General features: G+C 40.4%; 5 protein-coding genes and 1 pseudogene across 5 annotated transcripts; 5 read left to right on the top strand and 1 right to left on the bottom strand.

Moving 5' to 3' along the window:
* Positions 1-5,929: 5,929 nt before the first annotated feature.
* On the bottom strand, positions 5,930-8,167 carry LOC110616894 (patellin-4). The gene is made up of 5 exons (XM_021759412.2): positions 8,012-8,167; positions 6,885-7,868; positions 6,685-6,809; positions 6,455-6,599; positions 5,930-6,366 (listed from the first exon to the last, which is right to left on the bottom strand). Exons 2-5 carry the CDS (start codon positions 7,851-7,853, stop codon positions 6,109-6,111), a joined length of 1,497 nt encoding a protein of 498 aa, XP_021615104.1. The 5' UTR covers positions 7,854-7,868; positions 8,012-8,167; the 3' UTR covers positions 5,930-6,108.
* Positions 8,168-24,592: 16,425 nt separating this feature from the next.
* LOC110617866 lies at positions 24,593-25,942 on the top strand (annotated as a pseudogene).
* Positions 25,943-27,653: 1,711 nt separating this feature from the next.
* Positions 27,654-29,735, top strand: LOC110617195 (LRR receptor kinase SERK2). The gene is made up of 2 exons (XM_021759829.2): positions 27,654-29,077; positions 29,156-29,735. Exons 1-2 carry the CDS (start codon positions 27,739-27,741, stop codon positions 29,512-29,514), a joined length of 1,698 nt encoding a protein of 565 aa, XP_021615521.1. The 5' UTR covers positions 27,654-27,738; the 3' UTR covers positions 29,515-29,735.
* Positions 29,736-30,322: 587 nt separating this feature from the next.
* LOC110616790 (pentatricopeptide repeat-containing protein At4g20770) lies at positions 30,323-33,841 on the top strand. Its single transcript, XM_043957235.1, has 2 exons — positions 30,323-33,345; positions 33,433-33,841. Exon 1 carries the CDS (start codon positions 30,523-30,525, stop codon positions 32,860-32,862), a length of 2,340 nt encoding a protein of 779 aa, XP_043813170.1. The 5' UTR covers positions 30,323-30,522; the 3' UTR covers positions 32,863-33,345; positions 33,433-33,841.
* A 3,159-nt stretch (positions 33,842-37,000) lies between these two features.
* LOC110616719 (non-specific lipid-transfer protein C, cotyledon-specific isoform) lies at positions 37,001-37,639 on the top strand. Its single transcript, XM_021759195.1, has 2 exons — positions 37,001-37,393; positions 37,486-37,639. The coding sequence occupies exons 1-2, from the start codon at positions 37,053-37,055 to the stop codon at positions 37,493-37,495; spliced, it is 351 nt and encodes a 116-aa protein (XP_021614887.1). The 5' UTR covers positions 37,001-37,052; the 3' UTR covers positions 37,496-37,639.
* Positions 37,499-40,879, top strand: LOC110617865. The gene is made up of 4 exons (XM_021760870.1): positions 37,499-37,504; positions 38,023-39,616; positions 39,714-40,103; positions 40,197-40,879. Exons 1-4 carry the CDS (start codon positions 37,499-37,501, stop codon positions 40,877-40,879), a joined length of 2,673 nt encoding a protein of 890 aa, XP_021616562.1.
* Positions 40,880-72,089: the final 31,210 nt, after the last annotated feature.

Raw genomic sequence — 72,089 nt, 5'->3', positions numbered from 1 at the left:
CTTCTAGACCTGCTAGACATTGCCCTTGGAAATGCAGGGAGACGGGCACTCATGCCCTCATCCTCCAGTGGTACTCCAGTCAATCGTGCAGATCGATAAGTTCCTCTCATCCTGTTTACTGAAAAACAGCACACATCACATAAACATTAGCATCAAATGGTTCATGTACAAACACATGAATCACATACATCACATACATAGCATATCATTAATGCACATGCATATAATCATGGCATTTCACATCATTATTCAAGACAGGACTCTACATCCTATCCTAGTGGACATGATTTTCCTATTGTGCTTGACCTTCTAGAACATCTATGAGCCCGACACTTTCTAGGTCTGACCATATGAACCTAGGGCTCTGATACCAATCTCTAACGACCCGAAAATTGGACTGCTACCGGCGCTAGGATCCAGATCGGCTTAAGGCCGCCGGAACCCGTAGCAAGCCAAACATTCATCCTGTATACCTGTTTAATCCCATACATGATCAACAATTACCTAAAAATTTAAAACTTTCTCATTTAATCATTCATTCATTCATTCATTCATTCATTCATTCTTAACCTGTGCATGCACAAATCATAACATAAAACCTCTCACCGGAGTCCTCATCAAATACTCCAATGGGGTAACATAACATACATTAAGCTTGGTTCACAATAATCATCATTAAACATTTAAGATCATGTACTAGAGAGGGATTAACAACATACTATGGTCAAGCACAACTCTAAACTTCCATAAGCATCATTACATTACATTTCTATACTATACTTTTACATTACATCATATTCATATCCACTGCTAACTATTACATAAAACACGACTCTACTCCTGCTGACCTTCTGGTCTATCCTGTACCTGCAAATCTGGGGGTTAAGGGAGAGGGGTGAGCTATAAAGCCCAGTGAGCAGAATAATTAAACATTCAATTTAAATTTCATGCTTTCATGAAATACAACACATCACAAACAAATCACATCAAGGATGGACTTGTCACCAATAGTCCTCTACATAGTCCAATCATGCCAGGGGCGTAGAATGGGCCTCACTGGTCTTTCTCTTAACATAACATAACATTCCATAGTGCCAGGGGCGTAGAATGGGCCTTACTGGTCTTTCTCTTAACATAGTGCCAGGGGCGTAGAATGGGCCTCACTGGCTATCCATACCATATCATCATCATACCATAACATACGAGGACTAAAGGATCATTCAACATCCATCCACATCATCATCAAGTTATGCAATGCAACATATTCGTGAATTCTAATGCAAACAACCTAGTATATCTCATGGCATACGTGATGCATGTATCATGCTCAAAATTTATTTATTTGTTTTGAAACGTGAAGAGTTATTCCACTCACCTCTGGCTGAAGCTCTACTGACTCTGAAGCAGCTATCTCACTGCTGAGGTCCTCGGTTCCTCGGGTCCGAACCTATATAGGTGGACTCAAATGAGGGACCAAACATCCATAAACATGACTTTAAAATACTCCCAAAACCCCCCCTAAAACATCTTAAAACAATCACATAAATCATGCAAAGGAAGGCTGAACAGGGCACTTTCGGCGGCAGGTTCGGCGGCCGAAAGTCCCTCTAGAGCCGAAAGTCATGCACCTTCAGCGGCACTTTCGGTGGCCGAAGGTTCCCTCCAGAGACGAAACTCATGCATGTTCGGCGGCACCTTCGGCGGCCGAAACTCCCTTCCAGAGCCGAAAGTTCACTTTCGGGGGCAGGGTTTGGCAGCCAAAAGTTGGCCTCCACAGGCAGGTTCGGCGGCCAAAAGTCCCTTCGGCTGCCGAACCTGAGTTCTCCCAAAGGGCAGAAACTCAGCTCCAACATGCACAAAAGCCTCCCAACTCATTCACACATGCATTTACCTATTCTACAACAAGCAAACTCAAGCCAACAAGCATATAGGGTCTCAAACTAACTTAAACCCCAACCAAAACACATCAAACAACCCACATTGCTCATAAACATAACATAAACCCATAAACTTCAACAATAACCTAAACATGTATTTCTACCCCACAAAACTCATAAAACTTGTTTAAAACATACTAGAATGGCAGGATCGAAGCTTACCTCTTGAAGATCTAGAGGAGAAACGATCCTAACTTGGAGATGGGGGAGATCTCAACTCTTTAGTCTCCAAGCTCCAAAACTTGCTCTTTTGCTCAAATATTTTCAAATCAAGATAAAACTCGTTAAAACTCTAAAGATCGGAGGAAAAACATCAAAAACGAACCATGGGAGAGCAGGGACTCACCGTGGCCGAAAATGGGGAGAAAACTCGCCCGTTTCGGCCATGGAGCCCTTTTATAGGGGCTGCCAGACCACCTTTCGGCAGCCTAAAGTGCCTCCAAAACTCATACAAGTTCGGCGGCCGAACATGAGATTCAGCGGCCGAACCTGAGATTCGGCGGCCGAACCTTTGAAACTTTCGAAAGCCTAACTTGCCCCCCCTAAACTATCCAATGTTCGGCGGCCGAACTTGAGGTTCGGCGGCCGAACCTGGAAATGCCTCCTTGGTCTCTTCATTCAAAACTCAATTTCCTTTCTTACTTAAAACCATAAAATACATTAAAACATTTTATGAAAACATGGTTTTACCCTTCTAGAGGCTTCCGACATCCGAGATTCCACTGGACGGTAGGAATTCCGATACTGGAGTCTAGTCGGGTATTACACCTTACTAGGCACTGCAATGATTCCTTCGATGAACCTTAACTTCTGTTTGACTCCTAAAGCAATTCTTATTGCCCTAAGCCAAGATCTAAAGTTAGTGCCTGTAAGCAGTAGAGACATACTTGGATGGTCTGAGGAGTGTAGCATAAGAGGATCTCTGATTACATGAGTTTTGATTTAGTTTTTTCGCTCATCGTAATGGTCATCTCGCTTTTGCTACTGTCACTACATTCAACCATCGATCTTTTCGATTTCATCTATATCCGCAGGCAGAGAGAGAAGAGATTCGAAAAGAATCGCAAATAGGGTGAAACCCTAACCTGCTCTGATACCATGAAAAGAAAAGGAAAGTGAGCTGAGAGAAAAAAAAATAGAAAAGTGAATTAAAAGATTCTATACAACGGACAAAAGCTCCTCCTTATATAGCTGGAGCAAAAGAAAATTACAATGTTGTCCAATCAATTTAAAGAAACTTACAAAGAAAAATAAGGATAAAAAGGATATTTATAAGTCCAACTTTTACAAACCTAATTCTCTACAAACTTCTCCCCGCTGTCCTATAAAAGAAAACCTAAAGCACAAAGAAAAGACAACAATCACAATAAAAATAACAACTACAATGAAAATAATCACCGAAGGTTGATCAATAAAAACTCTTTCAAATAGACCCTAAACACAATAAAAGAAAAACTATATACAAACTAAGAGGAAAAAAAATTAGTCTTTCCCTCCTCGAAAAGACAACGAGCTACAATGGCAAGAGGGCTAAATCCTCGCACAAAAAAATTAGACATAAAATTTGAGAGAATGGGAAATATTTCTTTTCTTTTATTTTTTTTCTTATTTCTCTTATATTGATTTCATGGATCAAGATTCTAAGGGATTTATGTGGATAACAGCAAATAAAAGATGGGTTGAGCTTTTATTTGATTATGGTTAGGATTAGTGTTCTTGATTTTGTGAGAGATAAAGGTTAATATGTTGTTTAGGATCCGAATTTTGAGTTTGGGGTTTTTATATTTTGGATTAAATTTTTGTTTTTGGTTATGAGTGAGTTTGAAATCTGGATTGACTATTGAATTTCTGGGTTGATGTTCATTCTTAAATTTGTATTCTTATTTTTATAATTTTATTTAATAATAGTAAATATTATTATTATTATTTCAAAATCACAGAAAATTGACATTTTATTAAAAAAAAATTATTTAGTTAAGTTGTAATCCACGTAAACTCAAATATATATAAAGTTTAATTAAGGATTTTTTAGTAAAAAAAAAATAAGTTGGGGTTATTTGGACTTGGTTGAAAGTTGAGGGGCAAATTTAAAACTTATTTTCTAAAATAATATTTAGGTTATATTTTTACGAAAAATATTTTGGTACTTAAAAATTTGATCAAGAAAAAATATTTTTTTAATAAAAAATAAATCATATTTAAGGAAAATAATTTTTTTAAAAAAAATAAATTTATTTTTATATTTTGAGAATCTTATAAATTTACTAATATTTTTAATTTTCTACATAATATGCAAGAATAAAAAATAAATTATTTTATTGTCAAATATTTTAAATATAAACTATTTTCAATACAAATTATTTTTTTAAAACAAACTAATGCTTATCTAAAAATTTATGTTAAAGAATTTTTTTTTTTTTTAAAAGGCAAAAGTGTCCTGGTTATAAGTTTCGAAACTCAATATTTAAAATGAGAAAAAAAAGTTGAAATAAACTCAAATCAATGATTCCATCCAAATAAATCTACAACTTTTTATTCAAGCTAAAATTAATAATTTTAGCGGTTTCTTTGCTTTTAGGTGACCTCTCGGCTTCCTTTGAGCCTGTATAAGATGGTGGTTTTACCGGTAATTAAAAGTGAATATTCAGAAGGTTACGTTTAATTTTAAATCGAATTGAATAAATTAAAATTTAAAATTTTAATATTTATAAAAATCAAATTGAATTAATTTTGGTCAGAAATTAAATTAAACCGAATCGATCTGATTTTATTCAATTCAGTTCGATTTGATTAGTTTGAATTTTTAATAATTTTTTATTTTTTACACTTTATTTATAATATTTTAAAATTTAATTGAAATATTTTAACTTAATATGATTTAATCTCTTTATATTATTGAAAATAATATATTATTATCACTAATCGGTTTGGTTTAATTTTTTTAATTTTTTTCTGATTAAAATCAAATCGAATTAAAATAACTAAAATTTTTTAAATTAAAAATCAAATCGAATCGAAATAAATAAAAAATCAAACTGAATTTTTAAATTAATTCACTTATCAATTTTTTCAATTTAAATCGAATAATACGTATTTCTACCACAACATCAAACCCACCAAAAATATTTTACATTTCTTTCTTATTCAAAACAAAGACACAATTGAGAGCTTGGCAAATGAATGTCTTAAATTTCATTAAGAAAAAATTTAAATTTTTCTTAAATTATAAATGATGAGATTTATTTTTTATGAGCGAGAGAGTCATACACAGAATGTTAATAATAATTTATTAAATATTAAGTTTGAAGTCTCATATTTTCTTCATTTTGAACTAACTCTATTATATGCCGGCACTAGTGTCACGGGCTCGTACTTTGATTGAATGCTTTCAAGTCAAATCAACCTTAAGAATCACCCGAACTTAAATACCCTGATTAATTAAGGTTATATAAGCGAACAACAAAATCAATATACAGTATTCGATCACAAAAAATAAGAACCAAACATGAAAATTCATACACAGACTACTTATTTTATTTCAATGGTAAAATAATAATTATATCAAACCGATCAACTAGTCACTCCCCTAAAAATCCTTAGGAACAACTTGGCTTTTGCGACATCCCCTAAATAAACAATTTAAAGGAAATTTCAGGTATTAGACACGACCTTTAGCTAATTAATATTTTACACTAATTTATCCCAATATTATTTCTCAATTCTACCGTTAAAAACTTAAGTAGAAAACCAAACACTTTTCAGAAAATTACCTTCATTTAAAATAAAAAAATTTACTAAAAATATTAATTCCATTGATTTTTTTTAATAATTCTTTTATTTAAAATGAAAAAGTTGAATTTTATTCTTAGAGATATATGCTAGTATATCTGTATTTTAATATTTTTATATATTAGACATTTCAACTTTAATAAATAAACATGCATTATATCTTCCATTCAAAGCAACAATATGCAGAAATAGTAAACTATATATAGAATTAACTCAAAACAATCTTTAATTTTATTGCTGGTATATATTTAACAAAGAAATCCATAAAACTTAAGCAGAGGAACATAGTCATCCCTGCAGAGGGAAAAAAATGATGTTTCTCCGCCATAAAAAGAATGTAATAAGCAATGAAACAATGAATATAATATATATAGGGATGTTTTTAGAAAGAATCACTCTTCTTGATCTTATAGCGATACAAAACCATTTTTCTCTTGCCGGAGCTGTTTACTAAGGTCAGGACAACTTTTCCAAGTTGATTATTCTTGAAACTGTTTCGAATCGGCCCTTCGGAATAACTCATTTTCTTTCCCTTTGAAATTATGATGCTGTAAGAACCATCTTCACTTGGTACAAATTCTTCCTTGTAATTTACTTCCCAACCCAAAACAATCACATCCCATAGCAGCATAGCTCCAACCTGTCATCAAACAGCAATTGGCTTCAAATTTTCGTCAAAAGGATTTTTCTTTTTCATTCTCTTATAAAGGATTGATGTTAGTTAGTACCTCTTCTGCAGGGATCTCAATGGTTTCAGATGATCCTGCTTTGATGACAAGTTCAGAAACTTTACCATCTTCAGTTGAGAACTCAAAATCATTCTCCCTCTTGAATCCACCATACTGGACAGGGATTTCTTCTGCTGGGATGTATCTGCTTTCACCAATTGAATTCAGTTTGTTAGAAATTTAATCAGAAAGATCAACTAAGTATAAAAAAGAAGAAGACAACTACTTACTTGAGCAAGGTCTCTGTGACCTTTGCAGGTCGTGCAACAACAAATTTGCTCTTGCTTCTTTGGGTTAGGAAAGGAGATAAAAGGGAATTCAAAGCATAATACCAGAATGGAACATTTATAAATATCTGCAATAAAATTATCAGAAGAAGAATCATTAATTTTCATATGAAGAAGAAACTGAACATGCAGAAGAAACTCACATTTCTGGCAACTAATTCAGGATAATTGTCCTGCAAAATCCCAACAGCTTGCTTCATGGCGACTCTGAGGTCCTTCTTTAATGGAGAAGGAGAATTCTTGAGATCACTGATTTGAAGCAAAGATGTGACACCACCAGGCTTCAAATCAAGCTTCCTAATACCCTTTTCCATCAGCTGGAATCTCCATCTCAAGAACTGTTTGCGATTCTCCTCAGTTCCAAATGCCTTGGTGTAAAGCTCTTCGTTTCCGAACACCCCATAAATGTTGTAGCACACAGGGTGACCTTCACGATCTATGCCATTCATGTGGAAGGCTGAGCTTAGATCAACTTGTAAATCTTCATCCGAGATTGAATCAATGTTGGATTCCTTCCTCCATTGAAGGGTCTTCTTTAGCATCTCGAAGGCTTCATTGACTTTGAACTCTCTAGCTCTCAAGAACTTCAGGAGGATCACATCAGTGCCCTCTGCTCCTTTGCTGGGCAAAAGTGGGGTTCCCCAAATGGAGACATCTTTGTCGATTTCTTCGCCATTTTCTTCCACAGCCTTCTGCTCATTCATTTCGGCTTCTTCCTGCGCTTGTTTCTCGCTTTCTTCACCATTTTCAGGTTCTGTTTCCTTCTCTGTTTCTTCTTTATTCTCTGATTTCTCTTTCTCTTCACTTTCCTTCTGTTTCTTCTTTAGCTCCTTTTTCTTGAACAGATTGTTTCCAAGAATAGCTTCTTCGAGTTTTGATTTGAACTCATTCAGGGCCTTTTTCTCAAACTCCTTAAGATCAGAAAGAAAGTTGCTTTCTTCCTTGTATGAAGAGCTCTTCTGAACAGTTTTAGGCTTGGAATCATCGTAGTCTTGCACTTCCTTCACTTGCCAATCCTCCTGAACATCATTTTCGCTCTCTTCAACAACTTTTTTGGGCTGTTCTTGAGGAATGACAACCTCAGCCACCACCGGGGTTTCCTCAGCAGTCATGGTTCAACCAGTTACCTGCAGACACCACCACACCAAACAGAAAAAAAAAAAAAAAAAAAAAAAAAAAAAAGAAACTCAAAAGAAAGAAAATGGAAAAGCAAGAAAATTAAGTTCCAAGAAAAAAAATAAGGAGAAAGAAGAATGGGAGCAAAACCCACCTCTGATTCAAGGACTGGATGTTGTTTTCCGGGATTTGTTCTCACTTGGAGTTTGGTTTTGCGAAGGGAAGTTGTGTAACGGTTATATATCTAAAAAAGGTGGCCTCGCCAGCCAACGGTCACTTATCTGGTGCCAGCCACCGCATGTGGTAGCCGTTGGGAAGATTCTCTTTCCCAAGGGTTTTGCTAGCCTGGAGGCCAGCAATAGTTCGGCTTTGGAGAATCCTTTTGGGCCCACATTTACTTAGCAATCAATTTTTTAAAAAAAAAACGTAAAACTATGGACTGCATTAATAAAATTATCAAATAAAATATATATCATATAATCATATTTAATAGATTTTTTTAAACAGTTAGAATTATATGACCAAAAATTTATCTAATATAAATATTAATTTTAAAATTTAATAAAAATTTAAAATTATTTAAAATCAAATCAAATTAAAAAAATTTTATCGCAAAATATAAACAGTAACAAAAAATTAAAATTTTAATAATTATCAACATATTATAGAAATCAAAAATACAACGTTGGAATCAACAAAACCAAATCAACCAGCATGAAATCCAATCATCAACCTTGTCCCAAGCCATATTGGAAAAATATTTATTATAATCATATTAATGATTTGTTTGATTTAATTATTGAATATAAATAGTAATTAACGATGGTTACTATTTTAAATATTTAGTAAAATTATGCATAATAATTATTAGTAATATATTAAAATACTAATAAGAATGTCTATTATATTTTTATTTTATTATTGAAAAATATTAATTTACTATATAATATATGCAAGCATTATTAAATATACAATATCTAAAAAATTATATATATGCATATATTTCTTCATATAAGAATGAAATTATAAATAAATTGTTCTTATTTAAATATTTTATATTTATCTATTGTTTTTATAATTTTTTATAATTTATTGATATAAGAAAGTAATTTGAAAACATAAAATATTCATCATAGGTAAAATTTATTGGATATTACTTATTAATCCTTACTTTCAATTACATAAAATTTTTGTCAATAAAATAAGGATTAATGACCAAAATAATGAAATCAGATACCATAACTTTGATACTTTGTTTGATATGATTTATTTATAAGAAAAAAATTTAAATAAATTTTTTTAAAATTATATAATAATTTAATTTTCTTAAAAATAAAAAATTTTAAGTAAAAAAATTGATTTTTTTGTCACATTCCTAGAGGGTATAATCTGGCAGCTTCACAAGCTTGCCCAAAGAACCCTTCATGATGAATCCTTTGCGTATAGCCCTTGGATGCAAAGAGACCTTTGTCTATGACCATCTTCTCTAACTTTTATCCTTTAATCAAATCATATCTTTTCAATTAAAAAAAGAAAAACTTATCTAATGCTTACCTTCTCAAAAAAAAAAAAAATAAATAAATAAATAAAAAATCCATCCTTAGGATACCTTATTAAAATAATATTTAAACTGCAACTGCTGTATTGTCTTATTATTGGACTAACTCTTGTCAGTATAGTATCCCTGTCTTAACAGGTGTCTGTCCTATTATTCTGCCACATGGCACCATATCATTGCATTACACTTTGTTTTTTTTTTGTAATTGTCATGAGGCCACACACTAGTCCTGTCTGTCGGCTTCCATGTGGTAGAACTTTAGAATACTTAAGGATTGGGTTGTAGGAATATATACAATGGAGATTGGGTCCAACCTGTCCTCTTTAGGAAGGTTATTTCTTTTTTCTTTTCTATAAGGAAGAGGGAAAATCCAACTGATTTGTGTGGTAATTTACCTAAAAATCATCTAACTGATTTTTGCTACATATCAGAAAAATGCAAATTTCCTTAAAATTAAAATGATGAGAAATTTATATTGAACCATGGTCCATGATGAAGATCTTAACAATTTAGCATCCTAGAATTGACTTTCAAGAAACAGAAGTAAATCCTTTGAACACCAAACAGATGCCAAAAACACATTTTGCATGAATGCGCACATGCATGTAACCCACCTGGACTTGATCAATAGGTCCAGTCTTTGTATCCCTGTTACGATGAATAACAATCCCATTGTCACATTTGTTTATGAAGTGGGCACTGCCACTTGTATCATACAGATTTGAAAGACCACCGACCCAGTTGTAAGAAGCATTGAGAGAGAGAAAAAAAATCAGATTTTATTATCACAAGGAGGAAAAATGAATAGTTCTTGTACAACGGTCAGAAGCCTTTTTATAGGGCTAAACACAATAATAAAACAGTTCTTATAATATTACATACAAGCTGAATAAAAATAATATGAAATAAGGTAAAAATATGAACAGGTCCTATATATAAAATGCAGAATCAAATATCTTTCAATATTTTTATACCTATCAAGTTGGAACTGTTATGAAAGACAAATGCAACTTGGAAGTAAGATAATAATGTTTGCTCAGCTAACAAGGCTTTATGAAGAAGTTTGCGGACTGTTCTCGAGAAGACAAATGAGTAGGATGGATAAGGGACGATTGGTACTGTTCCCTCACAATATGACAGTCAATTGCAATATGTTTAGTGCGTTCATGAAAAACCAGATTTACCGCTATGTGAACTATTGCCTTATTATCACAGTAGAGAGGAATGGGTAACTAAATGGGAACTTGTAAATCTCGAAGAATATAAGTGATCTAAAGAAGTTCACAAATAGTGTTGGCCATGCCTCTATACTCAGTCTTGGCAAAAGACTTGAAAACAGTATTTTCTTTCTCTATCTTCCAAGAAACAAGAGAATTACCAAAAAATATGCAAAAACCTATTAAAGAATTTTTGGTGAATGAGCAAGAGACCTGATCAAAGTCATAGTAAGTAGAAAGATCAAATTTATTAAAACTAGAAAAGTATAAACCATGATGTATAGTACCCTTGAGATACCTCAAAATATGAAAAGCCGCTTTCAAATGAGGCTTTCTAGGGACAATCATGAACTGATTAAGATGTTGTGTAGCATAACTAATGTCTAGTTTGGTCAAGTTAATATAGAGAAGTCTTTCAATGAGCCTCCTGTACACTAGAGGCTCTGGAAGATCTCCAGTGTCTGGCGACAAATGCAATCCTTTTGGTAAAGGAACAAATGAAGGTTTACAGTCCAATATGCCAGCATCTTTCAAGATGTCAAAAATGAATTTGTTTTGACTAAGCACAGTTGCAGTAGGAGATCTGACTACCTCAAGTCCCAAAAAAATCCTCGAGGAGGCCTAAATTTTTTATGGTGAATTGTAAATGCAAAGCATTCTTAACATGAGTGATAACATCAACTGAAGTTTCGGTAATTATAATGTCATTCATATAAATCAATAAAGCCAAAAAAATGGTCATTTGTATGTTTCATGAAGAGGCAATGATCATGAGATGACTGGACAGAATCCAATATTTTGAGATAGCCTGAAAATTCAATGTTTTATTGTTTGGAAGCTTGTTTAAGCCTATATAGGGACCTCTTCAAGACACAGACTTGCCCTGGCAAGGCCTTGTCATATTTCTGAGGAGGTACCATATAGACCTCCTCATCCAAATGCCCATGTAAGAAGATATTGTTAACATCAAGTTGAAATATAAGCCATTATTTGTTAGTGGCTAAGGCAATTAAAATTCTAATAGTATATAATTTTGCTACAGGAGCAAACCTATCCTTATAATCAAGCCCTTCTATCTTATTATAGCCTTTAGCTACTAAATGGGCTTCAAGCCTTTCAATTTCACCATTGGATTTGCATTTCACTTTATACACCCATTGCAATCAATGAATTTTTTTTTCCTTTAGGCAGCTCTGTGAGCACCCAAGTATTGTTTTGCTCTAAGACCATTAACTCAAGGTGCATTGTAGCAACCCAGTTTGCACCTTTAGATTCCTGGGCATAAGTGAAAGGTTTTGGTATTTTAGAAACATTAGAGATAAAGCAAGAATGTGCAAAAGAAAAAAAATTGTTGGTGAGTGATGGGTGTCAGTTGTTACGGAGGTACTAACAAAATCAGCAAGCTAACTAAGTTGTTTAATAACTCTAGCAAATCTCCTAAGAGCTTTATGAGGTTGGACAGGAGTGAGTTGGCTATCAGAAGGTGATACAGAAGAATAATTTGTGTCTGAAACAGGAAGAGGTAAGACAACTTCATGTTCATCTTGAATATTTTGAAAAGGAAAGATGTTTTCATGAAATTTCACATTTTTGGAGATAAAGACTGAGTTATCAGCAAGATTATGAAGTTTGTAAGCTTTATGATCATTAGCATATCCAAGAAAAACAACTTTCAGAGACCTGCTATCAAATTTGTCTTTATTGGTGCCCAACTTTATTGCAAAGCATAGACAACCAAACTTTTTTAAGTGAAAGTAATTAGAAGGCCTTTCGAAAATTTTTTCATAAGGACTCAACCAACTCAATTTCTTCATAGGTAACCTATTGATCAAGTAGGTAATAGTAAGGATGCATTCAGACTAGAATCTTTTTAGCAGATGTGATTGTATTTTAAGAGCTCTTACTGTGTCTAAAATATATCTATGTTTCCTCTCCACAATACCATTCTGTTGTGGAGTATAGGTGCATATTCTTTGATGAACAATGTCCCTCTCTTTAAACAGTTTAGAACAAGACTAAGAAATTTACAACCATTATCAGTTCTGATGGTTTTAATTCCAACACTAAACTTATTCTTGATCATTTTAAGAAACACAATTATGATCTCTACAATTTGCCCTTTGAGGGCCATCATGAAAGTCCAGGTGGCTCTAGTGCAATCATCTATTATAGTGAGAAAATACCTAGCCTCAGTGATAGATTCTTCTCTATAAGGCCCCCAGATGTCTATATGAACAAGATCAAAGGGCCTTTTAGCAATAGTGTTACTAAAAAGAAAAGGTAATCTTGTTTGTTTGGTTTGAGGACAAATGTAGCATTCAAAGTTATTATTTTTAGTGAATTGCATGCCTTTAATATGCTTGAGTTTGCTAAAGGATACATGCCTGTAACGACCCGGAAACCGGTACCCCTCTGTAACGGCCCGAACCATCACTGGCACTAGGATCCAGATCGGCTTAAGGCCGCCGGGACCCGTAGTAAGCCGACTATACTCTCTGTGTACCTGATAAATCCCATACATGATATAAAACGACTTAACAATCCTGTAAAACTCTGTAGGCTTAACTACTGCTACTCAGATATGTCAATCTGAAAGGGCCCTCAGGGCCTATACCAGGGACTACCATCTCTGTGGTTCAAGGGATTGAAACCCTTTTAATCTATAACACATCCCATTGGTATCTCATCAAAGCCATACGTTAAGCCCAACTCACACATTTCTCATCAAGAAACGTAAAACAGGATGTATGTACAAAGGGATTAATCATACATCACACTATGACAACGACACTAGAGAAAGCACGAGTCTATCCAGTAACTGATAGTACATATCGATACATTACATGACAACTACTCTTTTAATTCCATCATGTCCACTATGCTATTACAAACATACATTCATGCATCACTGTTCTCTGTACTCTTGCTGACTTTGACTTCCCATAGCTATCTCAGAACCTGCAAAACTGGGGTTAAGGGAGTGGGATGAGCTACTACAGCCCAGTGAGAAGGACAGGCAAAACAGTTCATTAATTACATGTTCTCATGAAATGCATCACATCACAACATATCATCAAAAGGATGAACTTGTCGCCAATAGCCCTTCAGTGTATACATATAACAATATGTCCAACTGTGCCAGGGGCGATTAGGCCTCACCTGGACTTCTCTTCCCTGGCTCTATCACAAGGCCAACTGTGCCAGGGGCGATTAGGCCTCACCTGGACTTCTCTATCTGAGTCAGGTCAAACTGTCTATCTCATAGTACCAGGAGCGACCTGGACTATCCAGGGGCGACCTGGTATGGCTACCTCATGCCATAATTCTATATCTGTACTCTGTGCTCTATCAAGGGCTAAGGATCATCCAACATTCATCCGCACAAATATCATCTTATGCAATGCAGCATATTCGTGAGTTCTAATGCAAAACAACCTAATATAAACATGGCAGTTTATGATGCATGGATCATGCTAGAATCGTGTCATTTTTCAAGTTAAAATATTCAGTTTAGTTCCACTCACCTGTAGCCTCTGCTTGGCTAACTCTGGACTAACTAGCTCTGGACCAACTCTAACTCTGAAGCAGCTACTACTGCTAAACACCTCGGTTCCTCGGGTCCAACCCTACAATGAAGGACTCAAATGAGGTACCAAACATACTCTATATTACTGATAAACATCTCCCCAAAATCCCTCTAGAATACCTCAAAACAATCACATTTAGCATACAAAAGAAAAACTAGACAGAACACATTCGGCTGCAGGTTCGGCGGCCGAATGCCCTGTCCAGAGCCGAAACTGGCATACCTTCGGCGGCCGAATCTCCACTTTAGGCGGCCGAAACCTCAAAAACACTCAAGGGCAAGCTGTGGCAGCCTAAGCCACCATGCAAGGGATTCGGCGGCCGAATCCTCCCTTCGGCGGCCGAACCTGAGTTCATCCAGAACTCAGCTTCGTGCACAACCATCTTCTGCTAATCAACAACTCCTCTCCACATGCATAACTCAACTCCTCAACTTGCACATACTTTGGTATATGCACCAAGGGGTCCAAAACTACCTATTAACCCCAACAAACAGCACACATAACACATAATCATGCAAAACCATTAAATACATCAAAAACTAAACTCTAAAACCTAAACATGCAACTCTACCCTTAACCTCTTTAAAAGCTGTTAAAAAACCATTAAAACAAACTTAAAGACTTCCCTTACCTCCTGAAATCAGAAGAGGAACAACCAAACTCAGCAACTCCTCCTCCAAAGCTTCAAACCCTCACAACTCTTCTTTTCTCTCAAAAACGTTCAAAACCTTTTGCAAATGATCAACCCTCTGCATAGGCTGATTAAAAACTTGCAGATGAGTCAAGGGAGACGTGGCCTAACCTCTGGTCATGATCTGGAGGTGAACACCTGGCCAAACCACGGACTGAGGAGCATGCACAACTAACCGATCACCTCAGCTTCGGCTGCCGAAACTGCATGCAAAACCATGCAACTTTCGGGGGCCGAACATAACCTTCGGGGGCCGAACATTGGGCACTTTCGGCGGCCGAACTTCACCTTCGGGGGCCGAACATGACAGAAACTCCTTTGGCCAATTCTCCACGAAATTCAACTCGTTTTCTACGCTAAACCTTTAAAACACTTGCAAATATTTTAGAAAACCTTTCTCTTACCCTTCTAGAAACCTCTGACATCCTTGAATTCCACCGGACGGTAGAATTGCCGATGTCTGAATTAGCCGGGTATTACAATCTTCCCCCCTTTAAAACATTCGTCCTCGAATGTTAAAAACAAATACAGATGCAAATAAGCAATTAAGGAAAGTCTAACACTTTCCTCTGCGAAGAGACACAGATATTACTGGAGTCACACTCCTGGGTTATTTACAATTCCTGACTCTGCTGACGCTTAACTGCTGAATCTGTGTCTATACTTTACACTGATTGCGTCTCACTGTTTCCAGTACCCAACTGACTTGGTTCTTTCATTTGATTACTGACTTTTCTCTTTCTTTGACTCTTCTCAACCGTTACTTCGCTTTTCTCAACCCAGTCAGAGGAGCCATACCTCTAAGGAAAAACTAGATGCCTTGCCTATAGCTTCAATGCTCTACTGACTTTAAAACAAAAACGTCTTATGACACCTCATAATCATACGGACATGCCCCGAAACTGAACTTATATTACAGCACTTGGCCTCTATGCCGTGTTCTCTTAGAATCTACACCATTTAGTAGATAATGGGCATGCTTCTCTGTTTTTTTTTCTGAACTATTCTACACTATTGCTGAGTACTCTGATCCTTGCCCGCCTTTCTTCTTCTTTCCTATACTGGTTTTTTTGTTTTCTTTAACTCTCTTTCTAACTCTCAATATCTAGTTCCCAACTCTAAGATCTATCGTGGAGGATACACAGCTCCTCCTCGTTGTCTCCACAGAGCATCAATCCTGTGTGGGAATACCTGTCCTTGGTAGTGATTTTGTTCAACTGCTCATAGTCGTTACAAAATCTCAAAGTTTCATCCTTCGTTTCTCACACCGACACTGGAACATTCCAGAGTGAGGTACTAAGTCGAATGTAACCTTTCTCTACCAAGCTTTCCTATCATACTCTGATCATGCTCTCTCTCTCTCTCTGTAGGTGCCATCCTGTAGGGTAGAAGGAAAGAAATGGTTCCGCGTCCAGACACCACTTCTATTCCATACTCTGACTCCCTGACAGATGGTAAACCTGACAGCTCATCTGGGAAACCATCTAGAACTTACTAACTACGGGTATTGAGGCTAATTCCCCGATCTGACTACTAAACTCACTCACACGAGCTAGAACCCTCTGATAACCTTTCCTGTGTACCTATGAGCCTGCTGGGCTGACCTCAAACCTCTAGGCACCTATACTCTGTCCCTTCCAAGGACTATTTCTGATCCATCCTAGCCTCTGAACTCTCCTACCTTGTCTCTACAGACACAGGTAGTACAATGAGTACGTAGCCAATCCGCCCTAGAATGACATCAAATAGTCAACTCTAGAACCATAAGGTCAGCTGGATAGCTTCTACTCACTACAACTCTAAACTGATCTGACTAACTGACTCTGCTTCAGATGGATCATACCCGGGTCCATTAACCCAGAGAAAACACTCTAAGCCTAGAAGTCATCAAACCCACTCTAGTAACAGCTCACTAAGCCACAAGGAAGTAAAAACATGCGGGTTCAAAACAAACAGCATACACATCCGAACATCCACAAGTGAACATACTTGATGTCACTGTGTTCAATGTGATAGCTTCCGACTGAGTCAGGGTGAAGATCCGAGCTAAAGCTAACGGAACTTCCCTCGGGAATTTACTACTGGAAAAGCTAACCCTTTCCTCTGCCTCAATTACCACCTAATCCCAGACTAAACTGAAATCTCCTCCTGAACTTACTCTTAATCTTACTCTTTTCTTTCTCTGTTCTATTCTAGTTTACTTATTCTTCTCTTTTCCTTAATCTGCTCACTTTCACTTACCCTTTTATTCTTTTCTTACTCTTCTATTTCTTACTCTATTCTCTGCCTTATTTCTTTTCCTTGCGGGCTGCACTCGGAGATGAGAGATCACTCTCCCTATACCTGGATAAAATCCAAGGCCATAGCATCTCATAGCAACATTCTCGAGTATCTTTCCTAGCTCACTAACCACTAGCTATTACTCATTTGGCTTTTACCATCTCACTTATGCTACTGGTACCATCCTACAGAGAAGACTAGAAATGATGGGTAGAAACACCATTCCTATCTCTCATTGAACTCTCTTAGCAGGTGGTAAACTTGATGACTTGTCTGGGTCAAAATCCAAAACTTTTCTTTAACTGCGGGCACTAAAATTGGTTCCCCTCCTAATCTAATTAACTGCTATGCTTTCTGACACAAGCAAGAAACCTCTGATAACCTCTCCTGAACAGTTTCAGAGTCTATAGGGCTGATATCAAATTCCAGGCTTCTCTATACTGTCCCCTCAACAGACTCCCTGTGATCCATCCTAATCTCTAAGCTTGACTACTCTGCCTATCGAAAGCAGTACTATGAGTAGCTAGCCCATCCACCCCTAGAATGACATCAAACAGTCACTCTAGAACCACTAGGTCAGTTGGAAGGCACCTACTCAAAACTCATACTCAACTCTATTGGCAGACTAACTCTGCCACTGATGGATCACACTTGGGTCTAGTGACTCAAAGAGGACATTCTAATCCCAGAAGTTATCAAACCCCTACTCTCTATAACTCTCAACGCACTAAGGAAAACAAAATATCAGAGTCTCTAAAAGCAGACACATCAAAACATGTGGAAGTGAAAAGTACCTGTCACCGCCATGTCTGATGTGCGGGCCTCTTGCTGTGCCAAAGCGAAGATCCGTGCTGGTACTGATGGACCTTCATCTGGGGAACTTGGGAAAGAAGGAGTGATTTCGCTCCCTCTGCCTCTGCCCAAAGTCATAGCTAGAGCTCCTGGTTGCGTCACTCTGTTTGAGGCTGTCTGCTGGGACTGTGTTATCAATGTCGCGGTGGAACACTCACGTGCTATGTGCCCCTCCTGTCCGCACCTAAAACATGCTGTTGTCCCTACTAAACAGACTCCCTTGTGCGGCCTACCGCACCTCGGACATTTGGAGTTGTTCAAACCAGAGCTCGATCCCTCACCTATTCCCAGACCAGACTTGATCTGCTTCCAGAACTTGTTCTTCTTTGATCGTCTGAGGCCTCTACCCCCCTTTTTCCTTTCGATACCAGCCTCGTGCAGAGGGGAGAGATTCACATCACTTATCCCTGCAAGTTTGGCACTAGCTTCTCTCTTCTGTGCCATATCTACTATATCATGGAACCTCTTCCTTGCGCTATCTGGAAAAGCCCCTCCGGCAAACTCTGTTGCAAACTGCTCCCAAGATAAGCTTTCTACCCTCGGGTTCACATACTGGTTGAACCATTCCCTTGCCTTTTCACATTTCAATGTGACCCCTGCCATCTGAATGGCTCTACTCTCACTGGCTCCCAACTCATCAGTTATTCGCTTAACCATTCTAAGATACTCAACAGGGTCATCACCAGTCTCAAACTTAGGGCCATCTAACCTCAAATAATCTATCATCTTTACCTCACTTCCTCCAGGTGAACTAGGCTTAGATGGTTGCACAACTGGGACTAGTGGTTCTACTGGTGGTGGAAGATGTGTAACATTTTCTGGATTAAGGTTGACTGAACCTGGATAACCAAAGAAAGGTGGAAACATAGCATACTGTGGATGTAACGGTGGATATGGCGGGTAAAAAAAAGGATAAGGCATAAAGGTAGGATATGGGTTATACCTAGGAAACTCTGATGTCCCTCTCATCGGGTACTCTGCCCCCCACTGGTAGGGTGGATACTGAGGTGGAACAAATCTCGAGGCCTGAGTGCCTCCTTGAGACTCACCCATATCTCCTCCTAACCTGCACCTGCCAAAGCTACCATCTCTGCTCTGCACATCCTCCTCTAGGACTCTCCTAAACCCTGACATACCACTCTGCACAACTCCCCTTTTACTCTCATCAACAGACCTTCTAGGGTCCCTTGATGTACCTTCTCTGCTTAAACTATCTGACATTGCCCTTTGCAGAACAGGGAGATGAGCATCCATGCTCTCACTCTCTGGCGGAGCTCCTGTCAATCTCACAGATCGACTAGTTCCTCTCATCCTGTTTCTGAAAAGCACAATATCACACAAAACATCAAATGATCCATGTGAGAACACATGATTCCGCAACACATATAGCTATCATATCAATAATGCACATGCATCTCATCATGGCATTTCACATCAGCATGCAAGACAACACTCCACATTCTATCTTAGTGGACATGATTTTACCTATTGTGCTTCCCTTCCTATAACAGACAACACCTCTTTCCGATGTGGGATATCTCAACACACCGTACTCTTGAGGCCCTATGCTCTGATACCAATCTGTAACGACCCGGAAACCGGTACCCCTCTGTAACGGCCCGAACCATCACTGGCACTAGGATCCAGATCGGCTTAAGGCCGCCGGGACCCGTAGTAAGCCGACTATACTCTCTGTGTACCTGATAAATCCCATACATGATATAAAACGACTTAACAATCCTGTAAAACTCTGTAGGCTTAACTACTGCTACTCAGATATGTCAATCTGAAAGGGCCCTCAGGGCCTATACCAGGGACTACCATCTCTGTGGTTCAAGGGATTGAAACCCTTTTAATCTATAACACATCCCATTGGTATCTCATCAAAGCCATACGTTAAGCCCAACTCACACATTTCTCATCAAGAAACGTAAAACAGGATGTATGTACAAAGGGATTAATCATACATCACACTATGACAACGACACTAGAGAAAGCACGAGTCTATCCAGTAACTGATAGTACATATCGATACATTACATGACAACTACTCTTTTAATTCCATCATGTCCACTATGCTATTACAAACATACATTCATGCATCACTGTTCTCTGTACTCTTGCTGACTTTGACTTCCCATAGCTATCTCAGAACCTGCAAAACTGGGGTTAAGGGAGTGGGATGAGCTACTACAGCCCAGTGAGAAGGAACAGGCAAAACAGTTCATTAATTACATGTTCTCATGAAATGCATCACATCACAACATATCATCAAAAGGATGAACTTGTCACCAATAGCCCTTCAGTGTATACATATAACAATATGTCCAACTGTGCCAGGGGCGATTAGGCCTCACCTGGACTTCTCTTCCCTGGCTCTATCACAAGGCCAACTGTGCCAGGGGCGATTAGGCCTCACCTGGACTTCTCTATCTGAGTCAGGTCAAACTGTCTATCTCATAGTACCAGGAGCGACCTGGACTATCCAGGGGCGACCTGGTATGGCTACCTCATGCCATAATTCTATATCTGTACTCTGTGCTCTATCAAGGGCTAAGGATCATCCAACATTCATCCGCACAAATATCATCTTATGCAATGCAGCATATTCGTGAGTTCTAATGCAACACAACCTAATATAAAACATGGCATCTTATGATGCATGGATCATGCTAAGATATGTCATTTCTCAAGTTAAAACATTAAGTTAGTTCCACTCACCTGTAGCCTCTGCTTGGCTAACTCTGGACTAACTAGCTCTGGACCAACTCTAACTCTGAAGCAGCTACTACTGCTAAACACCTCGGTTCCTCGGGTCCAACCCTACAATGAAGGACTCAAATGAGGTACCAAACATACTCTATATTACTGATAAACATCTCCCCAAAATCCCTCTAGAATACCTCAAAACAATCACATTTAGCATACAAAAGAAAAACTAGACAGAACACATTCGCCTGCAGGTTCGGCGGCCGAATGCCCTGTCCAGAGCCGAAACTGGCATACCTTCGGCGGCCGAATCTCCACTTTAGGCGGCCGAAACCTCAAAAACACTCAAGGGCAAGCTGTGGCAGCCTAAGCCACCATGCAAGGGGTTCGGCGGCCGAATCCTCCCTTCGGCGGCCGAACCTGAGTTCATCCAGAACTCAGCTTCGTGCACAACCATCTTCTGCTAATCAACAACTCCTCTCCACATGCATAACTCAACTCCTCAACTTGCACATACTTTGGTATATGCACCAAGGGGTCCAAAACTACCTATTAACCCCAACAAACAGCACACATAACACATAATCATGCAAAAACCATTAAATACATCAAAAACTAAACTCTAAAACCTAAACATGCAACTCTACCCTTAACCTCTTTAAAAGCTGTTAAAAAACCATTAAAACAAACTTAAAGACTTCCCTTACCTCCTGAAATCAGAAGAGGAACAACCAAACTCAGCAACTCCTCCTCCAAAGCTTCAAACCCTCACAACTCTTCTTTTCTCTCAAAAACGTTCAAAACCTTTTGCAAATGATCAACCCTCTGCATAGGCTGATTAAAAACTTGCAGATGAGTCAAGGGAGACGTGGCCTAACCTCTGGTCATGATCTGGAGGTGAACACCTGGCCAAACCACGGACTGAGGAGCATGCACAACTAACCGACCACCTCAGCTTCGGCTGCCGAAACTGCATGCAAAACCATGCAACTTTTGGGGGCCGAACATAACCTTCGGGGGCCGAACATTGGGCACTTTCGGCGGCCGAACTTCACCTTCGGGGGCCGAACATGACAGAAACTCCTTTGGCCAATTCTCCACGAAATTCAACTCGTTTTCTACGCTAAACCTTTAAAACACTTGCAAATATTTTAGAAAACCTTTCTCTTACCCTTCTAGAAACCTCTGACATCCTTGAATTCCACCGGACGGTAGAATTGCCGATGTCTGAATTAGCCGGGTATTACAATGCCCAAGTCTATCATGGAGGTCAATTACATTAACAGCATGCATACAGGCATTAGACATGTCAAAAGAGCTTTCTTTATTATTGCAAGTCTTAGAAAGCATGGTATTTATAGATGAGTGTAGATCAGGAAACAAATGAACTGCTTGAATTAAGCAATTTTTAATTTCAGAAAGCAAAAATCTTAACTGATTTAGTTTGTATAGACCTGCTTCCTCTTTTCCTACAGCAACCACTCAAGAGGGTCCTGTATTATACAACAATTAGAGCAAAAAATCAAACTTAAAGGTGAGGTATGGATCAACTTACTAATTGAGATGATATTGTAATGAAACTTTGATACAAAAAGAACATTGTCAAGTTGTACACAATCAGATACAAGAATTGATCCTCTATGGGTGACCTTAAGGGCAGTGGCATCAGGGAGATAAACATAGATAGTTTTATCAAGTACTTGCAATGATTTAAACAGAGATTTATTAGAAGACATATGGTTTGTGGCTATAGTATCTAATATCTTATCAGCATTATTATAAATAGATGCACAATAGATAAAACTTAAGTTGGAAGTACTTGTAAAGTCCATGAGGCTTGTATCAGAAGCAGTCCCTCCACAGTAATCTAAAACTTTAGTACTAGCTGTAAGGACTGTCTTTCCTTTGCTCAGCTTTGTAACCTCTTGTTGAAGTGAACTGAGCATTACACTCAGTTCATCAATCTTCATTGTGGCATCATATATTTCAAAAGGATTGTCCCCTTCATAATAAGGTCCTTCTACAGCTGCCACTATCTTATCTCTATTCCTTGTGTTCCTATCTTATCTAGAAGACTATCATCTAGTCTTATTCTTGGGCTTATACTACTTAGAATAGTTTATTAGTTTGAAGCAACCCTCTCTGACGTGACCATTCATGTCACAATACTTTCTTGGACTCAGGCTTCCTTTGTTTCCCTTGAAATTATCCATGTACTTTATTAAGCAGGACTAGAGAATCCATATTACTGCTTATGTTTCCTAAGACTTCCTTTTGGGACTCAAATTTGAGTACCATGGAATATGTCTTATTCACAAAGGGCAGAAGGTCCATTCCAAGGATCTGGTCTCTTATAGGACTGTAAGCATCGTTAAGACCCATGAGAAATTGCATAAGTTTGTTTCTACTGTTAATCTCGTCTATAGCCTTTGAAGTACCATAGGTACATAGAGGCAGAGTCTCCATAGGCCCCAACTCATGCCATAACGTCTTGAGTCTTGTGAAATAGGCCAATACAGAGACATTTTCTTGCACAATCAAGGAAATTTTCCTATATAATTGATATATCATTGGCTCATTACATTCCCTGAACCTTTTAGTGATTTCGAGTCAGAGGTCACGAGCTGAAACTGTGTAGATGAAGCCATCTACAAGATCTTTGGATATTGAATTTAATATCCAAGATGAGACCATAAAGTCACATTTTCTCCATAGCTCATACTGTTTGGAGTTCCTATCTGGTATAAAAATTGTACCTTCTATAAACCCTCACTTCTCTTTGACTCCTAATGCTATTCTAATAGCTCTATGCCAAGATCTGAAGTTGGTCCCTATTAGAAGAGTAGAGACGAGAACCATATCCGGATGATTCGATAATTATAAGGTAAGCAGATCTCCAAGCATCTGTATCGTCATTTTTTACTTACCAAACACCAAGGCTCTTTCCTCTTTGCTGCTTTCACCATGTTCTTGCATTTTTGTAAGGATTGATTGACATGCATTGCAGATCTGAAGAGAGGAGGAGATTCGAAAGGCGTGACAATTACTAGAACCTTGACCGCGGCTCTGATACCATATAAGGAAGAATCAAGAGAGAGAGAAAAATCAAATTTTATTATCTCATGGAGAAAAAATGAATTATCTTTTGTACAATGGTCAGAAGCCCTTTTTACAGGCCAAGCACAATAATAAAACAGTCCTTGTAATATTAAATACAAGCCAAATAAAGACAATAAGAAACAAGGCAAAAATACAAGCAGGTCCTATAAAAATACAGAATCAAATTTCTTTCAATATCTTCACACCAGTTGTGATTGTGAATCAGAAAATAGCCACACAATATCAAAGCACATGAGAACGAGCCTGCCTGGGTTGTGCTACAAACCAGGCATGATGTTGAGCAAACCAGTGTAACCATCTGACTTACGTACTCTGTTTCAATCCTGTCACAACAAAATTTCATGTTTTAAGGACAGTATAAATTCATAGCCTCCAATACAAAGACCAACTATTAAGGTGAGCCCACAAATTACACAATTGAACATTTTGGAGGAACTTATTTCCTCCATATAATTTCCACCAAGCAAAATTTATTTTTGATTATGCAGATCCAGACCAGAAAGATTGAACGAACTTGTAAATAATAATACAGTCTCCAAAAATACAAATTAAAGCAGAAAAATTGCGAAGACTATAGCAGTGAAGATAGAGAAGGGTTTGAAATATCACATGCTCATTGGGCGCTGATGGTCAAGCTCATTGGTGAGGATCATTGAGCTTGATTGAATTGAATTCTTAGAATAAATTTTAGTTAAGACAAATACTTGATTGAATTGAGTCAATGGTTTTAACATCTCAACAAATGTAAGATGTACAGTTTTCAAAACCTCTACTTATCCTGGATGCCAACATATACAGCATGAAAATCTGATCTTACAATTAAAGTACAGTTGATTTGATTGTTTTGATAAGGTTTGTTCGCAACCTCAAGTCTACTTCTTTTCAACAAGCAAAAACGACAGTATCTCTACAGGTATCTCATTATATCTTGTGGGTTTTCGTTTATTTTTGTTTTTCTTTAGTCTGCATGTAATTAGTTATTTAATTTTTTGTGGTCTAGGCTTCATGTCCAACTTCATTCTTCTTTAGGTAACTGGGATTTTCATTTTTTAGGTTGAACATGGTTTTGAGTTTTTGTTCCTATAACCACCACTAACAGTTATCAATCTCTCCCCACTCGGACGTTGAAACAGATCATGATCATCAGCTTCTTGCTCACAATGACAACTTGATCACCTTTTCAGATTTCTCCATCAACCCCTTGTTTGAATTTGATGATGACCTCTTTTACTATGATAGCTACACCAATCTCCTTCCTTACTTCTCTTCTTCACCTATAGACAACGTCATGTCTTTATCCCATGATACCTCTCTTCTCCAAGAATTCGAGTACTGCCACTACCCAAAACGCCGAAAGAGTTATGCAGATGCTTGCCACTCAAGTTTTTCACCGATTTTCTTCGATGGGTTCATTGCGAATTCTGATCTGGTAATCCCAGATTTTCCAGCACTAGTACTGCCAGAGTTTCAGGTTTCGGAAGCAGCTTTTAATGGAGGAAGAAGTGGCTGCAATAGCACTGGGAAAAAACCAAGCGGAGGGAGCATTGTCTGCGCAGAGTATTGCAGCACGAGAGAGGAGAAGGAAGATAACTGAGATGACACAAGAACTTGGAAAGCTGGTTCCTGGAGGGAATAAAATGAACACGGCGGAAATGCTTCAAGCTGCTTCCAAGTATGTCAAATTCATGCAGGCTCAAGTTAAACTCCTTCAACTCATGGAACCAATGCATCAGGTATCTTCATATATTATTAACTTCACATCTTCCTTAATATTTTTTTCTTGATAATGAAAATTTTGAGTTTCTGAGAAAAATAATATGTCTCTGCAGGAAAGGAACTGAATTTGCATATGCAAGAACTCCAAATTCTTCTTGCATCTCCAACAGTTCAAGAGAAGTTGTACTCACAGGAAAAGTGCTTGGTTCCAAGGGAGCTTCTTCAGACCATAGCAAATAATGAATAGATTCAATCAACAGTCTACTGGGTTGATCTGTTGCTGCCGCCGGGGACCAATGTCCTTGACACGATGATTAACCCTTGTTGTCTGTTTCTGATTTCTATCCCTTTCTAAATATTTCCCAAGTTTTAATGAGGTGCTGATATTGTTGATTTTTTAGACTAAATAATAAAAAATTAAATTATATTAATTTATTAAAATATTTTAAAGAATTAACATTTTTACTGTTCATTATATTTTAAATTTTATTATTAATTTTAAAAAGTCAATTAAATAATTAAAAATTACACATATAAAAATATTTTAGGGAGAGGGTGTGAGGGGTCAACGCTGCTGCTCCTTTTGATATTCGTTCGGTTCTGTTTAAAATTGAATATAACTGAATAAATCAAAAACTGAAATTTTTGTATTAATGAAAACTGAATCGAATTGATTTTGATTAAAAATCGAATCGAACTAAATCAGTCTGATTTGATTTGATTCAGTTCGGTTTGATTGGTTTTAATTTTTAATAAATTTTTTATTTTTTACACTTTATTTTTAATATTTTAAAATTTAATTAAAATATTTTAATTTTAATATAATTTAATTTCTCTATATTATTGAAAATAACATATTATTATCAATAATCGGTTCGGTTTCCTTTTTTTGATTTTTTTCTGATTAAAATCGAACCGAACCGAAATAATTAAAATTCCTGAAATTAAAAATCAAACTGAACCGAATTGAATAAAAAACCGAACTGAATTTTTAAATTAATTCAATTCGATCGGTTTTTTTCGGTTTGAACTGAATATCGTTCACCCGTATGCATATCTAATTGTTAATAAGACTTTGATATTCAGTTGTTGAAAGTTTAAGAACCAGAAGATTTAAATAAATAAAATAATTGCCTTGATTAATATTGCTTCTAACAATAATCATCAGTATTACTCTCACTATACTAAATGATGACGGCCGGACCTTCTACACCTACGAGTAAGGCCAAGCCTTAATGAGAAAGGTAGGTCTAAAGTCCACCAAGTCCCGTCGGGCCTTCTACAACTGCAAGTAAGGTCAGGCTCTAATGAGAAAGACAGACCCAAAGTCCACCAATCCCTTCTTAAAGTGAGTCAGCCTAAATTGCGTGTTCCAACCTAATAAAAAAAGCAGGTCGGACAGATCTCACATGCGGACCCTTCCGAAATCTAATTTGGTGATGTGACCAGAAAAAGAAGAGCAGACTCGGTCGCTTCGCAGCCCTGACCGTATAAACCTCACACGCGGACCTTTCCAAAGGAAGTTCAGTCTGGTGATGTGACCATAGGAAGGAGAGCAGGCCTGGTCGCTTCACGGTTCGATCGCTTCGCAACCTTGACCGCATGCGCGACAAAAGAAATTAAATGGTCATCTGGCGTATAGAGGGGCTCACACATCCGTACATATAAATCTGAGTGACATGGACAAGTGACACCGTAGCAGAGAGGCGGTTAGACGTTCTCTATCTAAACTCACACAATCACTGAAAATCCTATTTTCTGGATTTTAGAATATTACTAAATATTTAAACACTTTTATAATGGTTAGATAAAAGATTATATCGTATGAATAACTTCTAGTTAAAATTTTATATTTGACATATTTAATATGCAGAATAATTATATGTTCATTTGCAACATTACATTTTTATTTCATAAAATTAGTTTTATATTTAATGAAAATGATAAATAAATATATAACAAGTGTATGAATATTTAATTAATAAATAAATGATAAATTAATTAAAATTATAATAAATTCTACCATTAAAGTAGGATTTATTTTATTTTAACACATGACATTTCTCGACTGGATAGTAGAATTGCCCGAGTAACAGAGCCACTCAAGCAAACTGCCAAACAAATTTAAGTGGAGGTCTGGAACGTGTTAACATGGATAATCCTCTTATAACTACCTTAAAATTCTCAATTCCCAACTGCATGAGACTTGAAAATCTCTGGGAGAAAAAGAAGAAAAAAAAAATCATATCCATGGCATCCATTTCTGCAAGTTCCATCTTCCTCCTCATCGCAGTACTTTCACTTTCAGATTCTGCAACACTTGTTGAGGATCTTGCAAACTTAAAACCCCCACCAGATTTCAATACCACAATCAAGACCAACTGTCTCCACAACCCTTCTCTTAGATACTGCAATTACTCGTCACCTGCGGATCTTTTTGAGATCTTCAAGTCCACCATTGTTGCTAGTCATCTCTGTAACGAATCCAAGAACCCTAATTGTGTTGAATCTTTTCCCAAAATAGACCTCAGGAATCGTCCAAAGATTGTACCTTTGTACTTGTCATACAACTTCTTCTGGAAGTTCTGTCCTTTAACAATCTTATCCATTGATTTGTCCAACAATTCTTTGAAGGGTAGTTTTCCTGTAGAGGTCCTGTCATGTACTCAGATTCAGGCTCTTGATTTAAGTCTTAATGCCCTTACAGGTGATTTTCCTGTTGAGAGTTTCACTCCTGTTTCCGACCTTACATTTCTCAATCTGTCATATAACTATTTTTCAGAGTGTAAAATCTCTGATTCTCAGTTCTTCAAGCGGTTCAATTCTTCAAGTTTTCTTCATTCTGGTCTCCTCCCAAGTCACAGGAACTATAAGATCAAAGCTATACTTCTGTTGCTTGGATTTCCCATATTTGTGATTCTTATCATAGTTTGCTTCGGATGGCTATGTCTGAAAAGGCCAGATTACTTACCAAGATTTCTCCAGAGAAAGCACAGATTCACACCAGCAATACTAAAGGCTGCAACCAATCAGTTCTCCAGAAAGAATCTGGTGGCCAAGAGTGAAGGAGTGAGTATGTATAGAGGAACACTTCGAGAGGGAACTGAGGTCAGGATAGAAATCTACTGGGACAGCATTTCACAGGAAGACCGCCGGAGATTTATCTGGGAATGCAGGGTTCTTGTTCAACTATGTCACAAGAATGTAGTTCAAGTGTTTGGTTGGTGTACTGACAGAAAACTGAGAGCAATTGTTACAGAATGGACAGAAGGAGAGAACATTGAAATGTGGCTATCTGCTGTAGAGTCGGTTCCTTCATGGAAGCAAAGGTTGAAAGTACTCATGGGAGTTGTGGAAGGCATGTGTTATCTGCAGGAGCAATGGCCTGAAGTGGGTTATGATCTCAGAACCAAAAGTGTGATTCTGTCTGAAAATCTGGAGCCACTCATTTCAAGATTCAAAGTTGGAGTTCAAAACAGCAACTCCAGAAGTATGTTTTCAACTCTCCTAAGCTACATTTTGCAATTTTTTTGTTTAAATAAAAGATAATTGTCCATTTTTGTTCCAGACATTTACAGATTTGGAGTATTTCTACTGGAGATGATAACAAACAGAAGACCACAGGAGGAATTTGAGATGGGTGAGGCTGATTTTATAGAGTACATCAGGATGAGTTATCCTGGAAATCTCTGCAATGTGATTGATTCAAGAATGAAATTGTCCGAAAATATGTTTGATCAGGCAAAACATGGAATAGCCCTGGGCTTGATGTGCACTGATCAATCAACAAGTAAATATCCTAGCTTGAATCAGATATTCAACATGATAACAAGAGCGTACGAGTCTTGCCAGGTTACAGCTACGCAGAGCCATAGAAGAAATCATGGAGATGGAGACAAAAGACATAAACGTGCTGTATCTGAATAAGACCACTAGAAATTTCAACTCTGTTATGCTGTACCTGAATAGATTTTCCAAGACAACCTATGCAAACTAATAGAAATATAAAATTTAAAATTCCAAGACAACAGAGAAACTGATGCAGGGGAAATTTGTCTCAAATAATTTACAATTACAATAACTTGAATTGTTTTGCTGGAGTATTTGGAAATGTGTACAAAGGAAGCATTGTTGATGAGACTTTCATAGCTGCAAAGAATCTAGTTGCGAACATATTCCTAAACATGTTTTGTCGATCCATTTATTTGATGGTAGTATTTAGTCGAGAATTAAGGTTAATTTTTATTTTTGCTCCTGAAAAAACAAAAAATTGTATTCATGGACCTCAATATTGATAGAAATAAAAATTAGAAATTAAAACATTAAATTTATAAAAGAAAAAAATTATTATTTAGTTTTTATATTTTAAAAAAACTTATTAATTAATTTTTTAAATTTTAAAAAATATATTAAAACATTTGAGATTTTGAAAAATTTATTCATCAGTTCTTTTTCTAATTTTAACTATTACGTATTATAAAAAATTATAAAATATTTTTGACAAGAAAAAATTAATTAATAAATTTTTTATAAAATTATTTAACAGATAAAATTATCAAAAAAATAAGTTAATTTTTTTTAAAAACTCATGAATATATTTTTTTATTAATTAATAATTTTTTTTTAAAATATAGAAATTAAATAGTAATTTTTTATTTTTAAAATAAAAATACTAAATCTTACTAGTCACAAATCAGGGATAAAATAGCCAATTCTCTTAATTTTTAAATAGCCACCTTTGTTACCTTCCTAGTTCCCGATTTCGACTCAAAAATTTCCTGCGAACTACAGCATTCTGCGAAAGATTTACTTCAGAGGAGCTTCATTTGGCGAATATTTTTTTTAAACAATAATAAAATTATGACCTTTTTGTAGATTTTATTGCTCATGAGCCTCGTCCTCTCTTAATTTGAGCAGGTTCACTGCCAAGGAAAAATGGAAAGAAAAAGCACTCTCTACATAGCAAATCTCTTGCAATCTTCCATAGACAAGAAATCCCATTTATCTGGAAAGCTCCTCCATGCTCATATTTGTCGTATTGGTCTGTCCACAGACACCTTCCTCTTGAACCGCCTCATCGAGCTTTATTTCAAATGCAACAACACGGATTATGCTCACAATTTGTTTGATAAAATGCCCCAAAAGAACGTTTATTCTTGGAACGCGCTCTTATGTGAGTATTGTAAATCAGGAAAGCTTGAAACTGCGCAGAAATTGTTTGCTGAGATGCCTGAGAGAAACACCGTGTCATGGAATAATTTGATTAGTGCATTAGTGCGTGGCAGGTTAGAGCGAGAGGCATTGAATGTTTACAATAAAATGATTCAGGAAAGTTTGGTGCCTACACATTGCACATTGGCTAGTGTTTTAAGCGCATGTGGCACATTATTAGATGTAGGGTGTGGGAGGAGATGCCATAATCTTGCTGTTAAAATTGGACTGCAAAAGAATGTGTATGTGAGTAATGCTTTGTTGTGCGTGTATGCTAAGTGCGGGCTTGTCAGAGATGCATTTCAACTTTTTGAAGAAATGGAGGAACGTAATGAAGTCACTTTTACAGCAATGATTGATGGGTTTGCACAGACAGATAGGGTTATGGAAGCATTGGAAATGTTTAGGTTGATGTATAGGCGAGGTATTCGTATTGATAGTGTCTCATTGTCCAGTGTTTTGGGTGTTTGCTCCAGAGGAGCATGTGGAGAATCTGGTTTTTATGATGGCTCTTTGGCTAATGCATTTGGGAAACTTTTACATGGACTTACAATCAGACTTGGGTTTGAAAGTGATCTTCATTTGTGTAATTCATTACTTGATATGTATGCAAAGAATGGTGATATGGATAGAGCTGAGGAGGTTTTTGCTAATATGCCTGAAGTTAGTGTCGTCTCTTGGAATATCATGATAGCTGGCTGTGGCCAGAAATGCAATAGTGAGAAAGCTATAGAATATCTGCAAAAAATGCTGTCTTGTAGGTTTGAACCAGATGAGGTCACTTATATTAATATGCTTGCAGCTTGTGTAAAGTCTGGAGATATTAAAACTGGACGTCAAATATTTGATTATATGGCATGCCCAAGCACAAGTTCATGGAATGCCATACTATCTGGCTATATACAGGTTGGAAATCATAAGGAAGCAATAAAATTGTTCAGAGAAATGCAATTCCTATATGTAAAACCTGATCGAACTACTTTGGCTATTATACTTAGTTCATGTGCAGGGATGGAGCTTTTGGAGGCTGGAAAACAGGTCCATGCTGCCTCACAAAAAGCAGCCTTTCATAATGACATATATGTTGCTAGTGGACTTATCGGTATGTATTCTAAGTGTGGGAAAATGGATATGGCAAAATTTGTGTTTGAGAAGATGCCCGAATTGGATGTTGTCTGTTGGAATTCTATCATTTCAGGTTTTTCCCTTAATTCTTTAGACAAGGAAGCTCTGGCCTTGTTTCAGCAGATGCGACAAAATGGCATGTCTCCTACCCATTTCTCTTATGCTACTATTTTGAGCTGCTGTGCAAAATTATCTTCATTATTTCAAGGGAGGCTGGTTCATGCTCAGATAGTGAAAGAAGGATTTATGAATGATGTGTATGTGGGCAGTGCTCTTATTGATATGTATTGTAAATGTGGTGAGGTGGATGAGGCTCGACAAATTTTTTATCTGATGCCCGATAAAAATACTGTTACTTGGAATGAGATGATACATGGATATGCTCAAACTGGGCGTGGATGTGAGGCTGTTAATCTATATAGAAGCATGATTGAATCAGGTGAGAAACCTGATGAGATAACTTTTGTTGCTGTTTTGACTGCTTGCAGCCATTCAGGGTTAGTTGATACAGCTGTTGAAATATTTGACTCAATGCAACGAGACCATGGATTGGAACCAGTCTTGGATCATTATACTTGCATCATTGATGCTTTGGCTCGGGCTGGTCAATTTCATGAAGCAGAAGTGCTTATGGATAAAATTCCATATAGAGATGATCCAATTGTGTGGGAGGTATTGCTTAGTTCTTGTACACTCCATTCAAATGTGAGGTTAGCAAAAAAAGCAGCAGAGGAACTCATCCGCCTGGACCCCAGAAACTCTTCTCCTTATGTGCTTCTAGCAAATATCTACACATCATTGGGAAGATGGGATGATGTAAGAGCTGTGAGAGGGCTGATGAGTGATAAAGAGGTGGTCAAAGGTCCAGGTTACAGTTGGATTGAACATACGAGAGGTATGGATTCAAATATGGTGGATGATAATCTGAAATTGGTATAATAGGTCAAATGGAACATCTTGCTTCAGCAGGTAATACTAGGTCAAACATAAGTATCTTCAGTCTCGTCCAGGACTGGTTTCTTAGTAAATGCAATGCAGAGAGATGTGTATAACTGCCTACAAAATCTACTGCAGAATCCTTCCTCAATTACCTTGAAAGAAAATTGAATTTCATAGAAACACTGAGGATCCAGGAGAGAAAACTTACGCGTAACACTTCTTCCTTCTCAACTGGGGTTGCTTCAGAATTATGAAGGTGCCATGAAATTTGAAGAAGTTTCTTCCTTCAAAATAATGATCACAGTTCCGACACAACTTGAATTTTGAAGGAATGTGGACGGTAACATGGAGAACTAGCTGCGGAAGTTTACATCCTCTTATTCACCACCAAGTACAAAGAATGAACAGAGACCATTCTTCATATTTAAAACTTATGATATTTATTTACATGCAGCATTATCCATCACAGACAACGGAATCCTGGTACAAAAATTCCTTGCTATATCTTTTATTCTTTATATTAGTTTGCGCAGGCTCATATTGGTCCCTCAATTTATCTGTGTTTTGAAGCACTGTGAATCAGTATTAGTTAGATACCGAGATGATGTCTGGCATAGCCATAGCCAGACCAGTAATGTGGTGCACTAGGCTTAGTAAAGACTATATGGTGCAGTTGTTCTTATAGGGGAGAAAGCAAGAAAGTTACTGCAGAAATTGGTCTCCAACCTACTTGTCCATTGCAACATTAAGAGAGTTCCAATTCCCCATCGGAATTAGCTGAGAGTTTGAAGTGTAGAAGACCATATTGTGGAGGGAACGAACTGTCTGGACCGTTATTTGACAAATGCTTTCAATTTCTTTGACACAACTCCATCTTTATTGTAGGCTGCCCTTGTTTTCCCCTAGGGAATGTGAATGTGGAAATATTGTAATCGATTCTTAAAATAATTTTAATCAATTTTGTATTGGGGCAATGTCATTTCATTGTTTATTTATTTACGCTTTTAAAATAGTAATTAAACCAAAAAAATGTGGTCATCCTCATAGTAGAGCGATGGAAGAATTTATTTAAATCAGGATTATATGGACTTATAATATAAATGCATAGAATTTTATGTGAATCTCACCTTTATTGAATTCTATACAAAATTTCTAAAATTGGGATACATTTTAATTATTAAAATATAGATTCTTATGCATTATATTTACAAGCTTTGTCTGATAATAAATCAACGTTTCAACTTACTAAATATTCCATGTTGAAAGTTATTGCATTCGTCTTAGAAAAAAAAGGGAAAAAAAGTAAAGAATTTCATGTCCTAATTAGCTTTGTCCTAATAAAATAGGATTTCATTATTTTAAGTTTATTGCAAATGAATTGGGTTTATATAATTTAATGGAGATAATAATTAATGGTTTTTATTGGTTAAGTAACTGTCACATAATTAACTAGCTAACTAACTAAGTGATTATATTAAAACATCTTAAACCTTACATCACCTTAGAACCTTTATCTTAAATAAATTCATTATATTAAAAACTCATATGTTCAAAAAACTCTTCCTAAATATATTCTGATGGCAATTCTATAATATATCAGTAACAAAAAAAATTATATAATATATCTAAAATAATAATTTTTTTCTTAATTCTAATTATCATGATCGATCAAAATACAAATATATAGGTCCTTTCATATAAAATTTATATGGAACCTATATTCATATCTTAGATCCACAATGATTTTTTTTTTATCTCGCCAGTCATCGTGCCCTTCGGAGACTTCCTTGGCTTCCTTGTCCTTCTGGGTGGGGAAGTCTCCCCTTGTCCAGCTATGGGTTTGCCCTCTCACAGTCGAGTGGGGTGTAAATATTCCTTATTTTGTTAGTTTTTTGCGGCGGTGTTTAGGGTGGAGGGTTCTTAGTTTGGCTGCTTGTGTGTTCTTCTCTTGTGTTGTTCAGTTTCTTTTTTCCTTTTCAGGTTTGTCGTCTCTCATCTCATGGCACCTCAATGGTCTTCGTCTGACAAGTGTGTGCGAGGCAAGGGCTCATATTTTCTTTTAGTTTATATGTTGCGTCCCATGGTTCTGGATGAGATTGCAGCCCCAATTCGGAGGATGGTCTCCTCGTTTCTTTCTGTCGGCCCTCCCCTACTTTGGTCTTGATCTACTTGTTAGGAGCTTGCTGTTTTTGCCTCTTCTCCTACCTTCAGATGGGTTGCATGTTGCCTCTCTTGACCGTGGGTGTGGGAGTCGTCTCATTCCAGAGGTTGTATCCTTGCTTCTCTAGACAACTCTTCCTCAGCGTTGTTGGATCTGTGTTCTAGTGCTGAGTTCTTCTGTTCTTGGAACGGCTGATGGTTGGAGATTCTTTTTTGATGGTCTTTGGCGATACTTCAGTTTGTGCTTAATACGTTTTCCTTTTAGTAATTTTTCTTTTTAGTAACTTTTTCGGAGTGTCAATCTGCTTCTAGTGGTCCATTGTTCGACTGGCCGGCGTTCTCATATCAGAAGCACACTGATGAAGTTCTTTCAGATAGGACCCAAATCTTCAATCGGGTTAAGGTTCTTGTTTTCGGGTTCTAAAGTTTCAAAGTGGGCTTTATGTTTTTTCCTTTATATTCTCAGATCCTATTCGTTTGTGGTTTAAATTGGGCTTGTACCCTTTCACCATAAATTCATATCGTTTAAGAAAGAAAAAATCATAATGTATTATATAGCATGTAATATGTGAAGTTATAAAAAAAATAATTTTTCTTCCAATTATAGAAACTGAAATCCACACTACATGGCTAAAGAACATTACTATAAAAATAGTTAGAAGGCAGTGACTATAAATTATTATTTTACATATTTTAATATATTTTAATTATAATTATAAATTAATAGTAACAGATTGAGAACTGTTACATTGTTACTGAGCATAATATATGATTTGTCTATCTTTTCGCAACTGATAAAAGCATGATTAAAATTATAATTTTATTAAAATATGTTATTATATATAATAAAAATATAAATTTTATTTTTAATTATTTTAAATTGTTGTTTTAATAGTATTAGGACAACAATTTCATAATTGCTACGAAAATATCATTACCCAAACTCTAAAAATGTATACATTAATCAAATAATTTGCATTCCAGAAGAGTAGAGAAATTATTCAGTGCAACTATTGTAATACAAGATTAATTACATGGTACAATAAGCTAATAAAAATTAGATAAATATATAAATATAAGCTTTAAGTAGATGAGTAAATTCTAAAGAGATAATAATTAACTAATGTTTTTTTTTTAAGATAATGTGTATAAAAATTTTAAACTTTGCACTTTTTTTATAATTGTATGTTTATTTTTTTTTTCATAAAATACCCTATACTAATTATTTTTTTGCAATTATACCCATGTCTACATTCCTATTAAAAACTATAGAGAAAAATGTTTGAGCATAAGAAATTTTGAAATTAACAAAAAAAAATCCTAATTAGTGTAATATTTAAACTTAAAAATAGATATAGAGTCAAAAAAATAATAATTTTTTGTCTTGTGAATAAACTTCCAGTATCCAACTCAGGACAAGTAACCAAATGTAGATGAGTAGGATAACTCTGTTTATGGTTTTTGTTTGTTAATATAGGAATTATTTATACTGAATTGATTTTTTACATTAGTTTTTAAAGAAATATGAATAAAGAGTACTATTGCAAAAATATTATTAATATAATACATTTTGTTGGAAAAAAAAATTAATGGTAGGACGAAAAATAATTTGAAATTTTTATTAACATTTTCATTTTTTAAAATAAAAAATTACTGTATGTGTATAAATAGTGCAAACAGTTGCACCCATAATTTTTCCTATCATTGAGAAAACAAGGATCGGAGAATGCTGCTCACACCATTTCCAAAACCCAAGAAGATTTCTTCACATCGATTTAACTTCCCTAGGCGATTAACTATGTCTGGAAGCCATTGCTTGCTATATCATCTTCTTCTATATTCAATCCCAATGAATATTCATACCTGCAACTTATCCATGCATCAATCAACTCTTCTTGGAAACCCAAATCTCTTATACCTCAATCTTACTCTATATAAACCCAAATCGTCCTTTCATCAATCAACCCATCTTCAGCAATCCAACGTTGCCATCTTCAAGATTAGAAAATACTAATTTTCACTTAAACACCATGAAGAACGGCTTCTTCTCTGTGCTCATCCTCCTCTCCTTCCTCTTCTGCCTGGCCAACGTCAACGAGGCTGCAGTTCCTTGCAGCACCGTCGACGCAAAGGCAGCTGCCTGTGTTGGGTTCGCCACCGGCAAGGCTCCCACTCCCACTCCTGCATGCTGCAGTGGGCTGCAACAGCTTGCTCAAACAGTTAAAACTGTTGATGACAAAAAAGCTATTTGCAGGTGCTTGAAGGCTGCCTCCGGCTCTTTGGGAATTAAAGATCAGTACTTGAACAAGATCCCTGGAGCTTGCCACATCAACGTTGGGTTCCCTGTCTCCACCAGCGTCAACTGTGAAACGTAAGCCCTTGACATTGAATCAAGCAACTTCAATTGAAGTAAATTATAACATAACCTAATGTTGATTTTTCTTTTTTGGGAGGTTTTTGCAGGATCCACTGAATTATGGAGGTGATTATGAGCTAGAATCCTACATATATAGATGATTTGAATAAAGCAGTTGAGACAATGTGGTCTTGTTTAAGACCTTTTTTCTTTGACCTTAATAATCTTAATCTTATGTTGTCTATTTAATGCATGAGTTCATTATCTGTTTCCATCACTTACCCTCCCTCTCCTCTGCATTACTAACAATTCATGCACTTTTCCCTTTATTATATTAAAATTCATGTCGACAAATCTAAATTAATCATATCAGTAAAATTCAAATATGGAATAATTTATATAAAAAAAATATTTACATTTTCGATCTACTTACTTTATAAGTCCTTTAATAATGTAAAACATTATTGGATCATCAAATATAAAATTGCAAAAGCGAATAAGAGATGGGATGATTTAATTATTAACAATAATTAATTGAAAAATTTTAGGGAAAAAAAAATCAAAGAGCGTGTACTTTTAAATAAAGTTTTTGGGTAGAATGGGAGTCGGGTCTGCCTAATCTGATTCTTGATTTTTACACGAAGCTGTTCACTTCTGAGGGTGGTGACACAGAACCAGTATTAAGATATGTACAGAAGCGGGTTACGGTGAGGCAGAATGAGAAACTGATGACTGATTTTTCTGCAGAGGAGGTCAGAGAAGCAATTTTTTCTATGCATCCGGATAAGGCACCAGGGCCTGATGGTTTAAATCCTGGTTTTTTCCAAGCCTATTGGGAGATTGTAGGTGAAGATGTTACAAAGGCTTGCCTAAAATGTCTTAATGAAGGGAATTCTTTGCCTGGAAAAAACGTGACGAACGTGGTGCTTATTCCCAAAAAGAAAACTCCAGAAGTGGTGGCTGATTTGCGCCCAATCTCGTTAAGTAATGTGGTGGATCGAATAGTATGTAAAGCCTTGGCAAATAGACTTAAATCTATATTAGCTGATGTGGTTTCTGATTCACAAAGTGCTTTCATACCAAATCGGTTAATCACGGACAGCATTATAGTGGCTTATGAATTGTTTCACACTATGAAGCGGAAGACCCAAGGGCTTACGGGTTTTTTATCTCTCAAAACAGACATGTCCAAAGCTTACGATAGAATTGAATGGGGTTACTTGAAGCAAATAATGTTGGGGCTTGGTTTTTGCGAATTGTGGGTGGAAAAAATTATGAGAATTGTAACTTCAGTTTCATATATATTTGTTCGAGGGGCAGAGGAGTATGGTCCGTTATTTCCACATAGAGGGTTGCGACAAGGGGATCCTCTGTCACCCTACTTATTCATTCTATGTGCTGATGGTTTATCTCAAATGCTGTCTAAAATGCAGGCTCAAGGGAAGATTCATGGGGCTCCAGTTTGTCGAAATGCTCCACCAATTTCTCATATTTTTTTCGCTGATGATGCCCTTTTTTTCACTAAAGCTACTGAAGGAGAGGCGGTACATTTAAAGGAAAGCTTGTTGGCATATGAAATTGCATCTGGTCAGAAGATAAATCTGTCCAAGTCATCAGTAATGTTCACTCCTTGTACACCACAACCGAAACGAGACGTTTGTTGTCATATTTTTGGAGTGCAGGCTGTAGATAATCACGGCAGCTATTTGGGGATGCCCTCAATTATTGGTAAGGATAAAAAACAAATTTTTCAGTTTGTGGTGGAAAAATTGACGAAGAGGATTCAGGGCTGGAAAGCAAAAATTTTGTCCAAAGCGGGGAAAGACGTTCTTTTGAGAACAGTAGCACAAGCAATGCCGAATTACATCATGTCATTATTTCTACTTCCTATTGATGTTTGTAAGGAGTTAGAGATGGTGATGAATTCCTTTTTTTGGAACAATGGCAAGTCAAGCTCCATTCACTGGCTACGATGGAAAAGAATGGTGGTGCCCCAAGCCAATGGAGGTCTCGGATACAGGGACCTACGGCTGTTTAACTTGGCCCTTCTCGCCAAACAAGGCTGGCGGATTTTACGTCATCCAGATTCTTTGATGGCTAAGATTTTGAAACAACGGTATTTCCCTGATACTGATTTTTTCTCAGCTGAAGTAGGTGGAAATCCAAGCCAGATTTGGAGAAGTATATGTGCAAGTCGTTCAATTTTAATGGCAGGTTGTAGAAGAAGAATCGGTGATGGTCTCTCTACAAGGGTTCGAGAGGATCCATGGCTTTTAGATGACAACCCTTATATTCAGTCTGTTTTTTTTGGATGATGAGATTCAGTTGGTTGCAGATTTAATTCAGGGTGGAAGATGGAATTCTCAATTCATTTTGAGTAATTTTCAAGCTAGAGATGTGGAGCTCATACAACAAATTCCTTTATCCATGCGCCAACAATCAGACATGTGGTATTGGAATCAGAACAGGCTTGGGGTTTACAAGGTGAAAGAAGGATATAGACTTGCTATAGATGAAGCGGACCATCAGTTTTATTTGAATGATGATATGTGGGAACGAATTTGGAAGGTGAAGGTACCAGCAAAAGTCAATTTTTTTATATGGAGAGTACTTCGTGGGTGCTTACCTTGTAATTTTAATTTGAGGAAGCGTAAGGTTGAAGTACAGGATGCTTGCATTGTTTGTGGCTTATTCCAGGAAACCGAGTTACACCTGCTTCATGATTGTACTCACGCCCAAGCTGTGTGGGTGTCTTCCATAATAGGATGGGAACCCATACATGATCTTAAAATATGGTTTTCTAATCTTATTATGACAGGTACACATACCCAGAAAGAAGAATTATTTATGTTGTCTTGGAGTCTATGGCACAGCAGGAATCAATTATTATGGCAGCAGAAGCATGAAGATTCTTTGGTGGTTCTTCATAGAGCCCGGTCAACTTTACAACAATGGCAGAATGCTCAACTAAAGCCGAAGGAGAATGTAGTGGCATTGGCGCGTAATAGACAATGGATAGCACCAGAAATTGGAAAGTTCAAATGCAATATTGACATAGCTATTTTGACAAACAGCAGGTTCGGGTTGGGTTTTATTCTGCGTAATCATCAGGGGTTATGTGAGGCTGGAAAGATTGAAGCTATTTATGGGAATGCTGACCCAACGATAGGAGAGGCGTTATGTTTCAGAGAAGCACTAAGTTGGTTGAAAACATTGCCATATCATCATGTTACTGTGGAGACGGATTGCCAGGTAGTAACGAAAGCCTTGATATCTCAAGATAATGAGGTTTTATCTTATTTTCAGAGTATTATCGTTGATTGTAAAGCTCTATTAAATGAGCTACCGAATGTGAGTTTTCGTTTTGTCTATAGATCAGCGAATCATGTTGCCCATTGTTGTGCAAGAGCGGCTGGTTCCATGTCTGGTCTTTCTTGGGGGGTATGCCCTCCTAATTTTCTGTATGAGGCTTTGATGATGGATTTTAATAATATGCGCTAATAGCGCGAAGCCAAACATTTTCAAAAAAAAAAAAATAAAGTAATTAAGAATATTGTGTCTAAGGAAATATTTTAAATTAGAAAAAAAAAATTTATTGTGACTCAATACACCTTGAATCTAAAACATAAATAAAAAAAATTCTACTCTATAAAATTTAAATATAACTCATTTATTTATATTTTATATTTATAATAAATTAAATCTAAATAAGACTTAGTTCTTATGAACAAGTGTACATGAAGTGCAAATGTAAATAATGAAACGCAATTTGTTTTTTTTTTTAATATTTTTCCTATTTAAATGTAAAGTTAAATATATGTATTTAGCTTAGGTCCAGTTTGATAATACTAACAATTTTAATAATTATTGGTTGTTTTAATCACTGACGGTTGTATTGATAATAGTTATTTTTTTTAAGTTACAAGTTAAAAAAAAATATTTTTCATAATTTATTTTTTTAATCTCTTAAAATTATTATTTTAATTTAATCTCAATATTAAACACTATTTTAAAATAAACCAATATTTTTAACGGTAATGCACTCTTAGAGGTTTGTGCATATGTTACATATAATAAAGTAAACCAAAGCTGATAAAATTAGAATTTAATATTAGCGATAATCTTATTAGATTAGGTTCCAATTGCCTAGCATATACATATGTAAGTGTGCTTATAAGTAAATAAATAATATTGTGCTAATGCCCTTAGATTTTTTTTAATTTCAAAAATATAGATTTTTTTTTAATTTCAAAAATTACGTCTAAATTATTGTTATACCTATTTATATATAGCAAAAATTAATCTCTTTTAATTAGAGAACTTAAAACTTGTATAAATTAATTTAATTATTGATGCACTATTTTTTTCATATTAAATTTCGTAATTTTGATATAGATAATTAATTTTTTACTTTAAATTTTGATTTTAGACAGATTTTGAGTTGAAAATGAAAAAAAAAAATAAAAGAAAATTATTTTACAGCTATTTTTGTTTGGATGGATAAGAGCTATAATAGAAGTAGTTGATTTATTTTACTTTTTCTTTTAAATTATGAATAATTATCTTTTCATTTGAAAAAGTTCTATATAAAGATTGTTCTAAAATTAGAAAAATATCTCTCTCATCTCTTCTCATCGTTTCTATACTCCATTTCCATTTCTCTTTGGCGGAACTCCCCTTCTCTTCTTTTTTTATTTTTTTGTAATTTTGTTATAACCTTAAAGGGTTAAACACACTTTTTTAGTTAAAAATTAATCAAATTGAAATTTATTTAAAATTGTGAGATTTATTCTTAATTTCTGTTAATTTTAAATTTTATTTTTAATTTTTTTCATGTTTTCGAGAAACACTGCCTCCATTATTGTCCTTTTAGAAAGTCAAAAGGTTTATTGAATCTCTTAGGAAGATAACTGTAACGACCCGGAAACCAGACCGCTACCGGCGCTAGGATTCAGATCGACTTAAGATCGTCAGAACCCGTAACAAGTCTACTATTCATCTTGTGTACCTGATAGGATCCCATACATGATCAAACATTATAATAAAAAATTTAAACATTTCCATGAAACCGAGCTCAACCTGTGCATGTATCATACTAAAAACATAAAACTCATACTAGAGCTCTCATCAAATGCTCTAGTATGGTTAACATCACATGCCTCAATCTTGGTTCAAACATAAAACATATATAAAACTTTTACATAAAGATTATGTTAACAGGGATTACAAGGTAAAGAAAACTAGGGCCAAGCACAATACTAATCCATTAAACATTACATGTCCACAACTATTCTATTATATCAGCTACACCAGCCACTAAGCTGACTCCCCCGTGCTATATCTGATCCTGCAAACCTGGGGTTGAGAGAAAGGGATAAGCTACTAGAGCCTAGTGAGCAGAACCATAAAAATAGTTTAATAAACATATGCTTATATGAAATACGTCACAGCACAAATAAATCACAACAAGATGGACTTGTCACTAATAACCCTCTACATATTCCAAATAGTGCCCGACCCTCGACGGAGCTCCTCAGGACTTCCTCTTAAACATAACATAACATATCCATAAATGTCAGGGGCGTAGAATGGGCAGCCCTAGTCTTTCTCTTACATAGTACCAGGGCGCGTAGAATGGGCAGCCATGGTCTTCCATATCCGTCGTAACATAACCTGCTCGAGGGCTAGTGGGTCATCCAATATCCATCCACAACAACAGTAAATTATGCAATGCATCATATTCATGAATTCTAATGCAACAACCTATTATGTAACATGGCATTCGTGATGCATGAACATGCTCAAAAAGTTTAATTACTTTAAAACAAGAGATTAGTTCAGTTCTACTCACCTCTGGCTGACGCTTGACTTAAACTATAGCAGCCGACTCACTGCTGGCCTCTATGGTCTCCCAGGTCTGATCCTACACAGATGGACTCCCATGAGAGACCAAACATAGCTAATACATGACTTTAAATAAATCCCCAAAAACTCTCCTAAAACATACCAAAACATGCATAAGAAACAAGCGAAGGAAGGCTAGGCAGGGGACTTTCGGCGGCCAAAGATCCCCACAGATCCGAAAGTCAGACACTTTCGGGGGCAGGTTCGGCGGCCGAAGGTCTCCACAGATCTGAAAGTCACTAACTTTCGGGGGCAGATTCGGCAGCCGAAGGTCTCCACAGATCTGAAAGTCACTAACCTTCGGGGATCCGAAAGTCCATCCTTTCGGGGGTAGGTTAGGCGGCCAAAGGCTGCCTCCATAGGCAGGTTCGGCAGCCGAACCCTGCTTCGGCGGCCGAACCTGGGTTCTCCAGAATGGCAGAACCCAATTCTGCCTTATGCACTCAGCCACCAAAACTCTCCAAATCCTCACATCCAACTCCTCAAAACATGCATACACACTCATCAAGCATAAAGGGCATAAAACTAGCCTAAACCCCAAAGAAACAACAATAAAAACTCATAAGAGCAAACATTCATAAAAAACTCAACTCAAACCCTAAAACTTTAGATCTAAACATTTCATGCATTCATAGCCCTTTATCCTTTCTTTAAACTCATTTAAAACATAAGGAAAACAAGGATCTACACTTATCTCTTGAAGATCTAAGGTAGATGCGACCCAAGCTTGGAGTTGAGGAGAAATGGTCTCCAAACTTTAATATCTTAGATTCAAGCTCAAAACTTCAAAAACAAGAGAAAACTCATGAATATCTTGAAGGATTTGAAGGAAAAACAACAAAGTCAACTATGGGAGGTCAAGAACTCACCTTTGCCCGAAAATGGAGAGAGAAACTCTCCCATTTTCGGACTGGAGGCCTCTTATAGATGGCTGGCCAGACCACCTTCGGAGCCCGAAAGGAGAGCTCCCGCGGCAGCACCATGTTCGGCGGCCGAACATGAGGTTCGGCGGCTGAACTTGGTTTTTTCCCCATAGCATTTTTGTAACGACCCAGAAACCGGACCGCTATCGGCGCTAGGATCCAGATCGACTTAAGGTCGCCGGGACCCGTAGCAAGCCTAACATACATCCTGTATACCTGTTAAATCCCATACATGATCATGCATATACCTAAAAACTTTAAACTTTTTCTTTCATCCCCAAGCTTAATCTGTGCATGCACATAACCATAAACATAAAACCCCACACTGGAGCCCTCATCAAATGCTCCAATGGGGTAACATATCATATATTAAGCTTGGTTTAACATAAAAACATCATTAAAAAGATCATGTACCCAAAAGTGATTAACCATACACTAGGGCCAAGCACAATTCTATCATCAATACAATTCTTTACATTACATAACATTATAGCATTTTCCAATACATGTCCACTACTAACTATTACATACACTATGCCTTTACTCTTGCCGACCTCCTGGTCTATCCCGTACCTGCAAACCTGGGGTTAAGGAAATGGGTGAGCTACTAGAGCCCAGTGAGCAGAATAGTAAAATATTATATTAAAATCCATACTTTCATGAAATACATCACATCACAAACAAATCACATCAAGGATGGACTTGTCACCAATAGCCCTCTACATAATCCAATCATGCCAGGGGCGTAGTGCAGGCCACACCTGGTCTTTCTCTTACACATAACATATCATACATATCCAATCGTGCCGGAGGCGTAGTGCAGGCCACACCCGGACTTTCTCTTACATTGTGCCAGGGGCGTAGTGCAGGCCACACCTAGACTTCCATATCATATCATATCATATCTCATCATATCGAGGACTAATGGGTCATCCAACATCCATCCACATCAACATCAAATTATGCAATGCAACATATTCGAGAAATTCTAATGCAACAACCTAAAATATATCATGGCATTCGTGATGCATGAACATGCTCAAAATTTATTTGCTTGCAACATAAAGATTCATTCTACTCACCTCAGGCTGACTCTGAACAGACTCTGGAGCAGCTATCTCACTGCTGGGGTCCTCGGTTCCTCGGGTCTGAACCTACACAGGTGGACTCAAAATGAGGGACCAAACGTACACTATCATAACTATAAACTACTCCCAAAAACCCCCTAGAACATCATAAAACAAACATAGAAATCATGCAAAGGAAGGCTGAACAGGGCACTTTCGGCGGCAGGTTCGGCGGCCGAAAGTCCCTCCAGAGCCGAAACTCAACCACTTTCGGCGGCCGAAAGTCCTTTCCAGAGACGAAACTCATGCACCTTCGGCGGCACCTTCGGTGGCCGAAACTCCCCTCCAGAGCCGAAAGTTCAACTTTCGGGGGCAGGGTTCGGCAGCCAAAAGCTTGCCTCCACAGGCAAGTTCGGCGGCCGAAAGTGCCTTCGGCTGCCGAACCTGAGTTCTTCCAGAAGTGGCAGAACTCAGCCCTTACATACACATATGCCTCCTTAAACCTTCCCAACATACATTTAGCTATTCTACAACATGCATAAACTCATTCTCAAGCATATAAGGGTATAAAACTAGCCTAAACCCTAACAAACAACAACATAACATCACATTACATACATGTAATACCCGGCTAGACTCCGGTATCAGGATTCCTACCGTCTGGTGGAATCTCGGATGTCGGAAGCCTCTAGTAGGGTAAAACCATGTTTTTATAAAATGTTTTAATGTGTTTTATGTTTTAAGCATGAAAGAAAATGAGTTTTTGCATGAAAATAGCATTGGAGGAAAACTCAGGTTCGGCCGCCGAACATGCATGTGTTGCGGGTGTGCTTTAGGCTCCCGAAAGCATAAGTGAGGGAAGTCCAGGTTCGGCCGCCGAACCTCAAGTTCGGCCGCCGAACATGGCATGCATACGGAGGCACATTCGGCCCCCGAACGTGGTCTGGCCAGCCACTATAAAAGGGTCCCTTAGCCGAAAATGGGCGAGCTTTTTCCCCATCTTCGGCCAAGGTGAGCTCTTCGCCGCCCCTCACCCATCTTTGGCGTCTTTCCTCTAGATCTTTCAAGATTTTCATTTGTTTTAACCTTGTTTTGAAGATTTGAGCTTTTGAGCAAAGTTTTGGAGCTTGGAGGTTCAAGAACTCAAGCTCTCCCAACTTTGAGTTTAGGTCGTCTCTCTCTCGATCTTCAAGTGGTAAGAGCCGATCTTAAGCTCATTGCATGTTTAAAGTAAGCTTTAAGTAGATCTATGGGATAGAATGCATGTTTAGGCTATGGTTATGTTTATGGGTATAAATGTATGTTCTTGAACAATGTGAGTTTCTTGATGTGTTGTAGATGGGGTTTATGATGGTTTGAGGCCCCTAGGAACATGTATGCTTGTGTTTGTGTGTTGTAGAATAGGTTTGATGCATGTTTGATAAGTTTGGAGGCGAAATGTGCAAAGGGAGCCAAGTTTCTGCCCTTTGGCAGAAACCAGGTTCGGCAGCCGAATGATTTTCGGCCGCCGAACATGGCTGGGGAGGTAGCCTTTCGGCTGCCGAAGCTTGCCCCCGAAAGGGAGACTTTCGTCTCTGTCTGGCAGTTTCGGCCGCCGAAAGTGCCGTCGAACATGCATGAGTTTCGTCTCTGTCTGGGAGTTTCGGCCGCCGAAGGTGCCGCCGAACCTGCCTGACTTTCGGCTCTGGAAGGACTTTCGGCCGCCGAACCTGCCGCCGAAAGTGCCCTGTCCAGGCCTCCTTTGCATGTTTTTCTATGGTTGTTTCATGATGTTTTAGGGGGTTTTTGGGGAGTAGTTTAGAGATATGTTCTAGTATGTTTGGTCCCTCATTTGAGTCCACCTGTGTAGGTTCGGACCCGAGGAACCGAGGACCCCAGCAGTGAGTTCAGCTGCTTCGGTGTTGTCAGAGTCAGCCAGAGGTGAGTGGAACCCAACTTAATCTTTTAAATTGAGAAATTAAATGTTTTATCATGTTTCATGCATCATGATTATGCAATAGGATGATTGTGTAACGACCCGAAAATCGGACCGCTACCGGCGCTAGGATCCAGATCGGCTTAAGGCCGCCGGGACCCGTAGCAAGCCTGACATAGAACCTGTAAACCTGTTCAATCCCATACATGATCAACATTCATACATAAAAATTAAAACTTTTCTTTCATTCATTCCTCATACACCAAACTCAACCTGTGCATGCACTAACATAATCATAAACTTGACCCCTCAGTGGGATCTCATCAATGCCCCAATGGGCGATACATCATAAGTTGAGTTGGTTAAACATAAACATCAATAAACATTAAGATCATGTATCAACAAGGGATTATAATACTCATAGGGTCAAGCACAACTATAACCTCAATACATAACATACTGTAATCTCTTACATTACATCATAGTACAATTGTCATGTCCACAATCTAACTATTACATAGACATACTTCAAAACTCTGGCTAACCTCCTGGTCTACCCTGTACCTGCACATCTGGGGTTAGGGGAGAGGGGTGAGCTACAAAGCCCAGTGAGCAGAATAATAAAACAATTTAAAATATATGATAACATGGAATGCATCACAACACAGCTAATCACATCAAGGATGAATTTGTCACCAATAGTCCCCTACATGGACCAACTGTGCCAGGGGCGTAGAATGGGCCTCACTGGTCTTTCTCTTACATAACATAACATAACATAACATGGTCCAACTGTGTCAGGGGCGTAGAATGGGCCTCACTGGTCTTTCTCTTACATAGTGCCAGGGGCGTAGAATGGGCCTCACTGGTCTTCCGTACCGTATCATCATCATCATAGCATAGGGGGACTAATGGATCATTCAACATCCATCCACATCATTAAACATAGTATGCAATGCAACATATTCGTGAGTCTAATGCAACACCCTATTATCTCATGGCATTCATGATGCGTGAATCATGCTAAAACTGATTTATTTATTTAAAAGCATAAGAGTTATTCCACTCACCTCTGGTTGAAGCTCTACTGACTCTGAAGTGACTGACTAACTGCTGGGGTCCTCGGTTCCTCGGGTCCAAACCTACACAGGTGGACTCAAATGAGGGACCAAACATACATGAACATAACTCTAAACTACTCCCCAAAAACCCCCTAAAATACATCAAAACAATCATGCAAAAACATGCAAAGGAAGGCTGGACAGGGCAGGTTCGGCGGCACCTTCGGCGGCCGAAAGTCCCAGACAGAGACGAAAGTCTCTTTTCGGGGGCAACTTCGGCAGCCGAAAGGCCTGCCTCCCAAGCCATGTTCGGCGGCCGAAAGTTCCTTCGGCTGCCGAACCTGGTTTCTGCCAAAGGGCAGAAACTTGGATCCCTTTGCACAAAATTTTCTCCCATCCAATCCAACATGCATATAATTCACCAAATCATGCAAATATACATACATTGGCTCCTAGGGGCTTCAAACTAACTTAAACCCCAACTACAACACACAACAACAACACAATCCAACCTACATTGCTCAAAACATAACATTAACTCAAAAACCTAACTATGAGCTAAACATGCATTCTACCCCATAGATCTTGCATAAAACTTACTTTAAACATAAAATGAGCTTAAGATCGGCTCTTACCTCTTGAAGATCGAGAGAGAGACGTCCTAAACTCGGAGGTGGAAGATTTTGAGTTCTTGAACCTCAAAACTCCAAAACTTGCTTTAAACTCGAAAATCTTCAAAACAATGTAAAAGCTTGTGAAAATCTTGAAAGATTTGAAGGAAAGAACTCAAGGATGGTGAAGAATGGCGGAAGGACTCACCTTGGCCGAAAATGGGGAAAAAGCTCGCCCGTTTTTGGCTAAGGGACCCTTTTATAGTGGCTGGCCAGGCCACGTTCGGGGGCCGAAAGTGCCTCCGCATGCATGCCATGTTCGGCGGCCGAACTTGAGGTTCGGCGGCCGAATCTGGACTTTCCTCACTTATGCCTTCGGGGGCCTAAAGCACTCCCGAAGCGCGTGCATGTTCGGCGGCCGAACTTTGAGTTTCGGCGGCCGAACCTGAGTTTCCTCCAAGGGTGTTTTCATTCAAAAACTCATTTCCTCTTTACTTAAAATCATTAAAAACATTAAAACATTTCATGAAAACATGGTTTTACCCTTCTAGAGGTCTCCGACAACCGAAATTCCACCGGACGGTAGGAATTCCGATACCGGAGTCTAGCCGGGTATTACATTCTCCCCCCCTTAAGAACATTCGTCCCCGAATGTTCCTCAACTAGCACATGCATGGCATACACATATCATACATACAAAACACATGAAACATACAAGGGACTAACCTCAGAAAAGATAAGGGTATTGTTGGAGCATGGACTCCCGTGTCTCCCAAGTGCATTCCTCCAAATTGTGGTGGTTCCAAAGGACCTTCACCATCGGGATTTCCTTGTTCCTCAATTTCCTGATCTGGGTGTCTAGGATCCGTACTGGCTATTCGACATAAGTGAGATTCTCTTGAATCTCCACATCTGGCTCACTAAGAACCTTGCCCGAATCTGACACAAACTTCCTCAACATAGAAACATGGAAAACCGGATGGATTCTTACCATTGAAGCAGGTAAATCCAGCTTGTACGATACATTCCCGATCTTCTGCAAGATTTCAAAGGGTCCGATGTACCGTGGAGCCAGCTTACCTTTCTTCCCGAACCGAACCACTCCTTTCATTGGAGACACCTTAAGCAATACCAGATCCCCCTCCTGAAACTCTACTTGCCTTCTGCGGATGTCTGCATAACTCTTCTGTCTGCTCGCAGCAGTCTTGATTCTTTCTCTGATTATGGGTACCACCCTGCTCGTAATCTCTACTAACTCAGGCCCTGCCAAGGCCTTCTCTCCAACTTCCTCCCAGTAAACAGGTGACCTGCAATTCCTTCCATACAAAGCTTCATATGGAGCCATCCCGATGCTAGCATGATGGCTGTTATTGTAGGCAAACTCCACCAAAGGTAGATGCTGCCTCCAAGAACCGCCAAAGTCCAGCACACACATTCTAAGCATATCCTCAATAGTCTGGATGGTCCTTTCGGACTGTCCGTCTGTCTGGGGGTGGAAGGCAGTACTGAAATCCAATCTATACCCATGGCATTCTGCAGACTCCGCCAAAATCTGGAGGTGAACTGGGGCCCTCTATCCGACACTATCGAAACAGGAACCCCATGCAGCCTGACGATCTCGTCCACATATACCTGCGCCAACTTGTCCACAGAGTAGCCACTCCTGACAGGGATGAAGTGAGCAGATTTGGTGAGTCTGTCCACAATCACCCATATGGAGTCCAACCTGTTGGACGTCGCCGGTAACCCCACTACGAAGTCCATAGCTATATTCTCCCATTTCCATTCTGGAATAGGTAGCGGGTTAAGCATTCCAGCCGGCTTCTGATGTTCCAGCTTCACCCTCTGACACACTTCGCAGGCTGACACAAACTGTGCCACTTCTTTCTTCATTGCTGGCCACCAATAAACTTTCTTCAAATCTTGATACATCTTGGTGGCTCCAGGGTGAACGCTGTATCTTGCATTATGAGCTTCCCTCATAATGTCTCCTTTTAGCCCAATGTCATCTGGTACACATAATCGACTCCCATAGCGGAGGATCCCCTTATTGTCAAATCTGAACTCACTGTCTTTACCTGACTGAACAGTCCTGGCAATCTTCACTAACTCTGGATCCTCATGCTGTTTCTGAGCCACCTGCTCCAGAAACACAGGTGTCACTTTCATCTGGGCCACTAAAGCACCTGTACCAGACAACTCCAACTGTAGACCTTCCTCAATGAGCTTGTAAAACTCTATCACCACTGGTCTCCTCTCAGCCGTGATGTGGGATAGATTGCCTAGTGACTTCCGGCTTAGGGCGTCTGCTACAACATTCGCCTTACCCGGATGATACTGAATCTTGCAATCATAGTCACTCAGCAACTCTACCCATCTCCTCTGTCTCAAATTCAAATCTCTTTAACTCAGGATGTACTGCAGGCTTTTATGATCTGTGAAGATCTCACATTTTACCCCATAGAGGTAGTGCCTCCACATCTTGAGTGCAAAGATTACTGCTGCCATCTCAAGGTCATGCGTGGGGTAATTCAACTCATGCTTCTTCAGCTGCCTAGAAGCATAAGCAATCACCCTCTCATTTTGCATCAGTACACAACCCAGTCCCACACGGGACGCATCACAAAAGACTGTAAAGTCCTCATCACTAGATGGCAGAGCTAAAACTGGTGCTGAAGTCAACCTCTTCTTAAGCTCTTCAAAACTCTCTTCGCATTGGTCCGTCCACAGAAACTTCTGATTCTTCCTGGTTAGTCTGGTCAGAGGAGCTGCAATCTTCGAGAAGTCCTGAACGAACCTCCTATAGTAACCTGCCAAACCCAAAAAGCTCCTGATCTCTATCACTGAAGTGGGTCTGGGCCAGTTAGCCACAGTTTCGGTCTTCTTGGGGTCCACCTCAATCCCATTCTCTGACACTACATGCCCCAAGAACGAAATGCTCCTCAGCCAGAACTCACACTTGGAGAACTTGGCATACAAGCCATGTTCCCTCAAGGTCTGCAGAACCAGCCTCAGATGATGGGCATGCTCCTCTGCATTCCTGGAATACACTAAGATATCATCTATGAAGACAATAACAAAGTGATCCAGGTACTGGCTAAACACTCTGTTCATGAGGTCCATGAATGCTGCAGGGGCGTTAGTTAACCCGAACGGCATTACAAGGAACTCAAAATGCCCATATCTGGTCCTGAAAGCCGTCTTTGGCACGTCCTCATCTCTGATCCTCAGCTGATGGTACCCAGATCTCAGATCTATTTTGGAGAAGCAACCCGCTCCTGCTAGCTGGTCGAATAGATCGTCGATCCTTGGCAAAGGGTACTTGTTCTTGGTAGTGACTTTGTTCAACTGTCTGTAGTCGATACAAAGTCTAAGGGATCCATCCTTCTTTCTCACAAACAAGACTGGAGCACCCCAAGGTGAGGTACTCGGTCGGATGAAGCCCTTGTCTACCAGCTCTTGCAACTGTTCCTTCAGTTCCTTCAACTCGGCTGGAGCCATCCTGTAGGGAGGGATAGAGATCGGTCGGGTTTCAGGCATCAATTCTATCTCGAACTCTATCTCCCTAGCAGGTGGTAAATCTGGTAGTTCGTCTAGGAACACATCTAAGAACTCTCTAACCACTGGCACCGAGGCGGGCTCTCTAACCTGACTGCTAAGCTCTCTCACATGAGCCAAATACCCCTGACATCCCTTCCTAAGCAACCTACGAGCCTGAAGAGCTGATATCAGACCTCTAGGTGTACCCCTCCTGTCTCCCCTGAAGACAACCTCTGACCCATCCTGACCTCTGAACCTGACTACCTTGTCCCTGCAGTCCAAGGTAGCACCATGGGTAGATAACCAATCCATCCCTAGAATGACATCAAAATCTGTCAAGTCTAGAACCACAAGGTCGGCGGAAAGGCATCTTCCCTCAACAAAGACTGGACTGCACTGGCAGACTGACTCTGCCATTGATGGATCACACTTGGGTCCACTGACCCAGAGAGGACACTCTAACTCAGAGATCATCAACCCCAACCTCTGAACGGCTCTCGGAGCAATAAAAGAATGAGATGCACCAGGGTCCATCAAGGCATACACATCTGAACAACCAATGACTAAGTTACCTGCCACCACGGTGTTAGATGCATCTGCCTCCTGCTGAGTCATTGTGAAGATCCGTGCTGGAGCTGATGGACCTTCACCTCTGAAACCCGCTGAAGAAGAGGCTGCCCCTCTCCCTCTGCCTCTGCCACTGGCCTGAGTCATGGCTGGAGCTGCTGGTTGAGCCACACTACCAGAAGCTGTCTGCTGAGACTATACTCCAAAAGCTGCCCTAGGACACTCCCGAGCCATGTGTCCCTCTTGCCCGCATCTGAAGCAGGCTGCTGTCCCAGCCCGACAAACTCCCCTGTGTAGCCTACCACACTTTGCACAAACTGCATTATCAGCACCAGAGCTTGAGTCGCCCCCTAGTCCCAGACTAGACTTAACCTTGTTCCAAAACTTGTTCTTCTTCTGCTTCTTGGTGGTACTGCTCCACCTCTTGCTGCTTGAAGCTGCTGCACTAAAAGAAGAAGAGCCTGGGGTCTTAGAACCAGAAGGCTGTGCCACTGACTGTTTAACTGTTCCCTGAACGATGGCACTGGCCTCCATTTTCCGGGCCATATCCACTATGGCATGGAAGCTCTCCCTATCTGCTGACTGGATCAAGGAGGAATATCTGGAGTGGAGTTTCATGATATACCTCCTTGACTTCTTCTGATCCGTGTCAAGGTTTTGCCCAGCAAATGGCAACAGCTCCAAGAATTTGTCTGTGAACTCCTCTACACCCATCTCATCGGTCTGCCTCAACTGCACAAACTCTATCATCTTCATTTCCCTTGAACTATCTGGGAAAGCCCAACCTGCAAACTCATTTGCAAACTCCTCCCAAGACATGCTGTCTACTTTGGGGTTCACATAATTCTTGAACCACTCTCGTGCCTTCTTGCACTTAAGAGTGAACCCAGCCATCTGAATGGCTCTACTGTCGTCAGCCCCAATTTCATCGGTGATCACCTTAACCCTTTCCAGATACACAAATGGGTCATCCCCTTTTTCATACTGGGGAGCACCCAACTTCATGTAGTCGGTCATCTTGGCCTTGCTCCCACTGGCTGAGCTAGGTCTAGGAGGTTGGGTAGCTGGGGCTGCTGGTTCTGTAGGTGGTGGAGGTGGGGCAACATTTTCTGTGGTAGGGTTTTCTGGATTTGGATAGTAAGGTGGGGGTGGATACATTGGGTACTGTGAGTATGGTGGGTAGTAAGGTGGGTATGGCATCTGTGTGGGATAAGGGCTGAAACTATGGTAATCCGATGTGCCTCCCATCGAATACCCGGGGTGTTGTGAGAAGTGTGGATAGTGGGGTGGTTGAACAAATCCCGAGGCCTGAGTGCCTCCTTGGGACTCTCCCATTCCCTCTTCTGACATACTGACTCCCAAACTGCCATCCCTCCTTTGCTCTACATCCATATCATCCCCCACGTCCTCTGACAATCCTCCCTGAACCATTCCTCTGACTGATCTGCTCCTACCCAGATCCAAAGACCTTCTAGGGTCTCTTGCTACTCTGTCCCTGTTGGACCTGCTAGACATTGCCCTAGGCAATGCTGGAGGACGGGCGCTCATGCCCTCATCCTCAGGTGGCACTCCAGTCAATCGTGCAGATCGACGAGTTCCTCTCATCCTATTTTCTGAAAAATAGTACACATCAAGCAAGCATTAGCATCATATGGTTCATGTGGGCACACATGAACCCTCATCACATACATCACATAGCATAGCATATCATTAATGCACATGCATAACATCATGGCATTACACATCATCAATCAAGACAGGACTCAACATCCTATCCTAGTGGACATGATCTTCCTATTGTGCTTGACCTTCTATAACATCTACGAGCCCGAAACTCTAGGTCCGACCATATGAACCTAGGGCTCTGATACCATTCTGTAACGACCCGAAAATCGGACCGCTACCGGTGCTAGGATCCAGATCGGCTTAAGGCCGCCGGGACCCGTAGCAAGCCTGACATAGAACCTGTAAACCTGTTCAATCCCATACATGATCAACATTCATACATAAAAATTAAAACTTTTCTTTCATTCATTCCTCATACACCAAACTCAACCTGTGCATGCACTAACATAATCATAAACTTGACCCCTCAGTGGGATCTCATCAATGCCCCAATGGGCGATACATCATAAGTTGAGTTGGTTAAACATAAACATCAATAAACATTAAGATCATGTATCAACAAGGGATTATAATACTCATAGGGTCAAGCACAACTATAACCTCAATACATAACATACTGTAATCTCTTACATTACATCATAGTACAATTGTCATGTCTACAATCTAACTATTACATAGACATACTTCAAAACTCTGGCTAACCTCCTGGTCTACCCTGTACCTGCACATCTGGGGTTAGGGGAGAGGGGTGAGCTACAAAGCCCAGTGAGCAGAATAATAAAACAATTTAAAATATATGATAACATGGAATGCATCACAACACAGCTAATCACATCAAGGATGAATTTGTCACCAATAGTCCCCTACATGGACCAACTGTGCCAGGGGCGTAGAATGGGCCTCACTGGTCTTTCTCTTACATAACATAACATAACATAACATGGTCCAACTGTGTCAGGGGCGTAGAATGGGCCTCACTGGTCTTTCTCTTACATAGTGCCAGGGGCGTAGAATGGGCCTCACTGGTCTTCCGTACCGTATCATCATCATCATAGCATAGGGGGACTAATGGATCATTCAACATCCATCCACATCATTAAACATAGTATGCAATGCAACATATTCGTGAGTCTAATGCAACACCCTATTATCTCATGGCATTCATGATGCGTGAATCATGCTAAAACTGATTTATTTATTTAAAAGCATAAGAGTTATTCCACTCACCTCTGGCTGAAGCTCTACTGACTCTGAAGTGACTGACTCACTGCTGGGGTCCTCGGTTCCTCGGGTCCGAACCTACACAGGTGGACTCAAATGAAGGACCAAACATACATGAACATAACTCTAAACTACTCCCCAAAAATCCCCTAAAATACATCAAAACAATCATGCAAAAACATGCAAAGGAAGGCTGGACAGGGCAGGTTCGGCGGCACCTTCGGCGGCCGAAAGTCCCAGACAGAGACGAAAGTCTCTTTTCGGGGGCAACTTCGGCAGCCGAAAGGCCTGCCTCCCAAGCCATGTTCGGCGGCCGAAAGTTCCTTCGGCTGCCGAACCTGGTTTCTGCCAAAGGGCAGAAACTTGGCTCCCTTTGCACAAAATTTTCTCCCATCCAATCCAACATGCATATAACTCACCAAATCATGCAAATATACATACATTGGCTCCTAGGGGCTTCAAACTAACTTAAACCCCAACTACAACACACAACAACAACACAATCCAACCTACATTGCTCAAAACATAACATTAACTCAAAAACCTAACTATGAGCTAAACATGCATTCTACCCCATAGATCTTGCATAAAACTTACTTTAAACATAAAATGAGCTTAAGATCGGCTCTTACCTCTTGAAGATCGAGAGAGAGACGTCCTAAACTCGGAGGTGGAAGATTTTGAGTTCTTGAACCTCAAAACTCCAAAACTTGCTTTAAACTCGAAAATCTTCAAAACAATGTAAAAGCTTGTGAAAATCTTGAAAGATTTGAAGGAAAGAACTCAAGGATGGTGAAGAATGGCGGAAGGACTCACCTTGGCCGAAAATGGGGAAAAAGCTCGCCCGTTTTTGGCTAAGGGACCCTTTTATAGTGGCTGGCCAGGCCACGTTCGGGGGCCGAAAGTGCCTCCGCATGCATGCCATGTTCGGCGGCCAAACTTGAGGTTCGGCGGCCGAACCTGGACTTTCCTCACTTATGCCTTCGGGGGCCTAAAGCACTCCCGAAGCGCGTGCATGTTCGGCGGCCGAACTTTGAGTTTCGGCGGCCGAACCTGAGTTTCCTCCAAGGGTGTTTTCATTCAAAAACTCATTTCCTCTTTACTTAAAATCATTAAAAACATTAAAACATTTCATGAAAACATGGTTTTACCCTTCTAGAGGTCTCCGACATCCGAAATTCCACCGGACGGTAGGAATTCCAATACCGGAGTCTAGCCGGGTATTACAGATTGCATTAGTTTTCACGAATATGCCGCATTGCATCGATTGTTGTTGATGTGGGTGAATGTTGGATGACCCAATTAGTCCATGACAGGAAGACCAGGACCCCATTCTACGGCCTGGCACAGAGTAAGGAAAGACCAGGACCCCATTCTACGGCCTGGCACGATTATGGGACTCGAAGACCAGGAGCCCAGAGGAGGCCCTGGGACAATGGTAAGTAATGTATGTTATGACAGGAAGACCAGGACCCCATGCTACGGCCTGTCACAGAGTTAGCTTGGACTAATTGGTGACAAGTTCACCCAACCTTTATGTGAATTGTCTGTGTTATGACGCATTTCATTGGAGCATAGTGTTAATATGTTTTATAGTTCTACTCACTGGGCTTTTAGCTCACCCCTCTCCCTTTACCCCCAGGCTTGCAGGTACAGTATAGTGCGGGAGTCCAGATAGAGTAAAGAAGTCATGCTTATGTAATAGCTAGCAATGGACATGATCAAATCGTAATGTAATGTCTTAATCAGTATAGATATGTAATGAGATGATGTTTATGGATGTTAGAGTGTGCTTGACCATAGATTGTTGTTATCCCTTTTTAATTACATGATCGTAGAGATTTTTATGATGTTTATGTAAACCAACTCAGCATATGTTATGTCACCCATTGGGGGCACTGATGAGATCCCACTGAGGGATCAATGTTATGTTTATGTTATAGTGCATGCACAGGTTGAGTTGGCGTATGAATGGAAAGAAAAGTTTTAATTTTTATGTATGTTGTTGATCATGTATGGGATTAAGCAGGTTCACAGGATGCATGTTAGGCTTGCTACGGGTCCCGGCGGCCTTAAGTCGACCCGGATCCTAGCGCCGGTAGCGGTCCGATTTTCGGGTCGTTACAGAATGGTATCAGAGCCCTAGGTTCATATGGTCGGACCTAGAGTGTCGGGCTCATAGATGTTATAGAAGGTCAAGCACAATAGGAAAGATCATGTCCACTAGGATAGGATGTGGAGTCCTGTCTTACATAATGATGTGAAATGCCATGATAATATGCATGTGCATTAATGATATGCTATGATATGATACGTATGTGATGCGGGTTCATGTGTGCCCACGTGAACCATATGATGCTAATGTTTGCTTGTGCTGTGTACTGTTTTCAGAAAACAGGATGAGAGGAACTCGTCGATCTGCACGATTGACTGGAGTACCACCTGAGGATGAGGGCACGAGCGCCCGTCCTCCTACATTGCCTAGGGCAATGTCTAGTAGGTCTTACCGAGAAAGAGCAGCAAGAGACCCTAGAAGGTCTTTGGATCTGGGTAGAAGCAGATCAGTCAGAGGAACAGTTCAGGGAGGAGCGTCAGAGGACGTGGGGGATGATATGGATGTAGAGCAGAGGAGGGATGGCAGTCTGGGAGTTAGCATGTCAGAGGAAGGTATGGGAGAATCCCAAGGAGGCACTCAGGCCTCGGGATTTGTTCAGCCACCTCACTACCCACACTTCTCGCAAAATCCCGGGTATTCGATGGGAGGTACATCGGATTACCCTAGCTTCACCCCTTATCCCACACAGATGCCATACCCACCATACTACCCACCATATTCACAATACCTAATGTATCCACCCCCACCTTACTATCCAAATCCAGCAAACCCTACCTCAGAAAATGTTGCACCACCTCCACCACCTACAGAACCAGCAGCCCCAGTTACTCAACCTTCTAGACCTAGCTCAGCCAGTGGGAGCAAGGTCAGGATGACAGATTACATGAAACTGGGTGCTCCTCAGTATGAAAAAGGGGATGACCCATTTGTGTATCTTGAAAGGGTTAAAGTGATCACAGAGGAGATTGGGGCTGATGACAGCAGAGCCATTCAGATGGCCGGGTTCACGCTTAAGTGAAAGAAGGCACGAGAGTGGTTCAAGAATTATGTGAACCCGAGAGTGGACAGCATGTCTTGGGAAGAGTTTGCAAACGAGTTCGCAGGATGGGCTTTTCCCGATAGTTCAAGGGAGCTGAAGATGATAGAGTTTGAACAGTTGAGGCAGACGGATGAAATGAGTGTAGAGGAGTACACCGACAGATTCTTGGAGCTGTTGCCTTTTGCTGGGCAGAGTCTGGACACAGATTCGAAGAAGTCAAGGAGGTATGTCATGAAGCTTCATACCAGGTATTCCTCCTTGATTCAGTCCGTGGACAGGGAGAGCTTCCATGCCATAGTAGATATGGCCAGGAAAATGGAGGCCAGTGCCATCATTCAGGGGACAGTTAAACAGACAGTGGCACAGTCTTATGGTTCTAAAACTCCAGGTGGGGGAAGGTTGGATCCCTCTACCTTGAGTGCAGCAGCTTCAGGCAGTAAGAGATGGGGTAAACCCATGGGTAAGAAGAATAAGTTCTGGAGTAAAGTCAAGTCCAGTCTGGGATTTGGGAGTGGCTCAAGCTCTGGTGCGGATAATGCAGTTTGTGCGAAGTGTGGTAGGCCACACAGGGGAGTATGTCGGCTTGGGACAAACGCCTGTTTCAGATGTGGTCAGGAGGGGCATATGGCTCGAGAATGTCCAAGAGCAGTCCCGATGGCTCAGTCCCAACAGACAGCCTCAGGCAGTGTAGCGCAGCCAGCAGCTCCAGCCATGACTCAGGCCAGTGGTAGAGGCAGAGGGAGAGGGGCAACCTCTTCTTCAGCGGGTTTCAGAGGTGAAGGTCCATCAGCTCTAGCACGGATCTTCACAATGACACAGCAGGAGGCAGATGCATCTAACACCGTGGTGGCAGGTAACTTAATCATTGGTTGTTCAGATGTGTATGCCTTGATGGACCCTGGTGCATCTCATTCTTTTATTGCTCCGAGAGCCGTGGGGAGGTTAGGTCTGATGACTTCTGGGTTAGAGTGTCCTCTCTGGGTCAGTGGACCCAAGTGTTATCCATCAGTGGCAGAGTCAGTCTGCCAGTGTAGTCCTGTGTTTGTTGAGGGAAGATGCTTGTCCGCCGACCTAGTGGTTCTAGATTTGACAGATTTTGACGTCATTCTAGGGATGGACTGGCTATCTACCCATGGTGCTACCTTGGACTGCAGGGACAAGGTAGTCAGGTTCAGAGGTCAGGATGGGTCTGAGGTCGTCTTTAGAGGAGACAGGAGGGGTACACCTAGAGGTCTGATATCAGCTCTTCAGGCTCGTAGGTTGCTCAGGAGGGGATGTCAGGGGTATTTGGCTCATGTGAGAGAGCTTAGCAGTAAGGTTAGAGAGCCCGCCTCGGTGCCAGTGGTTAGAGAGTTCTTAGATGTGTTCCCAGACGAGCTGCCAGGTTTACCACCTGCTAGGGAGATAGAGTTCGAGATAGAACTGATGCCTGGAAGCCGACCGATCTCTATCCCTCCCTACAGGATGGCGCCAGCAGAATTGAAGGAGTTGAAGGAGCAGTTACAGGAGCTGGTAGACAAGGGCTTCATCCGACCGAGTACCTCACCCTGGGGTGCTCCAGTTTTGTTTGTGAGAAAGAAGGATGGATCCCTTAGGCTTTGTATCGACTACAGGCAGTTGAACAAAGTCACTACCAAGAACAAGTACCCTTTGCCAAGGATCGACGATCTATTCGACCAGCTAGCAGGAGCGGGTTGTTTCTCCAAAATAGATCTGAGGTCCGGGTATCATCAATTGAGGATTAGGGAAGAGGAGTGCCAAAGACAGCTTTCAGGACCAGATATGGGCATTTTGAGTTCCTTGTGATGCCGTTCGGGTTAACCAACGCCCCTGCAGCATTCATGGATCTCATGAACAGAGTGTTTAGCCAGTACCTGGATCACTTTGTTATTGTCTTCATAGATGATATCTTAGTGTATTCCAAGAATGCAGAGGAGCATGCCCATCATCTGAGGTTGGTTCTGCAGACCTTGAGGGAACATGGCTTGTATGCCAAGTTCTCCAAGTGTGAGTTCTGGCTGAGGAGCATTTCATTCTTGGGGCATGTGGTGTCAGAAAATGGTATAGAGGTAGACCCCAAGAAGGTAGAAGCTGTGGCTAACTGGCCTAGACCCACTTCAGTGACGGAGATCAGGAGTTTCTTGGGTTTGGCAGGTTACTACAGGAGGTTCGTTTAGGACTTCTCAAAAATAGCAGCTCCTCTGACCAGGCTAACCAGGAAGAATCAGAAGTTTCTGTGGACTGACCAGTGCGAAGAGAGTTTTGAAGAGCTTAAGAAGAGGTTGACTTCAGCACCAGTTTTAGCTCTGCCATCTAGTGATGAGGACTTTACAGTCTTTTGTGATGCGTCTTGTGTGGGACTGGATTGTGTACTGATGCAAAATGAGAGGGTGATTGCTTATGCTTCGAGGCAGCTAAAGAAGCATGAGTTGAATTACCCCACACATGACCTTGAGATGGCAGCAGTAATCTTTGCACTCAAGATGTAGAGGCATTACCTCTATGGGGTAAAATGTGAGATCTTCACAGATCATAAGAGCCTACAGTACATCCTGAGTCAAAGAGATTTGAACTTGAGACAGAGGAGATGGGTAGAGCTGTTGAGTGACTATGATTGCAAGATTCAGTATCATCCGGGTAAGGCGAATGTCGTGGCAGACGCCCTAAGCCGGAAGTCACTAGGCAGTCTATCCCACATCACGACAGAGAGGAGACCAGTGGTGAAGGAGTTTTACAAGCTCATTGATGAAGGTCTACAATTGGAGTTGACTGGTACAGGTGCCTTGGTTGCTCAGATGAAAGTGACACCTGTGTTTCTGGAGCAGGTGGCTCAGAAACAGCATGAGGACCCAGAGTTAGTGAAGATTGCCAGGACTGTTCAGTCAGGCAAGGACAGTGAGTTCAGATTCGACAATAAGGGGATCCTCCGCTATGGGAGTCGTTTGTGTGTACCAGATGACATAGGGCTAAAAGGAGACATTATGAGAGAGGCTCATAATGCAAGATACAGCGTTCACCCCGGAGCCACCAAGATGTATCAAGATCTGAAGAAAGTTTATTGGTGGCCAGCTATGAAGAAAGAAGTGGCACAGTTTGTGTCAGCCTGCGAAGTATGCCAGAGGGTGAAGCTGGAACATCAGAAGCCGGCTGGAATGCTTAACCCGCTACCTATTCCAGAGTGGAAATGGGAGAATATAGCTATGGACTTCGTAGTGGGGTTACCGGCGACGTCCAATAGATTGGACTCCATATGGGTGATTGTGGACAGACTCACCAAATCTGCTCACTTCATCCCTGTAAGGAGTGGCTATTCTGTGGACAAGTTGGCGCAGGTGTATGTTGATGAAATAGTCAGACTGCATGGGGTTCCTGTTTCTATAGTGTCAGATAGAGGACCCCAGTTCACCTCCAGGTTTTGGCGGAGTCTGCAGGATGCCATGGGTACCAGGTTGGATTTCAGTACTGCCTTCCATCCACAGACTGACGGACAGTCAGAAAGGACCATCCAGACTATCGAGGATATGCTTAGAATGTGTGTGCTGGACTTTGGCGGTTCTTGGAGGCAGCATCTACCTTTGGTGGAGTTTGCCTACAATAACAGCCATCATGCTAGCATCGGGATGGCTCCATATGAAGCTTTATATGGGAAGAAGTGCAGGTCACCTGTTTGCTGGGAAGAAGTTGGAGAAAAGGCCTTGGCAGGGCCTGAGCTAGTAGAGATCACCAGCAGGGTGGTACCCTTAATCAGAGAAAGAATCAAGACTGCTGCAAGCAGACAGAAGAGTTATGCAGACATCCGCAGAAGGCTAGTAGAGTTTCAGGAGGGGGATCTGGTATTGCTCAAGGTGTCTCTAATGAAAGGAGTGGTTCGGTTCGGGAAGAAGGGTAAGCTGACTCCGCGGTACATCGGACCCTTTGAAGTCTTGCAAAGGATTGGGAATGTATCGTACAAGCTGGATTTACCTGCTTTAATGGAGAGAATCCATCCGGTTTTCCATGTTTCTATGTTGAGAAAGTTCGTGTCAGATCCGGGCAAGGTTCTTAGGGAGCCTGATGTGGAGATCCAAGAGGATCTCACCTATGTGGAACAGCCAGTACGGATCCTAGACACCCAGATCAGAAAGCTAAGAAACAAGGAAATCCCGATGGTGAAAGTCCTGTGGAACCACCACAATATGGAAGAATGCACTTGGGAGACACGGGAGTCCATGCTCCAGCAATATCCTCATCTCTTTTAAGGTTAGTCTCTATGTGTTTTATGTTGTATGCCTTGCATGTGCTAGTTGAGGAACATTCGGGGACGAATGTTCTTAAGGGGGGGAGAATGTAATACCCGGCTAGACTCCGGTATCGGGATTCCTACCGTCCGGTGGAATCTCGGATGTCGGAAGCCTCTAGTAGGGTAAAACCATGTTTTTATAAAATGTTTTAATGTGTTTTATGTTTTAAGCATGAAAGAAAATGAGTTTTTGCATGAAAATAGCATTGGAGGAAAACTCAGGTTCGGCCGCCGAACCTCAAGTTCGGCCGCCGAACATGCATGTGTTGCGGGTGTGCTTTAGGCTCCCGAAAGCATAAGTGAGGGAAGTCCAGGTTCGGCCGCCGAACCTCAAGTTCGGCCGCCGAACATGGCATGCATGCGGAGGCACATTCGGCCCCCGAACGTGGTCTGGCCAGCCACTATAAAAGGGTCCCTTAGCCGAAAATGGGCGAGCTTTTTCCCCATCTTCGGCCAAGGTGAGCTCTTCGCCGCCCCTCACCCATCTTTGGCGTCTTTCCTCTAGATCTTTCAAGATTTTCATTTGTTTTAACCTTGTTTTGAAGATTTGAGCTTTTGAGCAAAGTTTTGGAGCTTGGAGGTTCAAGAACTCAAGCTCTCCCAACTTCGAGTTTAGGTCGTCTCTCTCTCGATCTTCAAGAGGTAAGAGCCGATCTTAAGCTCATTTCATGTTTAAAGTAAGCTTTAAGTAGATCTATGGTGTAACGACCCGAAAATCCGGACCGCTACCGGCGCTAGGATCCAGATCGGCATAAGGCCGCCGGGACCCGTAGCAAGCCTACTATGCATCCTGTACAGCTGGTATAATCCCAAACATGATCAAACATATCCATAAAACATTTAAAACTTTACCTTTAACCAGTTTGACCTGTGTATGCACTATGACTGAACTCATAGAACCCCTAGGGTCAGCATACCCTATGTCAAACTCGGTCCATCACATGTAACAACATAAAATAAAACTCATGTACAAAGGGATTATCCAACTCGGGCCAAGCACAATACTATAACTCTGAACATATAACATAATATCATTATGCAATACAACTCTTTTTTTACAACAATACATAACCTTACATTACATCATGTCCACTACTATTCTATTACATAAACATGGCCATGGACGTAACTTGCTGATCTCCTGACTATCTCTGACCCTGCAAACCTGGGGTTAGGGGAGAGGGGTGAGCTAAAAAGCCCAGTGAGCAGAAACCATAAAAGAAAACAGTTCATTTTAACGTATGCTATCATGAAATGCGTCACATCACAAATATATCACTTCAAGGATGAATCTGTCACCAATAGCCCTCTACATATCAATCTCGTACCATAACAAGTCAACAATACTCTATGCCAGGGGCGATACGGCCACGCCTAAACTTCATATGCTCTATGCCAGGGGCGATACGGCCACACATGGACTTCTCATGCTCTATGCCAGGGGCGATACGGCCACACATGGACTTCTCATGCTCTATGCCAGGGGCGATACGGCCACACCTGGACTTCTCATGCTCTATGCCAGGGGCAATACGGCCACACCTGGACTTCTCATCTCATATCATATCGTACATGCCATATCATATCATTCCATATCATGTCATAACATACTGAGGGCTAGAGGATCATCCAGTATCCATCCACATCATTGTCATCGTATTATGCAATGCATCATATTCGTGAATTCTAATGCAAACAACCTATTGCATAACATGGTATTCATGATGCATGAACATGCTTGAACATGCTGAAAACATTTGATTTAAAACATAAGGGTTAGTTCCACTCACCTCTGGCTAGCTCTGGACTAACTCTGAAGCAGCTAACACTGCTAAACACCTCGGTTCCTCGGGTCCGATCCTACACAGGTGGACTCTAGTGAGGTGCCAAACATACTCTAAACAACTCATAAACAACTACCCAAAAACCCTCTAAAGCATCACTTAACATGCATAGAAAACACTCAAGGAAAGGCTGGACAGGGCACTTTCGGCGGCACCTTCGGCGGCCGAACCCTCTCACCAGAGACGAAAGTCAGGCACTTTCGGCGGCCGAACATTACCTTCGGCGGTCGAAAGTCTGCTTTCAAGCCAAAACTCAACTTTCGGGGGCAAGGTTAGGCGGCCAATCCCTGCATCCTCAGGCAGGTTCGGCGGCCGAAACCACCTTCGGCGGCCGAACCTGAGTTCATCCAGAACTCAGCCTTTGTGCATTTCAAGCCTCCCAAACCTTCCATACACCCCAAAACAAGCACCCAACTTCTCAAACACATGCATACGTCCTTAACCATGCACAAAGGAGCTCGAACAAGCTTAAACTCCCAAAAACAACATCTAAAGCATACATAGATAGTTTATGACCCACATAGGCCAAAACCATCAAAACAAACCAAACCTCACATACTCTTTCCCAATCATGCATACTCTCTCCCATAAGCTCAAGGGGCTTGAAAACTAACTTAAACCCCAACACAAACATCACAAGAACATACATTATCATACATTGGGCATAAAACCCATATAAACCCTAACATGCATATCTACCCATACTCAACCATCAAAACCTCTTAAAACTCACTTAAAACTTCATGAAACGTAAAAGAAAGCATAGATCCACACTTACCTCTTGAAGATCGAGGGTTTGTGCGAGCTCTAACTTGGAGATGGGAGGAAACTACTCCTTGGGTCTCCAAGCTCCCAAAACTTTGATCTAAGCTTGAAAATTCTTCAGAACAACCATGGAACTCATAAAAATACGAAGGAGATGAAGAGAAAACATGAAAATGACCAAAGAAGGACATGAACACACCTGAGCTCGAGAATTGGGAGAAATCTCGCCCATTTTCGGTCTGAGGGGCTTTTATAGGTGGCCAACCAAACCTCCTTCGGCGGCCTAACGTGCATGCAAAACACCCCCATGTTCGGCGGCCGAACCTGGTTTGTTCAAACAAGGCTTTCGGAGGCCAAAAGCACTCCTGAAACCTTCCCATGTTCGGCGGCCGAACTTCACTTTCGGCAGCCGAACCTGGCAAAAACCTCCTTGGTCTTTTCTTTTCAAAACTCACTTCTTTTTCATTTAAAACCATGAAATCAGTAAAAATCATTTTAGAAATCACATTTTACCCCTCTAGAAGACTCTGGCATCATCAAAATTCCATATTCCAATGGAGATTCCGCCGGAAGGTAGGGATTTCGATGCCGGAATCTAGCCGGGTATTACATTCTTCCCCCCTTTAAGAACATTCGTCCTCGAATGTTCAAACATAGCATCTAACATACATAAGCAAGCAAGCAACAAGCAAGCAAAACCTAAAAACCTCTCTTCTAAAAGAGAGACACAGTCATTGCTGGAGTATAAACTCTCGGTCTCCCCGGTGAACTTTTCATCTTAAGGTGATTCTAAGGGGCTGTCACCATCGGGATTTCCTTGTTTCCACACTTTCTGACTTGTGTGTCTGCAGTCCGTACTAGCTGCTCAACATAAGTGAGATCCTCTACGGTCTCCACCTCTGGTTCCCTTAAGAACCTCACTCGGACCCGACACGAACTCATATACTGTGGAAACACGAAAAAACGAAGGGATCTCTTCCATTGAAATGGGTAAACCTAACTCGTGGGATGCATTCCCAAATCCTTTGCAGGATTTCAAGGAGTCCAATGTATCCGAGAGCTGATTTACCTTTATGCCCATAACGAATCACCCTCTCTTTAGGAGACACCTCCAGCAAACCTCAACTTCCTCGAGAACCTCAACACGCTTCCGCCGTGCACTCTGACAAAAACTCTTCTTCTCTTCTGAAACTCTACATGCCTCTTGCGGATGGCTCCATTCTCTCCTGCTGACTCACAGCAGTTCTGATTCTTCTCATCTTCTGACTATTGGCTTTCTTCTTACTGTACGAAGGGATGGGGTAAGCTGCCAAGTGGTTTCCGGTTGAGGGCATCTATCGAAATATCTGCCTCAGCCGAATATACCGAACCTTGAAGTCACGAATACCACGCAGTTTTCACCCATCTCCTATACCTCATGTTCTTCTCTCTTGACTCAAGATGTATTGCAAGCTCTTTCGATCTGTAAGGATCTGTCCACATACCTTATACAGGTATCGCCTCCACATCTTGAGTGCAAGTATTACCATTGCCATCTCTGGATCGTGTGTAAGATGATTCAACTCATGCTTCTTCAGCTACCTAGAAGCATAAGCAATCATTCTACCACTTTACATTAACACACAACCTAGTCCCACACGGAACGCATCACAGGACACTGTGAAATCTCCATCACTGGCGGACAGAGCCACCACTGGTGCTGACATCAACCTTTCCTTTGGCTTTACAAAGCCCTCTTCAATCTGAGTATACCACACAACCCTCTGGTTCTTCTTGATCCATCTGGCCATAGGAGCGGCAACTATAGAGAAGTTCTAGATGAACCTCCATTAGGTAACCTGCCCAACCCAAAAAGCTCTTGATCTTAGTCACTACAAGGGGCCTGGGCTAGTTAGCTACAACTTCAACTTTCTCAGGTCTACTTCACTTTTCTTTCTCCGACACACATGACCCAAGAAGGATATGCTCCTTGACCAGAACTCACATTGGAGAACTAGGCATCCAAGCCATGTTCCCTCAAGGTCTGCAATCCTGATTTCAGATAATGGGCATACTCTTCTGCTTCTGGAACTCTTCTGCTTCTGGAACTCACCGAGGTACCGTCAATGAAGACAATAACGGAGTGATCCAGAAATCAATTAAAACTCTGCTTATGAGATCCATGAATGCTGTAGGGGCGTTCATTAACCCGAACGACATTCCTAGAAGCTCATAGTGCCCATATCTGGTTCTAAACACTGCTCTCTGTACATCTTCTTCCTTGATCTTAACTGATGGTACCTAGACTTCAGATCTATCTTGGAAAGGCAACTAGCTCCTGCTAGCTGGCTTAACATAGACCGTCGATCCAAGGTAACAAATACTTGTTCTGGGTAGTGACTTTTTTCAACGACTAGTGGTCGACACAAAGTCCTAGGGATCCATCCTTCATCCTCATAACAACACTGGAACACCCCAAGGCGAAGTGCTCAGTCAGATGGGAACCCTTAACTACCAACTCTTACAACTGATCCTTATAACTCTTTTAACTCTGTTGATACCATCATGTGGGGAGGGATAGAGATTGGTCCAATTCCATGCATTACTTCTATTTTTAAACTCTATCCCCCTGACAGGTGGTAGTCCTGGGAACTCGTCTGGGGAAACATCTAAACTCTCTAACAATGGGCACTGAGGCGGCTCCCTGACCTGACTGCTATACTCTCTCAGAAGAGCTAGAACCCTTGACAACTTTTCCTGAACGACCTACGAGCCTATAGGGTTGATACTAAACCTCTAGGTATCCCTATTCTGTCCCCTCTAAGGACTACCTCTGATCCATCCTTACCTCTGAACCTGACTACCTTGTCTCTGCAGACTAGGTAGTACCACTAGTAGAAGAACCAATCCAACCCTAGAATGACGTCAAACAGTCAAATCTAGAACCGCTAGGTCTGCTGGAAGGCATCTACTCACAACATATACTCTAACTATACCGGCAGACTGACTCTGCCACAGATGGATCACACTTGGGTGCACTGACCCCAAGGGGATACTCTAACCCATAAGCTATCAACCCAACCTCACAAGGGCTCACAAGCAAACAAAGAAAAGAGAAACATCAGGGTTCATGAAACAGACACATCAGAACATACCAGAGTGAGATTACCTGATCCCATCGGTTTCGATGTGTTAGCCTCCTGCTGAGTCATGGCGAAGATCCGCGCTGGAGCTGATGGACCTTCCCCACGGGAACCTGCTGAAGAAGGGGCTGTCCCCCTGTCTCCGCCTCTACCACTGCCCTGAAACATGACTGGAGCTGATGGCTGTACCATACTGCCTGGAGTTGTCTGATGGGACGGTGTCATAAAAGCTGCCTTAGGGCACTCTCGAGCTATGTGCCCCTCCTGGCCGCATCTGTAACATGCTGAAGTCCCAAACCGACAGACTCCCTTGTGCGGCCTACCGCACCTTATACACTCTGCAACCTCTGTGCCTGAGCTCGAGCCACCTCCTAATCCCAGACCAGACTTTATTCGATTCCAGAACTTGTTCTTCTTTGATCTTCTGAGACCTCTGTCTCCCTTCCTACTTTTTGTGACAGCCTCGCTTAGAGGGGAGAGATTAACATCACTTGTCCCCGGGAGTTTGGAACCCGAAGACTGTGCCACGGACTATTTAACTGTCCCTTGGATAATGGCACTAGCCTCCATTCTCCGTGCCATATCCACTATAGCATGAAAGCTCTCCCTTTCTGCTGATTGAACCAACGAGGAATACCTGGAGTGAAGCTTCATAACATATCTCCTAGACTTCTTCAGGTCTGTGTCAAGACCTTGTCCTGCAAACGGTAACAGCTTCAGGAACCTGTCCGTAAACTCCTCTACGCTCATCTCTTCCGTCTGCCTTAGCTGCTCAAACTCAATCATCTTCAGTTCTCTGGAACTATCTGGAAAAGCCCATCCTGCAAACTCATTGGCAAACTACTCCCAGGATAAGCTCTCCAACCTTGGGTCCACATAGTTTTTGAACCACTCCCTTGCCTTCTTGCATTTCAATGTGAACCCTGCCATCTGAATGGCTCTACTGTCACTTGCTCCTAGCTCATCTGTTATCATCTTTACCGTTCTGAGGTACTCAAAAGGGTCATCGCCTGCTTCGAACTTGGGGGCGTCCAACTTGAGGTAATCTGTCATCTTTACTTTACCCCCAACTGATGAACCAGGTTTGGGTATCCGGACATCAGGGACTATTGGTTCTGCTGGTGGAGGAGGTGTAGCATCCCCTGGGTTAGGGTTTGCTGGACCTGGGAAAAAGGGTGAGGATGGAAACATGGGGTACTGTGGGTACGGTGGGTAAAAGGGAGGATAGGGCATAAAGGTGGGATATGGGTTATGGCTAAAGAAATCCGATGTACCTCCCCTCGGATACCCTGGCCCTTGCGGGTAGGGTGGATACTGTGGTGGAACGAAGCCCGAGGCGTGAATACCTCCTTGGGACTCTCCCATATCTTCTACTGACATACTCATGCCCAAACTACTATCTCTTCTCTGGTTATCCTCCTCTGTTTCCATCACATCCGCTGACATACCTTCATGAACTGATCTCCTCCGACCTGCATCAAAAGACCTTCTAGGGTCCCTTGATGTATTATCCCTGATCGTCCTACAAGATCTTGCCCTCTGCAGAGCAGGGGGATGGGCATCCATGTCCTCATTCTCTGGCGGAGCTCCAGTCAACCTTACAGATCGACGAGTTCCTCTCATCTTGGCTTCTGAAAGCATAACATAACACATAAACATTATCATGAAATGGTTCATGTGCAAACACATGAACCCGCATCCCATACATAGCATATCATGAATGCACATGCATAAAATCATGGCATTTCACATCATCATACAAGACAGGACTCCATATCCTATCCTAGTGGACATGATCTTCCTATTGTGCTTGCCCTACTATAACCTCTATGAGCCCGACGCACTATAGGTCCGACCATGTGAACCTAGGGCTCTGATACCATTCTGTAACGACCCGAAAATTCAGACCGCTACCGGTGCTAGGATCCAGATCGGCATAAGGCCGCCGGGACCCGTAGCAAGCCTACTATGCATCCTGTACAGCTGGTAAAATCCCAAACATGATCAAACATATCCATAAAACATTTAAAACTTTACCTTTAACCAGTTTGACCTGTGTATGCACTATGACTGAACTCATAGAACCCCTAGGGTCAGCATACCCTATGTCAAACTCGGTCCATCACATGTAACAACATAAAATAAAACTCATGTACAAAGGGATTATCCAACTCGGGCCAAGCACAATACTATAACTCTGAACATATAACATAATATCATTATGCAATACAACTCTTTTTTTACAACAATACATAACCTTACATTACATCATGTCCACTACTATTCTATTACATAAACATGACCATGGACGTAACCTGCTGATCTCCTGACTATCTCTGACCCTGCAAACCTGGGGTTAGGGGAGAGGGGTGAGCTAAAAAGCCCAGTGAGCAGAAACCATAAAAGAAAACAGTTCATTTTAACGTATGCTATCATGGAATGCGTCACATTACAAATATATCATTTCAAGGATGAATCTGTCACCAATAGCCCTCTACATATCAATCTCGTACCATAACAAGTCAACAATACTCTATGCCAGGAGCGATACAGCCACGCCTGGACTTCATATGCTCTATGCTAGGGGCGATACGGCTACACCTGGACTTCTCATGCTCTATGCCAGGGGCGATACGGCCACACCTGGACTTCTCATGCTCTATGCCAGGGGCGATACGGCCACACCTGGACTTCTCATCTCATATCATATCGTACATGCCATATCATATCATTCCATATCATGTCATAACATACTGAGGGCTAGAGGATCATCCAGTATCCATCCACATCATTGTCATCGTATTATGCAATGCATCATATTCGTGAATTCTAATGCAAACAACCTATTGCATAACATGGTATTCATGATGCATGAACATGCTTGAACATGCTGAAAACATTTGATTTAAAACATAAGGGTTAGTTCCACTCACCTCTGGCTAGCTCTAGACTAACTCTGAAGCAGCTAACACTGCTAAACACCTCGGTTCCTCGGGTCCGATCCTACACAGGTGGACTCCAGTGAGGTGCCAAACATACTCTAAACAACTCATAAACAACTACCCAAAAACCCTCTAAAGCATCACTTAAACATGCATAGAAAACACTCAA

Source organism: Manihot esculenta, chromosome 6, assembly GCF_001659605.2.
Source record: "Manihot esculenta cultivar AM560-2 chromosome 6, M.esculenta_v8, whole genome shotgun sequence".
In the NCBI taxonomy this organism is placed as follows: Eukaryota; Viridiplantae; Streptophyta; class Magnoliopsida; order Malpighiales; family Euphorbiaceae; genus Manihot; species Manihot esculenta.
This window is presented reverse-complemented; position numbering and strand designations above follow the sequence as displayed.

What these genes read in the sequence shown, in the direction of transcription:
- LOC110616719 (XM_021759195.1), top strand. Translation starts at nt 37,053, where the DNA reads ATGAAGAACGGCTTCTTCTCTGTGCTCATCCTCCTCTCCTTCCTCTTC.
- LOC110616894 (XM_021759412.2), bottom strand. Translation starts at nt 7,853, where the DNA reads ATGACTGCTGAGGAAACCCCGGTGGTGGCTGAGGTTGTCATTCCTCAA. An exon ending in GTCACAGAGACCTTGCTCAA is followed by an intron (nt 6,600 to 6,684) that starts GTAAGTAGTTGT and finishes TGGTGAAAGCAG; the next exon opens with ATACATCCCAGCAGAAGAAA. An exon ending in TTGAGATCCCTGCAGAAGAG is followed by an intron (nt 6,367 to 6,454) that starts GTACTAACTAAC and finishes GTTTGATGACAG; the next exon opens with GTTGGAGCTATGCTGCTATG.
- LOC110616790 (XM_043957235.1), top strand. Translation starts at nt 30,523, where the DNA reads ATGGAAAGAAAAAGCACTCTCTACATAGCAAATCTCTTGCAATCTTCC.
- LOC110617865 (XM_021760870.1), top strand. An exon ending in TAGAAGAAGAATCGGTGATG is followed by an intron (nt 39,617 to 39,713) that starts GTCTCTCTACAA and finishes AGTTGGTTGCAG; the next exon opens with ATTTAATTCAGGGTGGAAGA. An exon ending in GTTACACCTGCTTCATGATT is followed by an intron (nt 40,104 to 40,196) that starts GTACTCACGCCC and finishes TTATTATGACAG; the next exon opens with GTACACATACCCAGAAAGAA.
- LOC110617195 (XM_021759829.2), top strand. Translation starts at nt 27,739, where the DNA reads ATGGATAATCCTCTTATAACTACCTTAAAATTCTCAATTCCCAACTGC. An exon ending in TCAAAACAGCAACTCCAGAA is followed by an intron (nt 29,078 to 29,155) that starts GTATGTTTTCAA and finishes TTTTTGTTCCAG; the next exon opens with ACATTTACAGATTTGGAGTA.